The following is a 72,089-nucleotide window of genomic DNA, read 5'->3' on the forward strand; positions in this document are numbered from 1 at the left end:
CCTTTACCAAAAGCATTTATAGTGTGATCTCACTTTGGGTAAGGAGTTATTATCATGCCTACAGGCACATGTAGATAGAATAAGTTAATTGCACACTCAAAATAATATCAACAATTGCTCGTGGACCATTAACTTAGAGCAAAAATTATGGTCACACTAGAAGTAGAAAAGAATCTGTGTATCCTATTCAATGTTGCTCCAAACACTAAGGTATGGAGTTTAGTTGAGGTCAAGTTGCCTTCCAGACGAAATGAAGTAAAATGGGAGGAGAAGGGGGCTCTAGGCTGACTTCTGCTTCCCCAAGTTCATGCCCAAGGAGTCTGGATCCCCTGACACGGCCATTCCTTCTCGTGAGAGCCAGACCCCCAGACGAGCCTGGATCTGGCCACGTAGGTAAGCCTGGACAAAACGTGAACTAGAATAGTTCCATCCTCTTAACTTTCTGGCACCTGGGATCTGTCTTCTATTGAAACTTGCTCTGAAGAAGAAAAACAACTCTCAAGTCTAGGAAATTTTAAATTTAAGTAAGTTTAAGTCGTTTTTCCTCCTCCACGTGTCTGCACATTCCACCTGTAACTGTGGAATGCAAAGCTCTGCCTCCCAGATAAAGATATTCCAAGCAGCAGACGGCAGGCAGGAGGTGGGGGAAATTTGGCTGGAAGATGGGTTGGGGCATAGGAACTTGTATTGTGTCTCATAAGATGATACCACATGCATTATGCCTCTGATGTCTGGACCTGCAGTTGTTTAGGCTCCAGACGCCTACATCTGAGACAGAATTTTTTGGGGGGGGATGGCAGGGCAGAAAGTGATAAATTCAGCTTTCTCAGCTTTCAGAATTAAATCTAATTAGCCAAAATAAGAATTCTATAAGCAGCTTAAAGCCAAATGGGAAATCCACGCACAGCGGAAAGCTAGATCAGATGAATGTGAAAGATTAAAGAGAAATAGTGATGTCCTGTGGGATAAAAATGGCAAAACCAGAAGATTTTACACTTAAGCTGAAAGACGCAATAAGAATAAGAAAAGGATAAAGGCAAATATCCTTTAAGCAGATTCAAGTCAAGCAAAACACTCGATCAGAAGGTTGGCAAGGGAAGATACGAAGAGCAGCAGCAGAATGTTTTCATACACTAGATGCATTTGAATATACAAACCCTGATCATTTCAGGGTAGAAAAGAATTGACCAAAAAACCCTCAGGATCACTCTCTTTTTGGGCATTTGTTGCTTATAGAGAATATTTATCATGAAACTTAATGAGAGACCAACATAATTGTTCCATTTTGTAAAGATTATTGTTATGTCAATAGCAATTCACATAAAAATAAGACATTCGATTTAAACTGATACTAATACTGCCATAGTTCTCATTTCCCCTAAAGGCCTTCAATGCAGAAATGGCAAATAAATATAATTTAGTAACGTGCCAATGGAGGGGGATGAATAGCATCGTGTTCAAGATCATGTTTATAATCATCTCTCTTCTCTCCCTCTGTATTTGCGTGTGCAAATACAGTTTTACGTCTTCACTATTTCATGCTACACACCCATGCACACACATGGGAGAGAAAGAAGACAGTAGGGCAAATTGGTAGCAATAAAACAAGTTGGCAATAAAATTCTGCCATTCAGAAAGCTCAGACCCATGATGTCCTGCAAAGAGAAGATGAACAAAGCCATCAAGTGCCTTTAAGAGACGACAGAAATCAAATGTAACTGTAGTCTCGTTTGACTACAGCTCTGTCATGATGCCTATGCATAGAGTATAAGAATTACACCTACCAGCTTACACGTGCCCCGTTCACCTGAAACTGCCAGCTTAGATGGATGCACACATCATTTCCTTTAAAAAATATATATACCATTTCCCTTTGTCTTCTCCTTGTGTTCTGTCCTGGACACTGGGATTCCCAACCAGTTTTCTCCCTCCCCCAACTTTGCCAGGCACCCCTCTTCACACACACACACTTTCTCCCTATTCCAAAAGCTGATAGAGGGCAAGATCCACAGTAGTTACACAGATCTTGGTCATAGAGAAACACCAGCCCCATGCAGGCACCCTTCTCTCCAACCCATCTTCTCAGATGTGCTGCCATTTTCCTAGTCCAGGGCTGGCCTCATCTGCACCATTGCTGGTTCCTGCGTCCACCAGAGGAGAGTCATTGAGTCTGATTGCTCTTCTGAGATGTGGGAGACTCTCCATCTAGCACTCTGTGCTCAGCTTTGCTGCACATGTGTGCTGTCTTTCTATCCCACGGAGATCTAAGTACAAAGAGAAAGAGTGGGAGAGAGAAAGCGTTGACAGCCATGTTCACCCTTGGAATCAGTCAGGGCTCAGTGCAGGGAGCTGGAACTGACCCACCAGAGGAAAACCTACTTCTCCGGCCGCCACTAGTGCTAGATTGGAAGCAGAAAGCCACCTCTTCAACTCCCTCTCATCCCTAGGAAGCTGGAGATTGGACCCCCCAAAGCAGACGTGTAGACATTGAGAGGTTCAGTACTACGGACTGTTTTCTTGCTTCCAAAGTTTTACTCTTTTGAATTCCTTGTCTATGGCCGTGTGAGGGTTGGTTAGGGTTAGGTTCATAGAATCCTGGGTCTTTGCAACTGAAGTACTTTCAGATTCATCCATCAGATATTTTGGTTTTTGAGCTCTCATTATATGCTCCACACTGTGTTAATTACTGGGGATAGAAAAATTAGTAAGACCCAGCCTCAAAGTCAGTTTCAAGAGGAGACAGTTAACTACCAACTAGACAACTACAATTCAGCATTTTATTAGAGCAGGGGCATCTAATCAGGCTGGGCACGGACAGTGAGAATTTCCTGAAGCAATGACCACTCACCTGAGTTCCAAAATACTGAATAGGTGTTATCCAGAAAAAGAAGATGAGGAGAGGCATTCTAGACAGAGGGAGTGGCATGAGAAAAGGAATGTGTAAGAATGTGGTGCACCCTGGGGATCAAATGCAAATAGCTGCGTATCACTAGGAAGTGGAATGGGGTGAGGGGTGACGCCGATGAACATCATTATCAGGGCTGTGTATCCCACTAAGGGGTTTGGAAATTTTCAGCAGTCCCAGTGTCCTGGTCTCAGGCTCCCAGTATACTTCTATGATGGTTAATGTTACGTGTCGCCTGGGCCAAGGGGTGCCCAAACCTTTGGTCAAATGTTATTCTGAGTGTGTCTGTACGGGGGGTTTCTGGACGAGGCTAATATTTGAATTAGAAGACTGCGTAGAGCAGACTGCCCTCCCTAAAGCAGGTGGGCGTCATCCAGTTGAAATCTCACATGGAACAAAAAAGCCTTAGTAAGAGCGAACTCCTTCTTCCCTACTGCCTTGAGATGGGACACTGGTCTTTTCCTGCCTTCGGACTGGAGCTGGAAAATCGACTCTTTCTAAGTCTTAACTATCCTTGCCCACTTTCAGGTTGGAAATGACATCATAAGCTCTCCTGGGTCTGCAGCTTGCCAACCACAGATCTTGAAATTTCTCATACCATAATCCTGTGAGCTAATTCCTTATAACGAAAAAATATTTCCCTCTCTCCTTGCCTCCCTTCTTCCCTTCCTTCCTTCTTTTTTTTTTTCCCCCCCTTTCCTATTGGCTCTGTTTCTCTGGAGAACTCTTGTACCACCTCTCTGGCTAAGATGGGTGCAGCACGATAAAACTGAACTTTTCAGACGTAGGACTTAAGTGGTTTCAACTGATAGAGGGTGGATAAGTCTGAGAATGACATTTGGTTTTTGTCTTAGTAACTATTATATTAAGAATAATATAATCCTAAGCTATGTCCCTGAAGATTTCCCTTTAAGTAAAAGAAGTGAGTTGTGTTGATTCAGTGTTTTGGTTATCTGCTATATCAACACATTAACTTTAACTGAACATCTGCCAAGTTTATGTGCAATGGCTTCATTTACTTGTTGAGAGATTCACAAAGTTAAGAGTATATCCAAAACTTCGATGCTGTTTAATGAAATATCAAAATTTCTATCATGCTTTTTGTACTAGTTCCATTGTATTTCAACATTAGGTTTATTAAATATACTTTGAGGTTAACATTTTGCCATATGAAGAGTTTATTTCAGCTTTCTTATGTTGACACAATTGGACTAGTGCTAATAAAATATTCCAAGTGCATTTTGTAATTGTTTGTTCTTTTACAGATTTTTTTAGCAATACAATCAGGAGAAGCCAGTTAAGTTTGAAGGAGACTTGCCAAGGTCATTTCCGAGTTTATGTGCTCTGGGGTTGGGAATTGAGACTGGATGCTTTATTGAGGAAATGCTTTGTCTCTATAACAGCATGGCTATTGTTCTGTATATTAAGAAGGCTTATGTACTCTGATAACATTTTAATAACAAATCATTCTTAGTATTTCTAGAAGGTTATTTTTTCTAAAGAAATTTCTAAATTATGTACTAACTTGCAACTTTGCCAGCTTTTCAATTTTATGTCATTAAAGAAATAAATGCAGACAACAGTAGCAAATTACAGCAGCATAAAACCCCTTTGTAACACCACATTCCACAAAGTTGAATGGAGAATAAAATAGAGTGGGATATACTAGATAAGGCATAGTAAATAGTAAGTATATTGAATATGTTGAAACTTGCTTGGAAAATTAGAGTGATTTCCAAATGGAAGTATCTTCATGTGCAAATTTTCTGAGTAGTAAAAAACAAAACAAAAAACAACCACCACAACAACACTAAAAGCACATACAGCTAAAATGTTACCGAGAAGCCATTTAACGGATTTTTTAAAAAGCCTTCTTGATGACACTTTGCCAAAGAAGTGGGGTCTCTCTTTCCCCTGTTGTAGAGTTTTTCCAGAGTAGAGTGGCAGATCTGTTTGTTTTTTGCTGACCTCCTGTGGCCTCCTAATCACCGATGTCAACAGGAGGTAGGAGTCTAGAGGACTCCCTCTGGACAAGCTGAGGTAATGAGAGAAGTTTAAGTTATAATCAGGGTAATTACTTGAAAACATAAATGACATACAGAAAGCTCACTACATCATTTCATCCGTTTAGGACGGATGTCTCCGTTAATTTTGTGGGAGACAATGCTGGTTCTAACAGGCTTCCTCGCCAGTAATTTCATTTGGGCTGACAATATGATGTTGCTCTGACCAATAGGAGAAAGCAAGGATGGGGTGGAGGGGGCTCAGTTTTCAGTAGATCCCCCTATTTTCATCAAAATCCTTTAGCCATGCTTTTGGGTCTGCCAGATGTTCCTAAGTCCCATCTGCTAAAGAGCTATTATCCAAAATATGCAAAGAACTCCTAAAACACAACAATAAGAAAATAAACAACCTGATTAAAAAGCAGGCCAGTGGCCTTAACAGACTGATTTTAAAAATGGGTCAATGGCCTTAACCGATAGCTCACCAAAGAAGATATAGAAGATGGCAGATAAGCAAATGAAAAGATACTCCACATCCTCTTTCATCAGGGGAATGCAAATTAAAACAATGAGATACCACTATGCACCTTCTTAGAATGGCCAAAGTCTGAAACACTGACAACACCAAATGCTGGTGAGAATGTGGAGCAACAGGAACTCTCATACATTTGCTGGTGGGGATGCAAAAGCTGCAGCACTGGGGAAGACAGTCTGGTGGCTTCTCACAAAGCTAAACATTCTCACACCATGCAATCCAGCAATCTTACCCCTTGGCGTTTGCCTAAAGGGAGTTGGAAACTTATGCCCACATGAAAACCTGCACATGGATTATTTATAGCAGCTTTATTCATAATTGCCCAAACTTGGAAGCAACCAAGATGTCCCTCAGTAGGTGAATGGATATACAAACGATGGTACATTCAGACAGCGGAATACTACTCAGCACTGAAAAGAAATGAGCTATTGAGCCCTGATAAGACATGGAGGAACCTTAAATGCACTATTACTAACCGAAAGAAGCCAATCTGAAAAGGAAATAGTGTGTGATTGCAACTGTATGACATTCTGGAATAGGCAAAACTCAAATCAATAAAAAGATCAGTTATTACTCGGAGTGAGGGTGGGAAGAGGGAGAGAGAAAGAAGCAGAGCACAGAGGATGTTTAGGGCAGTGCAAATACTCCGTATGATATTATAATGATGCACATGTCATTGTATATTTGTTGAAATCCATAGAATGTACAACACCAAGGGTGAACACTATGGACTTGGAGTGATTATGATGTGTCAATGCAGGTTCATCCTTGGGAACAAATGTGCCATTTTGGTTCTTTTTTGGTCATGGGGGGAGGCTATGCATGTGCGAAGTAGGCGGTGTATGGGAAATCTCTGTACCGGCTCAGTTTTGTTGTGAACCTGAAGTGCTCCGGAAGAATAAAGTCTTCTTCTCAAAATGGAATCTCTCAGGCACAGTTAGCAGGAAATTGGGACGGGCCCTCAGAAGGCTGTTTGCATGGTGTGTGGAGGATCCTAGTGAGAGAAGTGGGCATTCAAAGGGCAGGATGAGCTCAATAGACAAAATTGGCCCCGTTATAAAGACTTAGATGTTGCAGTGGGAAGCTTCAGTGTAAGTGGGAGTCTATATTTTGAATTCGTTTTGCAGCCCAGCCTTCCAAGGACTCTTGTGTATTTCTAAGTGGGAGAGGAATGGCTAGGAGTTAAAATGCAAAGAGTTGAACTCTGTGAGCTATTAGGATACCAGAAACACCCCCCTGGGATGACCTTGTGCCTGGTTTACAGAACAGACCATGTGTCCCTTGATTCCTGCAGTGTCCCCAGAATCAAGCACAGTACTGGAGAATCAATAAATACTGGTTGAATGCCAGCCTGGGTATTGGAACTGGTGTCCCAAGGGTTCCTGCGTCCACCCATTTGAAGTCCCCCCGAGAAGTATGCGAGGGATGACAGAAGCACAAGCTGAGATTCCCATCCTCAAGAAGGAAAGGCCTGTCGAAGGACAAGAGGTGTGTAATAATTATGTGTTCAGGCTGGCTGTGATCAGTGTTACGGGGTGGTCCAGGTAACATGGTGCAGGAAGATTTCTGCATTTCTAGATTTTGTTAGGTGCAAACGGTGCAAGGGTGAGGGGCTCAGAAACCTGCAGTGGTATCGAGGTGGACAAGAGTGGCCAGGGATAAATCAAGACCAAGGCGAGAGCTTGTCAAGGTGGCTGCGTGGCCGGGCAAGAACCTCAAGATCAGATGTGAGTCAAGGAACACAGTGGGCACCGAAATTAGAACCAACAAGTGGGTCTGGGTTTCAATTCTGATGCAGCCACTAAGTGGCTGTGTCAGCTTCATTTCACCCGTGGGTCGTGAAGACAAATTGAGAAGTAGGGGTGTGATATGCTTGGCACAAAGTAAACATTCAATAAATGCTAGTAAAATGCGGGAGGAAAGTAGGAAATTGGGTTGGAAAGACAGGCTGAGGGCATGTTCTGGTCAGACCTGCACGTCGGGCTAGGACATCTTAGTGGGGCACTGTTGATAAGGTGAGAATTTATGAAGATTTCAGTGGCAGTGGCAGGTAAGACGGTTTGTGGGAGTAGAATTTGGAGGGAGAACTACTGCCTACGAGATTATAATAAATTCGCTGTGAAATTATAAAGACCTGAACTGTTTTGGGGAAACTGGGAATGGAAAGAAGGGACAGATGCCCAGACACTGTAACAGGAGTCAGGAAAGCTTGGCGGGAGTCAGGATTCCTCCTAGACTAGCTTCTGCGCTGAGGCGGAGAATTGGAACGGGCCAGGCTGGGTTCTCGTGCTGACAGCTGAAACCACCCCAGGCATTTCTCGTCCAGCTACCGTGTGCCAGGCTCACACCTAAGCACCATCGGTGCACGAGCCCATCGAAGCCTCACCACAGCCCAAAGGAGGTGGGTGCCGGGATGGCTCCCCTTTTACGGACGAGGACACTGAGTTTTCTGGGAGGCTGAGGATGTTGTCCAAAATTATGCCCTTAGTTCACGGCAGCGTCAAGATTTAAACCCAGGCCTGCTTGATTTGAAAATGCACATTCTGGGAGTGCAAAACCCAAATAACTACGTTAGCAATTACACTTGCATTTGCTGACCACGTGCTATATGTTTTATCATTTAGAGTCTGGGGGGGTGGTGGTTAAAGGTCACTCTTCCACTATTTCCAGCATTCAGGATATATTTAAAACTACTATTTAAACAGCAGACAGAAACATTGACGTTTTAAGGAGATGCAAATACCACGTGATCCCTGCAATCCACAATGATGGGTGAATGGAGGCCTCTTAGCTTTTGTGCCAAATCTAGGCTGTAAGACGTGGTGGCTTGCCTTTGGGGAGAAATGGCTTGGCCAGGCAGACTCAGTGTGGCAACTCAGGCCCGCACAGCTGGCCCAGACAGGAGGAACAGGAAGAGGACCGCTGCTCTCCGCTCTCCCAGCACTGGGGAGGTCCCACGGAAGTGGGTTTAGGGCAGCTTTGGCTTTGCATGCGGACCAGGCAGGGAATAAACAGAGAGGAAGCCCTGTCCTGTTTCTGAAGCACATCCACGACCTCTGCAAATGGGCTTGGCCCCGGGGATTGTTTTAGGCCCACCAGCCAGGGCAACGAGAGGGGCACAGATTACATGTCATAATCCAGGAATTGCACTGATACCCTGCATCCTGAGTGCCCTCCCTCCTTCTAAAACTCAAGGCTGGCCTCCTCTGCCAGGATCAGAGAGCCACTCCTGATCCCTCGGGAAGGGAGGATTTAATCCTGAAAACAGTCGGAAGAGGTTATTCCTCCACCTCCCCTCACCGCCGTGCAGGAAGCACTCTTCTTTCTAGGAAGTTGAGAGAGGGACAAGAATTTATCTATTGTGTATACTGTGTCTGTTCTTTCAACAAGCCTGCCCGGAAGACATTTTTATGTCTATCTTCACTGACGACATGGAGATACTAAAAGCTTGGAGAGTTTAAGTGATTTGCCCAAGACACAGAGAAAGTAGTTTTAGAGCTGGAACCCCAGCCTGGGTCTGCCTGGTTTCCAGGTCCAGTGTCACCCCCGCCCCATTGTGCCCTCCATTAGCAGCTGCCGTGCCTGGGGCCAGACACTGTGCGGGCTGCTTGGCTCTAAACGGCACCGCCACCCTGGAAGGCACTATCGTTCCCTTTTGACAGATGAGGGAAATGTTCACCGAGGGTAAGCAGCTTACTCAAGGATAGGCAACTAGGGAAGGGTCCAGCCAGAGTTTGAAAGTGGGTCTTTAATCTCAGGCCTTTGGATTTTTCAATTACTAATGTTTTAATTGCCCTTCATTGTCATTATAATAATGTTTTAGGCATATTTACAATTGCCTGATAGTGCTTCATAGGTACATGTGTGTATATTTATGGATATTTCCCACTTTTAAACGATATTAACTTTTATTATGTGATTTTTTTTTTTAGTGATTGTTTGAGCAAAATATAGACCACTTTTTATTTTGCCCAAACTATCTAGAAAGGATTATTGCCTTCTACTTTAATGTTATAAGCTCCATTTCCATAGAGTCATAATATTGGTTGGAGCCTTGGGAATGACATTGGGATGTCTTTTTGACCCTGAGTGGGATGTATTCAAACTGATCCAGACAACTGCCCTTTTCTGGGCAGATACAGGTAAAACTGCTATACTGAGGAGACAGCGTTTATAAATTAAAACCTGTTAGATGAAAGCAGGTTACTTTTATATAGGCTAGTGCTTGAGCAACATACCACCAAGGATAGAGCTAAATAACTGAAATAATCTTCACAAAAAAATGAAACCCTCTATATATACCTGGTACTCAGTTTTAACACCCAATTCATCTACTGTCCAAGTTACGATGTTCTAATAAATGGGCATTTTTAGGTAAGTTCTATCAGAGGCTCCTTAAAGCCATTTTCCTTTATGCTTCACATTTTTATGGCATCACAACCTCCTTCCTAACTGTAACTTTTTGATTCTCAAGACATTTCCTTTGAGCAAGAGGGAATTACCATTTTACTGAAGCTTAAGTTAACTGAAAATTAAATTAACTTTGAGGTAAAGCAACTTGTGCAAGATAGTGTCAAGTAAGCATAAGAAATCAGAGGTTTCCTGACATAGAAGGATAAAAATTTCCTCCTGGTATATTTTATTTCACACGGTAGATATGCTCAAAAGTCTTTATTAACCTCAAGAAAATACATATTACATAAGGTTTTAAAAAAATTGTCCATATCATGTGGTATATTCCAAAGGAAGAAAATGCCAGAAAATGTAACTTCTTGTGGTAGCAGAAATTTTCCAGCAGGTAATGCACTGATTGAAGCGAGTGTCTTTGTAAAATTATGATTACAGAGAGAAAAACTTGTTGCCTTCCCACCAAAGAATGCTCACTAGAGATGAAGCCTTCTTTTGTCCCTTCTGATGACTTACCCATATTCATTTGCTAGTGGCAACGACCAAGGTGACAAGGAAGGTCAGTGATGTCCAGGACAAGCTGGAGTTAGTAACGCACTCAGATTCCAAAGGAGGGGCTGGTTCTCTAGAAGCGACCATGGCGTAAATAAAGTATGGGAAAGGACTAGGGGACAGGCACACTCACACCAGGCCTCCTCTTTCAGTTTTCTCTTCTAAAGGGAGGACTCCTTCCCTTTGTACCAGGGCTAAGACTCTTTATCTCGTATTAGGGACAGAGAATTTGGCACATTTTAAAGCTAGACTAAAACCCTCAGGATAAGTCAATGACCACATCCTGGACTATAAATCTGGAGCCTTCTGCTGCATAGTGGCAGCTTTTCTGACAGCAGAGAGAGAGAGAGAGAGAGAGAGAGAGAGAGAGAGAGAGAGAGAGAGAGAATACTGTACAGGTTTCAGGAGAGCGCAAGGCCAAGCCGTCACTGGCCTGAGGTCTATTACTGGTGCCATTGCCCTTGAGTGACTGTGCAACCTTGGGGAATTCGCTTAAACCATCTGCTCTTCATTTTCCTCACCTGTGGAAAGATAGGCTAAGAATTTCTAAGTTCTCTTCATTCTGACTGATCTATAATTGTAACTGTAAGCCCTTGAGTGGGGGCTGACCTAAGAAATTATGGGTAAAGATAACTTTAATATAGAAGAATATAAAGGCATCTGAATGCATGAGATGAATGAGTGGTAGAGTATGAAGTGTTCTGTATTTAGCCAAGGTTAAATTAATAGGGACTCAGCTCACCATCCTAAATGAAACAACTGAAAAACTAGACAAAATATATGAAGCAATCGTTTTCAAGACATTAGACATGAGGCCAAAGACCGTGCTCTTAGAGACGCAGGAAACAGACGCAAAACCGCAGGATGGCCTCAGCTGATTGCCTTGACGTGGTCTCCAGGGCATGATGCTGGAGGGGGAGTCCAGGCAGAGGCTGTCTCTCTGAGTTTGGTAGATGGAGTTGGGAGTGTGGGGAAGCCGATGTGGTTGGAGTTCATAGGACTGAATACAGAAGAGGATCGAGCTGCAGAGAGAGAGAGAGAAGATTCTGGAGAATCGTAGAAGGTCCTTCTTGAGTCTTTAGCTGAGTGCTGATTAATTCACGCAGGTGAGGAAACTCGGTGAGGCTGGGGAAAGAACTACTGGATAAGAATAAAGGGGACAATTATGAGAGCTCACATGGGGCTGCGTATAGTTCCTGTTCCCTCAAACCAGCATGGAAAACCTCATAATTCATGGGACATTGGGTCAGTTGCAGGATAAAACCAGCTTGAAACTAAATGCTGCTCTGATCCACCTAACAGAACTTGAAGGCAAGACCCCCAAACACCATTCTTTTCAAGTAACTAAACTGTATCGGAAGAAGCTCAAGAATTTTTATAGAAAGACAAAAAGATCCAGCACCCAACAAAATAAAATTCACAATAAGTGGCAACTAATAAAAATTATGACACAGTCAAAGAAGCAAAAAACCCAAAGACCGAAACAAAAATAACCAACAGCAACCCATAATGAGAAAAATCAATCATTTTTCAATCAGAAATGGCACAGATGATAGAATTAGAAAATAAAATTTAAAAAAAGAAATTAAAAAACATTTATTATAATTCTATTCCATATATTTAAAAGGCTATATGAGAGACTGGATAGGTTATATAGAGGCATGGAGGATATAAAAAGAGTGGGGAAACTTAAAGTGTGTAATGTATGCTTAATTGGGGAGTGGAGAAGAAGAGAACTTTTTGGAAGAAATAATGGCTAAAAATCTATAAGTCTGATGAAAACTATAAACCCTCAGACACAAGAAGTTCAACAAACGCCAAGCACAAGCAGTACAAAGAAATGACACCAAATACAATGTAATCAAATTGCTTAAAACCAGCAATAGCAAGAAAATATTAAAAACAACCTAAATAAAGACAAGTTACGTTCAGAGAAAGATAGGAATTATAGTAGATTTCTCATCAGAAACAATGCATGACTGTGAGGACAGTAGAACTCACCTTTAATGTACTAAGAAGAAAAAAAAACCAGCCTAGAATTCTAATAAATAGGGCTTTATCAAAATTAAGAACTTCTGCAGTTCAGACGATACTGTTAGAGAATGAAACGATATGCTACAGAATGGGAGAAAATATTTATAAATTTTATGTCTGATAAAGGATTTGTATCCAAACTATATAATATCAAATGTTATTGGTAATAAATAATACCATTTTTAAAAAATGGCAAAGGATTCGAAGAGACACATCATCCAAGAGTTTTATTAGGCACATGAAAAGAGATTAAGCCTCGTGAGTCATTAGGGAAATGCAAATTAAAACCATATAAGCTACCACGCTACAATTATTAAAGTGACTAAAACTAAAAATTCTGACCAAACCAAATGTTGAGGACGACGTGGAGCCCCTGGAATACTCATGCGCTGTGGTGGGACCGTGAAGTGGTGCAACCAGTTTGGAAAGCATTTTAGAAGTTTCTTTAAACAGTTAAGCACACATCTACCATGTGATCCAGGCATTCCACTCTTAGATATTGACCCAAGAGACACAACAAAGTCTTGCCAACAAATGTTTAGAGCAGCTTTATTTGCAATAAATAACCCCAAGCTGGAAACAAATGTTCATCCGTAGATGAACTTTAGGAAATCATAATTTTGAGTTTGCAATGCTTTCCGAGCAAATTAAGGGGGAGGTGGGATGAAAAGTGCTAAGTAGAGTTTTGAAAAGGGTTCCAGGTGAGTAGGCACTGGGGCCAAGTTAACCTGACAGAGGCCAGGATCGGGAATGGCTTCAAGGAGGAGACGGTTTTGATTTGCATCTTGTAAAGCAAATACAATTCCCACGTAAGGAAACGGGCCACAGGGCACACAGCCGGGCAGGAGATCAGCATGCGGTCAAAGACAAGGCCGAAGGAAGAAACAGGACTTGCTGGAGTAAGACGGAGGCCCTACATGGTGAAGGGAAGAGGACCCAGGCTTTTGCTCAGCCTTTTTAGTTAACACAATCTTCTGTTCACTGAAATAGAGGATTGCCACGCTCTTCATTCACAGATTTCAAATCAGGATATAATAGAACACATTTGTATCAGTCAGAATTCAGTTGCAGAAAAACAAAAAGAGCTGCTCCAGCCATCGTAAGCAGAATGGGAATTAGATGCTTTCCAAACTGCTGGGAAGGCGGGAGACGAGATTCCAGGTTGACTAGTTCTGCTAGTTCAGTGGGTAAGTGGGAGGGGTCATGGCCTGTGTGCATTTACAGTTTAGGATGCAAAAGGAACTCTAGCATTTTTTGAGGCCTCAGTTTGCCTGGGATTACCACGTAGCAGGCAACCTGGGAACGCTGGAAAAAAAAATCAATGAACATATGTGAAGGTCAATATTCCGTAAAAGTACAGATGTGCTCGTTAATAGAAATTTCATTCTTGAGCCTCCCCGGGGCCTTGCACGATAACTCACACATTAGTAGGCCACTCATTAATATTTATTGAATGAATTCGTAAGGAAGTAAATAAATCAGATATTTGCTGTTGCAATAAACTGCTTGAATTTTCACCCCTCTTGGAAGAGGATGGTGCATGTTTAGCCTTGCAACCCTGTCAGATGTGACCGAGGAGATGATGCTGATGATAGGATACTTTGGGATACAAGTGGAATTCCTTGGATTTAAAAATCCAAAAGTGGTGTCAAGGAAAATGGCTTTTAAGTCATTGACTGTTGATGTCTGCTGGTTGCCGAAATGTGCCTGAACACATTTGATCTTTTTCAGGTTGGGCGGCTGCCTCAACATACAGCCCGAAATGGAGGGAAACACTTGGCTAATAACATCCTAACTCCCCTTAATGTTTTTGTTTACTCCAGCCTTGCATGACCAGCAGCAGGGTAATTGTGTTAAGTTTGGGTAAAACAGTTCTCATCACACAGACCCCCAGCAGGGCACAGGAAGTTAGTTTAGCTAAACTGTATCTGTTTCGGAACAGAAATACATGGCACTCAAATAAAAGGAGAGAAAACCTTTTTTCACATTAAGGACATTAAAGAGGCAAAGGGACTTGGCTGGTAGAGCACTTAGTACAAGGTGGATGTCACAACTTAAAATTCCTTATTATTTAGGAATTTTGAGAGTCCTGCTTACCATTAGAGGAAGAGTGTTCTTTTAGAAGCAGATACATCTGTGCATCTATATATCTATGTATCTATCTGCTTTGGAGAGATTAGCTATTTTTGAGATATATATATATATATATATATATATATATATATATATAAAGATAAATAGAAAAAATATATAAAATATAAGTATATAGACAGAGATACGCTATACATATATATCTATATCGCTCCCATATCTAAAAAATCAAATATCAGCTTTTAAATGTTTATTTTTGAAGTGATTATTTTGAAGCATCAGGAAAAATATTCCAAAGTCCGTTCGGAGGAACATAAACTCTAAGTAACCTAGAATAGTACAAAACAGTCGTACAGTCGTTGAACTAGGAGTCAGAGGAAGACCGTCCCTAAAATAGGATAAAAATAGGATAAAATGGAAATGGCTTCACAGTTTTCCACCTCCCACATATGTCCCAATCTTCTCCATCATTGAATTAAAAAAAAAAATCTACTTGCAAATGAATCCTTAATTCCATAAGGAGTTTTCTTCTGTTTTCCTGCACAGGTAACATTTGTTTCACAAGTTTCCGAGTCACTTAGTATTTCGGGCTTGGCTTTTCTTATAATAAACTGCATTGCTCAGAAAGATGAGCAATGCTTTTGGTTGTTTGTTCCAATTTGTTTTCCTTTTTTGAATTAACGCAGTTGAATCATTGCTTGGGTTTTCAACCTGACAAGCTGGAACAATTAGGTATCCCTGAAGGAACAGATTTTGATACCCTGTTCTGATTGTGTTTCTGTTTAGTTTCTAATAAGACTCTGAGCATAACTCCTCCATGGCTCTTTGAAAATGTTTTATAAATTGGGATCGGACATGACGTCTACCGAACTGACTTTCTCATAAAGGAATTTCCAGACACTCTGCGTCCCTCTTTTCCCACAACCAGAATTCATGAGGGAGGCTGACCACTGTGCCAGCTTTTACCAGGCAACTTGGGGGCTTACGTGTCGCTCGTATCTTTCATGGAGGAAAGAGGCTGCTCTCCGCGTGCTGTTGTCATTAGGAATACAGTGGGAACATCTTCATTAGAAACGGAGGGTGCGCTGGATGTGCTCTGTTGTGATAATGAGGAAAGGGTGTGAACGAGAAGATAAGAGGACAAGGATTTCACTGGAAGCATTCCACCTGGCTTCTGCTTCATTTTATTTAATTGGATGAGGAACATTTTCTGCCTGTAAAAACAGCCAAGTGTCCCAGATTGGGAGTCGGGAAGCCAGGCTTTGAGGACGTTGTCAGTTTCATGTCCCTCTTCTTCCTCCCTATGGGTGTCTTAGAATCTTCAACTTTTAAAAGAGCAAATGGACGATATGTCGATCATTTGGAGATGCCAGAAGGATGCAGTTTAGGGGAAAACAGTCCTGTGGTCTTTTCATAGCCCATCCTGAACAAAATCACGAACTAGATAAACTCTATTTTCAAGCCTCTTGAGGTTACTTTTCTGTATTTCTCTTCCATTTTTAGCACCTCTAGCCTTTTTGTTTATTTTATTTATACATCTCTCCCCTTTATAAAGACTTGACTCTCCTGTGTCCTGTCCCTTCAGATCTATGCTAAGTAATGTAACGAATTAGCAGGGTTGTCAGAGTTAGCAAATGAAAATAACTGAGTGCCCAGTTAAGTTTTAATGTCAGACATACAACAAATTAAATTTAGTGTATGTCCAATGCAGTAATATTTGTTGCAGATCTGCAATTCAGATTTAACCGAAGGATGTCCTATATTGTATCAGATAATTCTATAAATTAGTGGTTTGCAAATTTATTTTCCAAGCACAGCTAAAGTTCAGCAGAAGTGACTTTAGGGGGTGGGTTGAGGGATGGGGGTTAGAGGGAGGTAGAAGGCATGGCACCCTGGCTCTTCCTCTGCTGGAGGAGCTCTGCTCTCATCTGTTTTGTGCATCAGTGTTGGGCATGGATTTGATTTCATTTGATATAAAGGTATCGTTGGTGAGAAAAGAATTCTGAAGGCTTCTGGTTGTCCTGTCTGTCTTTCATTTGCCTCTCCAGATCCACTTTCCCATCTTTTTCCTTCCTGCTCTGGATCCCTGGGGACTGATACACATTCATGGGTTCTTTTGCCCTCTAGCTTCTGAAGAACTGGGAAGAGACTGAAGGTAGGAGAGTGAGGCCCAGGTATTTAGTCCCCTGGCTCTTTCCCCACAAAAAAATTCAAATAATTTAAGATTTTGTATCAGAAAGAAATTCTTTTAGCAGTATGTAAAATGAACCCAACAACCTGTGGGTTAACCCAATTGTGGCTTGTGCAAACAAATATTTATTTTTCTCACATACTAAGACTCTGGCAATGGGCAAGCAGCTGCTGGTAGTATGTCAGTGGCTCAATGAATTCAAGCTGGAATCTCTGGATCTTGATACTTCCCTCATGATTACAAGATGGCTGCCAAAGTTCCAGACATCAAGTACATGTTCAAGACAGAAGGAAGTGAAGAAGGGAAGAAGGCATCAATGTCTGACACTTGGTTAGGAAAGTGAAAAATGTCCTCAGATTCCTCCTAGATTTCATTATTTCATTGGCCACCTCTTTGTTATATGATCCTCCTGGTTGCAAGGGATGCTGGGAACGTAGGTATTAATCTTTTCCAGCCTCTAAAGAGTGCAAGGGAGAATGAAGTCGAGAATGGTGATTAATCAACTAACAGCGTGCAGGGGGAATAATTTGTTTTTAACCCGAAGTTATAGACACTCTAACAGGCTTGTAAAGATGTGTTTAAGATGAGGGTACTTCATCATGGTACCTAATCTATACTACCTAGGTGATTATTTCTATTCTTTAACTTTGGTCAGAATTTTAAAGGCAGAATAACCTCAATGGATTAAAACCCTGTCAAATTATACTGCAAATTCTTCGATTCCCTCTTTACACTTCCATCTCCCCTCTGTTGTGTCTATTTCCTAAGTACACAGGCAAAATCACGGTAAAATGAACACAAAGCTTTAGGGGAAAACATGAGTCTGAAAAAGAAGTGATTCATCTTTTCATTTTTTCTTTCTTTTTTTCGCCACCAAATAGCTGTGTGTTGAGAGAGTTACACCTTTCTGAACCTCTTTCCCTCGTCTCTAAAAGGAGGATCATGCTGGATTAGATGTTCATTTTGTTCAACAAATATTAGTTGAACATCTACTGTAAAACATGCCCTGTTCCAGGCTCCAGGAATGGATAGGGTGGTGTTGATTCAGACAAGGTTCTTGTCCTCACGGAGCTTACATTCTGTTGGGCAGAGATATCAGCAACAAGAAAATTTAAAAATCAATAAAAGTATCAAATAGTCATAGGAGTTATGAAGAGGAACAAAATTCAGTGATGGGTGAGTAAATGCACAGGTGACTGTTTCAGACAGTGTGGTCCAAAACGCTCCTCCGAGAAGGCAACATTTAAACTGGGATCTGAACCTCAAGAAACCAGTCCCTTCCTGGTGGAAGATTTTAGGGAGAAAGTGCAAAGGACTTAAGGGCAATCAAACTTGATGTATTCAAGGAACAAAAAGAAAGCAAGACAGCTATTTAGTTTAATCACCATCCTGTTTTTCAAGGCTACATTTCCCATTTCCTGGAAATGCTAATTCTCACTAATTCCTTCTCACTAATTCTCATTCTCACTAATCTTGTTTTAGTGTCTGTTTTTACAACATCAGTAACATACTGTCCTGGGATAATTGAGGATCTCTTCTCTCTGCCACAGGCTTAACATTTTTGAGGATAAACTGAGTACGAAGTTTCAGAATTTTCCCCTGGTTGATCTGTGGCGGTGGGTCTAGGGCCACTGATGGAGTTATACGGAGAAGCCATGGCTGCTCCCCCATCTTCCCCAACCACATGCTCAGTTACAAGATCATCAAATATTCAGAGACAGTGAATCCCAGGCGTTCGCTGTCTTTGTGGTCCCCATCGACTTACTCCACACCGTGTAGAGCTGCTTCTATTTCCCCTAAGCTTCATCGCTCATCCATTCAATACCTTGGGATGGGATGATCTAGGGCATTAATTCCGTGATGCCCATTTGTAAATTAGCACCCAGCTGTGGACGGTGGGCGGGTCCAGGTCCCTTACAATATCTGTACCTGTCTGCGGCAAAATCAGAAACGGAGACCTGTCAATGGCTTTATGCAACTTGAAAAAGTTTTATTATGCAAATTTTAAAAAGTTTATGAATTTATGCAACTTAAAAAAGTCTTTTTTCATCTGAGATCATGTTGTTCCTAATTTTTTGAATTCATATGAATTTTTACTGCGATGATAAAATAAAATGATATTTGGGGAGAAAATAAACTATGTGTAAGTGTATAATGTAATAAAGTATGTAATAAACTATGTGTAAGTTCAGTGTAAGTATCAGAAGCCCATTTTTACCCCAATGGGATTTTACAGGGCCCTGAAATCCAAGGGCCTGGGAACCATAGCATTGATTAAAGCCCCTGCATTCATGTTTGTAGGTCTTTGCCCTTTGTCTCCTCTTAGGAACCCTGTGACTACTCACTGGTTCCCTTGGGATCTGGGTGTTAATGGGATAAAGTGTACATGTGTGGAGAGAGAGCAGTTTAGCTGCTTCAACTCTGCTACCTGTTGGCAGAAAAGGTATCACCATTTTTAACTCTTGCTTGTGTATTTTTGAGAGTTTGATCTCCAGCTCTCTGTTTTTGTTGTCTTCTAAAAATGTGTTTAATACCGAAATAATGTATAGCAGTAGCCTAGATGTGTGCTTTGCTCTAAAAAACAACTTATGAGGCTCTTTCCCCCTGATTTTCTTGGCAGTCTTATTTCCTAAGATAGGGCCTCACTTGATAAATAAACTAAACCACACATTACATTTTTTTTTTCACCTCTGCTTGCTTTCTTCTGTATCCTTATTCGTCCATGTACTGAGCACTGACTGAGCTAAGTCCTGATGCCAGGGCACAGAAGAGCTTTGTGAGGGATTCACCAGCAGAAATGAGCTAAGGGCAAGGCTGAGAGGAGAGAGATGGACGAGGCGCAGAGCAGGGAGACCTAGGGAAGGTCAGAGACAAGATGGAACAGGAGATCCAGTCAACCTCCCATTCTCTCCGCCCATGATTAGGAAGGAGCTAAAATTCTCCCGTCACCCAGATGGTTGGCAGCAGAGTTTGGGGTTTATATCATGGAATTGTGCATCAGGGAGCTTGAGATTGTGGCTGGATCTGCTGCTATACAGCGGTGTGACCGCCAAGGTCAGGCAGATTCAGTTTTCTGTGTCTATTTGCATATCACACCTGGTATTGTTTCCTTCCGTCCTTCATGTCTTCCTCTGACCACCCTCAGAAAGCTTTGTATGACACAGGATTCTAGACACTGGAGGTTCAAAGATGAATGAAATTGAGCCCACCATGCAAACAGGATCAGATAGGTCTAACAATAGATAAATTCCAGTACATCCTCTGAGTGCCATTAAAAGAACAGCTACCTCATGAGGTTCCTGGATGACAGCAAGGAAATCCTTGTGAGACTATTTTGGAAAAGGTGCAAAACTAGGGATGAGGGCGTGGAGGTGGTACCAGAGGAACTGGATTCAGGGGGGGAGATGGAGGCCTGAAGATCAGCACGCTGACTCTCCTGCTGATGGTGTGCAGGTACTCCGGGTAAAAGATGTTCCCGGGAAGTCATTTCAATATCCATAGTAGGCTTCTGAGATTGTCTAGTTTTGAGATTCAGTTCAAGTTAGCATAGAGAAATATTAGCTTCAGTGCTTATGAGGATTTATTTTACTAATTAGAATCCAATCCAAAAAGCACAGTCAGAAGGAACTTCAGCAGTGAAGGTATTTTTCTCCCTGTCCCCTGGAAAACCATGCTCTTCTTTTAATTTTGCAAGATGTGTAACGAGGCCATCACATTCCCCTACATTCAGCATCTCCATGTTGCCTTCAGCGTGAGCCCATCTTTAAGAAAATATTGTGGTTGGTGGCATGGAATTCTTTCCAAGAGCTGTTGCCATTCGTGGTTAAAGATAATACAGCCTGGTGTTGGTGATACAGGTACAACTCAGAGAAATTCGGGTTTGGTTGCAGACCACTGCAATAAAGTAAATATCACAGTAAAGCGAGTCATGCAAATTCTGGGGTTTCCCTGTGCATATCAAAGTTGTGCTCACACTATGCTGTAGTCTATTTAGTGTCCAATAGCATTATGTCTAAAAAACAACCTACATACCTTAATTAAAAAACACTTTATTGTTAAAAAATGCTAACCATCATCCGAGCTTTCAAGTGAGTCATAATCTTTTTTGCTGGTAGAGGGTCTTGCCTCGATGTCGATGTCTGCTGACTGATCAGGGTGGTGGTTGCTGAAGGTTGAGACGACTGTGGCAAGTTCTTAAAGTATGGCAAAAATGAAGTTTCCTGCAGCGATCGATTCTTCCTTTCACAGATGATTTCTCTGCAGTATACAATGTTTGGTAATATTTTACCCACAGTAGAACTTCTTTCAAAATTAAAGTCCATCCTCTGAACCCTGCTGCTGATTTCTCAAGCGAGTTTATGTAATATTCTAAATCTTCCATTGTTTTTTTTCAACAGTCTTCATAGCATCTTCACCAGGAGTAGATTCCATTTCAAGAAACCACGTTGCTCATCCATCAGAAGCCACTCATCATCCTTTAAACTTTTATCATGAGACTGGAGCAATTCAGTCACATCTTCATGCCCCACTTTCAATTCTAATTCTCTTGCTACTTCCACCACATTGACAGTGACTTCCTCCACTGAAGTCTTGAACCCCTGAAAGTCATCCATGAGAGCTGGAATCAACTTCTCCCAGACTTCTGTTGGTGTGGATATTCTGACCTCTTCCCATGATTCATGAATGTCGTTAATGGGATCTAGAACGGTGACTCTTTTCCAAAAGATCTTCAATTTACTTTGCCCAGAACCATCAAAGAACTATTATCTGTGGCAACTATAGCCTTACAAATGGTTCTTGGTAAATAAGACTTGGGAAATTGAAGTTACTCCTGGATCTGTGGGCTGCGGAATGAATGGTGTGTTAATCTCATTAAGCATCTCCATCAGAGCTCTTGGATGACTAGGTGCATCGTCAGGGAGCAGTAATGTTTTTAGAGGAATCTTTCTTTTTGAACAGGAGGTCTTAACACTGGGCTTAAACTATTCAGTAAACTGTGTTGTAAACAGGTGGACTGTCATCTGGGTTTTGTTGTTCCCTTTACAGAGCACAGGCAGAACAGATTTAGCATAATTCTTAAGGGCCCTAGTATTTTGGGAATGATAAAAGAGCATTGTCTCCAACTGAAATTCATCTGCTACTTTAGCCCCTAACAAAAGAGTCAGCCTCTCTTTTCTAGCTTTGAAGTCAGACGTTGACTTCTCCTCTCTAGCTATGAGAGTGCAAAATGCCATCTTCTTCCAATAGAAGGCTGTTTCATACACATTGAAAATCTACTGTTTAGTGCAGCCACCTTCATTAGTTCTCTCACTTAGAACTTCTGGATGGCTTGCTGCAACTTCTTTATCAGCACTTGCTGCTTCACCTTGTGCCATTATGTTGTGAAGATGGCTCTTTCCTTAAACCTCAGAAACCAACCTCTACTAGCTTCAAGCTTTTCTTCTGCAGCTTCCTCACCTCTCTCAGCCTTCATAGAATTTAAGAGAGTTAGGGCTTTGCTCTGGATTAGGCTTTAGCTGGTTTGATCTTCTACCTAAACCACTCAAGCCTTCTCCCTCTCAGCAATAAAGCTATTCTGATTTCTTATCATTTGTGTGTTTGCTAGAGTAGCATTTTAATTTCCTTCAAGAACTTTTCCTTTGCTTTCACAACCTGGATAGCTGTTTGGACCGAGAGACCTAGCTTTCAGCCTGTCTGGCTTTTGACATGCCTTCTTCACTAAGCTTCATCATTTCCACCTTTTGATTTAAAGTGAGAGATGTGTCTTCCTTTGAGTTGAACACTTAGAGGGCACTGTAGACGTATTCATTGGCCTCATGTTAATATTGTTGTGTCTCAGGGAATAGGGGGGCCCAGTAAGAGGAAGAGGGATGGGGGAACAGCTGGTTGGCAGAGAAGTCAGAACCCATCATACAACATTTACGGATTAAGTGTGCCATCTTATAATGGCGTGATTCATGTCACTCAAAATAACTACAACAGCAACATCAAAGATCACTGATCACAGAGCACCATAATATATATAATAACAACGAAAAAGTTGGAATTTTTTAGAGAATTACCAAAATGGGACAAAGCAAGCCAATGCTGTTGGAAAAAATGGCGCTGATGGACTTGCTTAATGCAAGGTTGCCACAAACCTTCAACTTATAAAAATCACAGTACCTGCGAAGCGCAATAAAAGGGGATATGCCTGTATTTCCTCCTGGACACACAAGTGGGCTGGAATCACAGGCACTAGACATGCTAGGTTGGAGGTGTGTAGGCAGAACAGGCTTCCTGTTACCACCAAGACGGGGAAGGAGAGTTTGAAAGTAGACAGGGCATGGTTCTGAGCCTGTCTGTAGGCTCCCACTGAGGACTTCCCAAATCTATTCAGTCCTTGACACACCTGGGAACTTGCTGGGATACATCAGGGACGGAGGGGAAGGGATCCTACTCTCTTTCTCATAGATCTCACTTGTTTTTGGTCAACCAGTGAGCTCATTCATCACCTGTCTTTTTAGACTCTCTCAGCCTCATTAGGGGGTCTGAGGAAATGTCTGGACAGGGAAGGAGTCGGGAAGCCTTGCGCAGAGTCTGGTTCTTTACCGCATTGCCTGTTTCAGCCCCGGCAGGTCTTTAACCTCTCTGAGCCTCATTTTCTCTAGTCGTCAGCAGACATGGTGTTCCATGTCTTGTATACTCTCAGGCATGTTGTAAAGATCAAAAGGAGATAATTCATGGGGCAACATGTTTGAAAAGCATCTAAAACATTACACACATCCTCATGTGTAACTAGAGTGTGTAGTCACACTGATTCATGATCACACACCCCTGAGGCAGGGGTACACAGACATAAGGATGCTCGCCGAGGCCACCTGCTTGGTCTCAACCCGACACAGTAACAAGGCTGGGGAACACGTGTGCCAGGGCTGTGCTCATAATGCCCCGAGATGTCCCGACATCCTCAGTAGGAAGCTGAGCTCTTTGAATGCCCCGTGTTCCCTTCAGCCAGAACACCAGGAAAATGTGTGGTCCACTCTACCGTGATTCTCCCAGATGTTAACTCCAGCTTTCCTAGTCTGGTCTTGTTCCAGGAGGCAGGGGGGCCAGAAGAGTTCTGTTCTGTTAAGTTAACCTCTGTCTCCGGAACTTCTGCCCTTTTCTGCGGCTTTCACAACCAGCACCCTTGATGGGACCAGGTAGCCATGGTTTGAATACCCAGTCCCCAAACAGCAAAAGGGATGGCTAGGCTGTCCCATTCTAGCCCATGTGCTATATATTACTACCAGAACGGCCCTCCAGAACGTCCTTGTAGGTCCCCAAAGTCTTTGCAGTAAAGTCCGAGCTCCTAAACTTGATGCATGAAGTCCCCCTTGCCCTGACTTCGCCCCTTTTGTTTCCCCGGGGCCTGGTACTCCTCCATCTGCAGCCCGGGCCTCAACCAGCACAGCCACCTGCTGAAGTGTAAACAAAGAACTTCCGGTTTCACATGGCAACTCGCTGGGAACGACCCTTCTCCTTAGATAGCCCTCCCCTAATCACACTTCAGTTACCTTCCGGGTCTCAGCCGAGCCACAGGGAGACTGAGAAGCCTCCCTGACTCACCCAAGCTGACGTCAGTGCTCTTCTTTCACACTTCTGTAACAGTCTGGGCAGAGCTTTAATAGGTGCTGCTCTATGCTCCCTGTTTAAAAAATCTGATTAGACCATTAGACTAACCTTCTTGAAGGAAAGGTCTGGTTTGCATTTGCATCCCCTGCACCTTGAATGGCACCTGGGAGCTCCCATTTGTTGAATGAATGATGAATGAATGAACATAAACTTTAGTGAATGGCATGTTCACATTTGATTTATGGGTCATTCTTCCATGCTTTCCCCATCTTCCTTTCCTTGCCCCTTCCAGCAGGAGGGGTTTCCTAGCAGCCTGTGATCAATATTTGTAGAAATAACAAATGGGAAGTGTCTTTGGATGCTTTGGCTAACAGTGTGTGCTCTCTGGTCAGCTTCCGCATCTGCCAGAGTTGGGGATCAGATCCCTCTACTGCTGGAAACCCGCAAAGAGCGACACAGCTCCAGAAGTGGTTGATGGTGCCCCGATCTGAGGGTCTGGGGAAAATGGCTCTGTTTTGAGCCACAGGGCTGAATCATGTACTGGCCGCAGGCAGTTGCTTCCCGATCGCATGAGGGCGGAGACCACTCCCTCCTTTCTTAAAGATGGTATGAAAAGTAATGAGGTAATGTCTGCAAAGCACCCTAGAAGAACTACTCTAAATGCTGAGTGTTACGGCACCATGGCTTTCGTCTGTGTTGCTTTCCATCTGCGCTCATCTAAGGAAGACAGGCAAGTGGAAGGATTGCAGGGGCAGTTGGATTTGAAAGAAGAGTTCAAGGCTGATTACTGATTCTGTGCTGTGGGTGTTCCTTTTGCTTTCATCTCTTCTGTCCACAAAAGGTTGTAATAACACAGCACTTACCCACAAACAAAAGGGTGTGGGGGGAAAAAAAAGAATGAATTTGTTTTTGTAAAGTGGATGGGTCCTTGGATAAAAAGCTTTGTAAAGCCACGAGATATTATTTCAATCCCAGCTTTCTGTTTCCCTTCCTTTCTTTTGAAAGGATATTCACTGAGCTTGTCACTTTCTCCGAATTTTTTTTTTAATTACCCTTAACTCAGTCTTTTATGTACAGCTGTATACTTCTATTGAACTGCTTTGTTTCACCTCCCGCCCTGAGAGGTTACTGTTTGAAATTTCTCACTGTCATTTTTCTGTTTGTTTGCTTCTCAACGAAAGCCCAACAAATGGCTTTCGGACAATAGTCTCCTTTTTCTTTTTTCCCAGCGAGGTGTTATTTTTATAAGTCACAGTCCTTTTGAAGTATGTTTACTTATTAATTTATAAATGGCTCCCATCACACATTGCACCTGTGTGACTTATATTAATTAGAATAACAATGTGATGAGAAATGAATAGGCTGTTTTAATTTCTGTGGTAATCCGAGTAAACCTAGTCCAAAGTATTCGTGAACTGGGTCATTTACTGCGACTCAGTACAGAGTACACTGGAACAAGAACAGTCTAAATTATCCTGTGTCTAGCAAGATTTTGGGATTTCACTGGATAAATGTCATTTAGAGTTTACCTTAATAAATTTTAAAGAAATAACCTTAAATCAATTATAGTAACAAGTATATGTAAATAGTATATAATTCTTCCTATCCAGTTTTTTTTTTTACTTATAAGTGAAGCATTCAAAAGGTAGGGTCTGTCTGTATGATGCAAATGTACTTAGTGATTCACAATTTTGAGAATTTTAAGCAATCAGAAATGGTTGCATGCTTATTTCGTGCCTGACGCTATGGATTGGCTTATATACCACGAATCCACCAGCTAATTGCTGCATCTGGACTCCAGTGTTTCAATGAAAAGATGAGGACAACAGGACAGTGGTTCCTACCTATCAGTTTATAAGACAGGGAAAGGATTAATTTGTCTGAAGATGCCGAGCTATAAGTCTCCACTGACGAAAGCTCAACTCTGTTTTATCCCTGTAGACATAGACCTGTTCTGCAGTCACTAGGAAAAGAGTGCTATTTTTAAGGATCCAATTATACCTCCGTCCCTGAAAATGTACCAATGTACTATTGATTATCTAAATGGAACCCATCATTTCACAGAAAGGAAGACTGAAATGCTGAACTATTGTGAGGTTAAGTGATTGCCCAAGGTCACATGACTGGTTAGTAATACCACTAGGACCCAAGTATCCTAGTTTCTGGTTATTAGTAACACCAATAATAATAGGTTTCAGGTGGAACTACCCGGCCAGTAACTCATGCTTATGAGAAGACTGCGTGCCATGTGGTAAAGAACAGACACCAGGCACTGGATTAAGAACAATAACCTGGTTCTGCCATGGAATGCTGGAATAAACATTGAACATGAAACATTAGCTACCTCTTCAGTTTTGTCATCTTTCAAGTTCAGGACTTTTACTAGTTATTCTTGAACATGCCTCCTAGCTCTTGGATTCTCTGATCTTATGAATGAAACTGAACTAGCAAATTGACATCACAGGTAGGCTTGCAAATAGAGCTCAACCATTTACGGTCTGTTAATATATTTTTTCCCCAGAAGCACACAGTACTTTGTTATGGAATTTGGTTGTGAGGGGCACAGAAGACATCTTCACCATTTGTAGGAGTTTCTGTAAGACTACCCAATACCCAGTAACTATTATGTCCAAGATACTGTGAGGTGCTGACTTCAAGGTAAAACTAGTGCACCCACCCAACTTAAGTAGGTGTGATAACACTGACTCTGTTTTTATGGTTGTTCCGTCTAGAATGCTCTGATGTCATCAAGCCAGAGTATTTTAAAATGAGAAGGGACTTCTGTGATTTTCCATTCCACACCATTCATTTTACGGTTGAAGAAACTAAAACCTTTTTTATCTGACAACTCAGCTGTACTCCTAGAAGACTGTATGTTAGAGTTATGATACACAAAGATACACATTTCGCAGTAATAGTGTTAAAAAGAGAGATCGTCTTTCCCCTCTGTGGTCCATGCAGCTATCTTTCACCCTAGATATAGGTCTTTGTATCTGGTGTCTTCTTTCAGAATGCTTCTTATCTCCTGTAATTGCCATTTTGATGAAAATCATGGCTGATAGAAGAAAAATATGTAGAGGTCTCTAAATCTGTTTGGTTAAAAGAAATCAGAGAAAACTGTTTTCTAGAGGTCTCATCAAGTATCTTCCATAAAAGCAATAATACGTTGAAAACTGGTGTTCTAATATGCATTTGGGTTGGAAAGAGTTCCCCGTCTGGAATATTTAAGAACGCATGCATTAATTGAGGTGTTCTTGTTTAGCGTGGGAGAGTCATCAGTGTGCTCTTAATGCACTCGTATGTGCAAAGAAAACATAGCTTCTGCATTTTCTCCGAAGTAAGCTGTTTTTTCCTTAAGAACCCACACCTCTATGGGGTCTCAGGAAACATACCTGTCAGTTAAATAGCTCAATGTCTTCTAGTTTTAACAGCCTCCTTTCAGCTCAAAGATCAGTGCCCTTTGTTTCAATAGTCTCTATGACTGATCCCTCTGGGAAAAGGGCCAGACCTTCAGAGACCTGCCCCATTCACTGTCTTCTCGGCAAGATGGCACCAGGAAGAAGGTGTGAGGATTTTACTGTCTGTTTGGGAGTGAAAGGAGGGGCTGCTCCTTGCATTTCCTTGTTTTGGAGAGGCTGGACGTTGACCGCCTTGCTGGTTGGAGCCAGCTCCCTGGGCACTGAGTGGGCCCCTGATGCTGGAGACGGTGGCCTCCGCATTATTTGCATCTGGTCACTGCACACACTGCAGCCCCAGTGCTCTCATTCCAAGCATCAAGGCGGGTCCTCTGGCACTCTCTGCACCTCGGTGACCCTTTGTGGCATTTTGGGGACTTTCTGTTTCCCGTCTGCTCTGTCTCAGGGACACTTATCCACGCCTCTTCCCACCAACACCGCCATGTTGAACAAAGTGACCAGCCAAAAGCAGCAGCGTTTCCAGGAGCCCATAGTCTGCACCAACCCTGATATGTTCAGGCATCTTTTTCCCATCTTCATGTTCCGTAGCCTTCTCTCTAGTTCAACGCTTGGCTTTGAGGAATGTGGGGCATTTCTTTTACCCCTCTTTCCTGGCGTTTGACTTTTATTTGACTGTCCCTAAGTCATAGCCTTCTGCTTCTGATTTTATTCTCATGGCTCATCCTAAAGATCGGATCATACACAGAGAAAGAAACCAGCACCTTTACCAAGTAACACAACTTGCAGGGCATTTCCAAACCAATACGTCTGCCTCCTGTTTTGTAGACTAATATAAATCCTCTTGTGCCTTCTCCTCCTGGTCCCCTTCCTGTTGCATTTTCCCCTCCCCTCCATCACCAGCATCTCTCCCCTCCTCCCTCCTCTTATCATCCCATCTCTGACTCTTTCTCCACTGCCCTGCCTTCCAGAGTCCTTGTGCAAATCAGTTTATAGTCTTTCATCTCTTTCTCTGTATTTTAAGTTGGGAAAGTAAAACTTCAATCCACGTTTTATTTCTTTGCAATCATAGAAGAAATAATTAGTTAGCAGTTATAGATGACCTTGAATAACTTGGCTAAAATCAACCACACAAACATTAGTAATATTGCCCAAAGTATCAGACTTTGAAGATGTTGTAGGGGCAGCAGGTGATCCTATTATAAAGGATGCACCCGGAAGATGGCTAAGGTGTCCACTGACCTGTCATTCTAAGACCAAAGGAGGTGGAGAAGAACCCAGAGAGTGTGCAAAATTATTCTCATATAGGAAACATGTAAAAAAAAAATTTACATTCTTTATCTGAAAATATATGTTTACCAGTTTGGGAGATCTTCTTGCAAATATATTTCAAAACTTTTTATAAATCCAAAGCATACATATGGAAATGTACACAAAGACTGTGTAGCCTCATGGACTGTCTCACACTGAACACACCCATGTAACCAGCACTCATAACAAGACATAAAACATTATCAGAACCTCAGAAGGCCACCTCCCTTCTAAGCATGACCACCCAAAGATAACCAGTACCCTGATTTCTAATACCAAACATTAGATTTGCCTTTTTAAAAAACGTGGTATGGATAGAAACATTCAGTATGTACTCTTGTGTCTGTCTCTCCCATTAGATGTCTCTCTCTCTCATCTACCAATCACCTGTTAAGTTTGTTTACCAATGTAATCTATACTGGTTATAAAAATTCAAACATTACAGAAGTGTGTAATGTAAAAATTAAGCTTCCATATAATTTCTTCTATACGCCTATAACCACTCATATGCATTATTTCCAGACTGTTTTCTGTGTGGATTCCTACTTTTTATTTTTACTGTTTCACCAAAAATGGTGAATGGTTAATAGTAATGGTGTCCTCTTCTGTAGCTCGTTTAATTCACTTGCAGTATTTGGGATTCCTCTCCTATGTATACCTTTAATGGTGTGTAACAATCTTGCTTTGACATGCTTCTTTATCATCTAATGCTAAATGGCCATTCTAATGGTAGAAATTTTGGAATAAGTAGCAAGGGAGGATATCACCACAGGGGGCCATGGAATCAACATTCTGGGGGCTGTTGGGCTCCATCGTTCTTCCCTATACCAAGCTGTATGCAACAGCTTGGCTTCTCACATGGAAAGTTCTGTGTCTTTTTCTTCATGAAGCATTTTTTATTGCACAGCAAATACAGGGACATTTTGAAATCAGCCTCTGAAACTAGGTTGCCTGAGTCTGCCCCTCTAGCTTAAGTTACTGATTCTTCTTGTGCTTCCATTTTCTCATCTGTGCAAAGGGATAGTAGTTACTACATTAGGAGACTATTGAGAGAATTGAAGGATGTAAGCCGTATAAATCACGTAGAGCTGTTCAGTATGGAAGCCACTTGCCATACACTGCATGGAGCATTTGAAATGTGACTAGTCCAAACTGTGTAAATGACATGCTAGGTTTAGAAGATTAGTAGGAAAAATAAGTGATGTGTCTCAATAATTTTTTTAAATTGATTTCATGTTGAAAGAGAATGATTTAGATAGACTGTGTTGAATACAATATGGAACTAAATCTAATCTCACTTGTTGCTATAGACTGAACATTTGTGCCATTCTAAAGTCATAGACTGAAGCCCTCACCTCTAATGTGATGGTATTTGGAAGTGGGGCCTTTGGGAGGTAATTAGGTTTCGATGAGGTCACGAGGGTGGAGCCCTCATGATGGGATCAGTGCCCTTAGAAGAGGAAGAGACAAGAGCCTTCTCTCTCCATCATGTAAGGATGCAATAAGAACACTGTCATCTGCAAACCAGCAAGGGGGTTCTCAACAGACACCAAAACTGCTGGCACCTTGATCTTGGACTTCCAGACTCCAGAATTGTGAGGAATAAATGTCTGTAATTTAAACCACGCAGTCTATGGTATTTTGTTATGGCAGCCTAAGTTAAGATAGTGTTTATTTATTTTTTCTCAAATATGTGGCTGCTAGTAAATTTTACTTTCCTTGTGTGGTTCACATTTGTGGCTTGTGTTCTATTTCTTTTGGACAGCACCAATCTAGCACACAGTAAACACTCAAAAATGTTCAGCTATTATTCTTAGACACTTCTCATTTTCATGTAAACAAAAGAGTACTTGTTTTAGTGTGTCTTTATGGTCCAGTTGTCACTTTGACCACATGAACAAAAAATCATCATGTCATCATCAACTACGGTGCAAGGGAGAGTTTTACTTGGCTGGCGGGGACATGTGCAGGGGGAGGAAGTGGGCAGAATAGTCCTGAATTTTGCCCAGTGATAGAAATGCTTTGGGTGTGATCAAATCAAGGGTTTTTTTTTTTCCCCCAACAGTGGACTGAGTAATCATTGCAGATGAATTACAGCATGCCTATTGCGTTCTGCTTTGCAGTAACAGCTTTCTACCAGCTGTTTCCTTTAGCAGTTGTTCATTTCAAGTAGGTACCGACGTTGCTGGAAGTGTGGGATACAGACAGCAATTTCAATTCTTTGCTTCAGATTGAAATCTGTATATTTTCTTGCATTTTTTTTTCTCTCCTTAAGGGCCCTTCAAAATCTACACAGCTCTGAGGCTAATTTCTCAGCACCCTTTCTGATTCCTTTTTCAGGAAAAAAAATCATTTGAAGATCATACGCAGAATAATGCAAAATCACAAGTTTAATTAAGCTTTAGCAAAAATATCCTTTAACTATTACATTTGTTTCTTGCTTTATTCCCTCATAGCCTGCAACTCTTCTGAAGTACACTTTCAAGTAGAGATTCAATAGAACCATTTAGAGTCGTCATTACTGTGGATTAAATAACTATTCCCATCTGGCTCATGAAATATATAATCTGTATTCTTCTCTGGGTAATAAATACAGTAAGTAATGACTTACCGTCCCCTAGACCATCACTTTTGTCTGCCCTCGTGGGTTTTTCTTTATTATCCATCAATAAGAACTTTTTATTAAGTCTTTCCTTGTGTTTATCATTATTGAAATGTCAATGTCCCTATGATGCTTGTGCTCTGCTGAGAGTGTACAAATGGAGTTAAACAGACCCAAGCCTCATCCTTTAGGAATTTTGCGGTTCAGTAGGAATCCAGAAACAAAGATGAGGACAGAGACATCTGTACAGGTATCAAATACATAAATAAAATAATCTGCATTAAAAAAAGAAACATGTCCTTGTGAACCCGTGGGCTTGTTTTTAAGAGAAAGATATTATCTTGATTTCTCTGACCTGGCAGTGCTTCAGATGTGTAATGGTGACCGGTAACAATGGGCATCCACTGAGCACTTACTATGTGGTAGGCACAAAAGCTTAGGGATAATGCCTGAATGATTTGTAAATATTACCTTATGCACATCTTTTCAAACCCCCGTTGAGGGGCATTCTTACCCACTTAGAAGCTAGGAAACAGATTCAGAGTCTCATAGCCTGTCAGTGGCTAAACGAAGATTCTGATCTAGATTTCTTTGACTCTAAGTCATATCAGCTTCACTTCTAAGTTAGGGGCCCTGAATAGTGCGGGCACCTCTGGGGCTGTGCTGGATGATACAGTGGGGTAGATGATGTGTTAGAGCTTTTACTCGGATATATGTTATCTTATCTACCTCAAATTTCTGTTTGTTTTACAATGCATATGATAGAAAAGTCCATCAGCACATCAGTATCTGCAAAATTTTACAGGTGTTGGGACTGCATGCTCAAGATTTTTTTCTGATACGTTTTTACCACCAAAAAAATGTTTCCAATTTTACCATAGACTTGGAGGAACTAATGCATATCGCACCATCCACACGAAGGTAATACATGAGATATAAGATGCCAATGCATATAATCCAACATTCAGAACTTCTGTAGCTGACAAAAGAGTCTTCCATGAAAGCATCATTTGCCCTTATCACTACTATAACTCAAGCTCAAGAGTTACTTTCTCTTGGGGTTAAGACAATTTTTCTCACCGGCATTCCTAAGTGAATAGATGCCCTAGTCACTTGAACACTGCTGCGTGTTCCTATTGTCTGTTCTCAGCTCACCTGGGGTCCCAGCTTGTTTTACTGCTGATGTCCTTGTTGGAACTCTGAGATGAAGAATTACCCATGATACAACGTTGCCACAGCCATGAGGGTTCCCACTAAGGCAAAGAAGAGCTGTAGAGCCTTTTATTGGGCTTGGCTCTAATTATTCCCGAGCAGCTAACACAAAGTTGCTTTCTATACAACAGCCTTTATAACAGGTTGGTGGCCCAGGAGAAGAGTAACTAGAGGGAATTATAATGCAGAAAAAAACTGGATTCTAAATATGACTATCTCCAGAAACCAAGAGAAAAGGAAAAGCTTTGTCTCCTTGTCTTAAGCATCTCACTATTTCCCCCCTTCTCCAAAGAGAGAGAGAGAGAGAGAAAGAGATCGATCTTTCTGTCTTTCTTGAATTCTTCGTGATGCAACCTTCCATTCCCCTTTTGGAGAACCGTTTCTTCAGCTCACGGGCATGGTCTCACATCTTCCCATCATCAGAATAATCCATACATACAATATTCACGGTAGCAAAAGTCCACGCATTTGAGTCACTTGGTCTAACATAGGGACTTGAACAGAACAGCTCAGGGTGGGGTTTACATCCTAACTGTGATCCTTTAAACGTCGTCCTCACTCAGGAATTTTGTAGGAATCATTGACTCTCAAGTCTTTCATTTTATGCCAATAAAGATGGAAATCGTTGCTTTCCCCTCCTCCCTAAGGAATTTGTCCTGGGTTTTAAGGGAATACTGGGAACAGGGCCAGGAGCTGGATCATTGGCCAGGAAACTAGCATTAGGCACTGAGTCAGTCTGTTGGGGCTGCCGTGGCCAAGCCCACAGACTAGGTGCTGAGATGACAGAAACTTTCTCAAGGTTCTGGAGGCTGCAAGTCTGGGATCAAGATGGCAGCAGGGTTGGTTTCTTCTGAAGCCTCTTTTCTTGGCTGGTGGATGGCCATCCTCTCCCTGTGTCTTCACATGGTCTTCTCTCTGTGTGCGTCTGTGTCCTAATCTCTCCTGCTAAGGACTCTGTCCATACTGGATTAGGGCCCATTCGAATGGCCTCATTTAAGTTAATTCTCTCTATTTAAAGACCTCACGTCCATGTATAGTCACATTCTGAGGTGCTGCGGGTTAGGACTTCAACGTCTGAACTCGTTGGGAGAGAGTGAGGGACACAGCCCAGCCCGTAACAGGGACTACGGGCCCCGGAGTGGGACTAGGGAATGAGGCTAGAGCAGTGACAGGAGCACGTGGTGGGTTATGGCCACAGGAGCTCAGTCAGGGCCAGGCCTGGAAACTCCTGAGGTTTATGACCACAGCCAGTGACCAGCAAAAGACATCTAAGCACAGTTTCAGTGGTCAAACCCAGAAAAATCAGCTTCCTAACAGCCTTTTCAAGATTCTCATCCAGAATAGATGTGAGCCAATCAAGGTGTTGCCGAGACTCACCTGCTGGGAAAACGGGGCGAGCCTGCATGCAGGAGTGGGCACTTCCCACCTCAGTGAAGGCACGGGGTTGAGCACGGTGACCGTGAAGATGCACATGAGGAGTCACAGTCTTGGTGACCTGAGAAGTGGGCAAAAGCATCAAGACCACAGAGGCTGAGAGAGAGGCAGGGATAATCACATGGAGACAGAGCGCCCAGGCTGATCAACCAGGTGGAAAGCAGAGCCAGGGGAGAGTCCTCAGAAGCAACAAGGTAAGGAGACAGCTTTTGACAGGCCACGTGTGACCGGTCCTGGGGGTGTTGGGTGAATTATAAAAACCGCCGAGCTCATTCAGAGGAAGCAGCAAGACTCAGACTGACACCAAAGAATTCCATGGTCACATCATTCATTGCTTTCAGAGACTTACATCTCCTTTTAAAGCCGCGAGATCTGCTTAATAAGAAGCTATGGAGTCCACTCCAGTTCTGAGCTGGTGGAGATTACCAGGCGGGGGAGATGGCAGGGTTTGTGAAGCCTTACCTGCAGAGCGGCGCTGCTCAAGCTTATGCGTGTATCCGAATCACCTGGGGGACTGCTGAGCTCCAACCCCGGAATTTCTAATTCAGTAGGTCTGGAGCAAAGCCTGAGAATTTGCACGTCTGACATATTCCTAGGTAATGCTGATGCTGCCGGCTCAGCGTCTTAAGTACTCCAAGAACTGCTACTTAAAGGCAGGGTTTTCAACCCTAGACGTACATTTGAATCACCTGGGAAGCATAAACAGCCCCACGCCCAGGTCCAGGTCGCATTCCAGACCAATGAAACGTAAATGACCAGAAGCTGGGATTACGGCATTGGCACCCTGTAAATCTCCCCAGCCATTCCAGGGCAGCCATGCTTCAGAGCCAGCTTTTGAAAGATTTCTTAGTTCTTGTCTTGAGTTAGTGGGATATGATTTTGTGTTTATGCCTCTCACTGCCATCCCTTAGTGACATTCACATTTGACAGTTGAGGAAACTGATATGATTGTACAATTATAGCTTCTCTACCCCAGGAGATAAGGATACTTCAGTGGTTTGAAGTAACTGAATGTATTGAAGTTAAGAGCTGGCCTGAGTTTAAGACGTGTTTACATCGGGACATTTGATAATGGAGAAGGTAATACTGCTTCTTTCAAGGGTAAAGATGAAATGGAGTGAACTGACTTGCATATTAATTCAAACCACAATCAGACAGCAACATTCATTATCAGCATGTGATCAGCATGTGATGCAACTTTGTTTGAGTGTGGGAATTTTGCCAGGGTTTACTTTCTATGTGTGTGGAAGTGACACCCTAATGGGGAAAGGCATCCTGGCTCGTGGAAACATAATAACTTAAAGTGCAACATAAACATTGCACTAGATAAAGACTGCTGGACATTGGCTAGTAGGGTGGATTATGTGCAGAAAATACTACAATGTTTAGTATCTTATTCCACTAAAGTTGTTGACTGTCTGTGAGATGGAAACAGCTACCCATCACCCATCCTACACATTGTGGCAATTAGATGTGGAGGGAAAGCCCATGGCCATTTACCAGCATTGAACGGTCCTTTAATATGCTCCACTGAGAGCAAAATCACAACCAATTTCAGCGACGAGGAAGTTATTTGCCGCCTTCCTCTACAATCACTGTGCTGCAAACCAAGAAATAAATATGGTTTAGTGATGTAGAGAGCAGTAAATAGCACATAAGGAGTGAGAACTGCTTTAATTTCCTCTATGCGAAAAAGTCAGCAAATGTTCTTGAGCCCCTTAAAGGGGGCAAAGGATTTCGGAGACTGACTTTGGCTGCTGGGGTTTTTCAATTTGATTTTCCTTTACTGGTAGAAAGAAACCCCAGAGAGAGGTATTCATGTGAAGGTACTACAAAAACTTAATAGAACTTAGGAACAGAATTTCTTAAAAGAAATTTTTTTTTTTTTTAGTGGAGGTACTGGGGATTGAACCTAGGACCTCATGCATACTAAGCATGCACTCTACCATTGAGCTATTTCCCTCCCCCTGGAACAGAATTTCTTTTGCATTGCACTCACTTTTGACTGTCTCCTGAACTTCCCTTCCGTCCTGGCCCTTCTTCCTTCACAAGAAAACCAATTTTTTTTTGGATCTCCACTCTCCTCTCCTTCTCTTGGCCACCTGCTAACAAGAGCTGGTCTAGGTCCACCACGTTGGTCTCATTTCTTTTGCGAGTGAACTGTATAGATGTGGACAAGTGATGAAACTCTGGCTGGAGAAATGTGAGAAGGGTGCTGGAAAGGAATACTTGCTGGAAAGGAGACAAGCAGGGGCATATGGTGTCTTCTTCCCTGGATGTGGTCTTGGTTCCATAGTCATCACCTTGGAGGTCTGAGGGGTGCTGCTCTGAGGATGAATGCACAATGGAAGGAAGACGTTGTTGAGCCAGAGACTAACTATACCTGGAGAACTTCTTGTCCTATGAGATAAAAAATACCTTCTTGTTTAAGTCAATAGAATCAGGGTTTCCTGTTCCTTGCAGCTGAAGGCGTAGCAACTGATGCATTCGGTTCTTTAAGTATCTTTGCGAGAGTGACATTTGCCAAGATGGAAAGATACAGAAAAGCCAATATATCATATCACCACACTGCTTTATAATTCCTTATAGAAACTGCTCTTAATTTAAAAATAACTTCTCACATTTTACTTTTATTTTTCTTTCCATTTAGCTTAATCTTAGCAATTATCTTGACAGATTTAAGGAAAAGTACTTCATTCATGTAATAAAAGTTGATTGACAGTTTTAATGTGTGGAAGAGGTTAAGATGTGACTTTAGCATTAATAAGCTTTTAAGCTTTACATAGTGCAGCCAAACACACATTTAGAAAAATGGATGGAAACCATTAAATTCTCCCTAAATATTACCAAGAAAAATGGCCTCCAAAATTAGTTGCTTTTAGTATTTACTTTAAATTTTTTCTTATTTATTCTTCAGTAAGTAATTGTTTCAATAATAATAATTTTGTCTTCAATGAAAAATTTTTTGGAAAAAAATTTGAGGTGTTATTTATATGCAATAAGATGCACATGTTCTAAACGACCAGTTTGATAAGTTTTAACAAATACATATTCACGTAACCACCAGCCCAGTCACCCAGAAAATTCCCTCTTGCTCCTTTGAGGTCTATCTCTTTGCCCCCCGACCCCATAGCAAACAACCAGTATAATCTGTCGCTATAGATTAATTTGGCTGATTCCATGACTTCATATAATCAGAGAGCACTATTGGATGTCTGGCTTATTTCTCCTAGTATAAAATTACTGAGGTTCTTTCACGTTGCTGACTGTATCATTAGTTTGTTCCTTTTAGTTATGGACTGGTATTCTGTTGTATGAATATCCCAGAGTTTACTAATCCATTCACCTGTTGAAGGACAATATGGAGCGTTCCTAGTATGTGGTTATAGAAAAACTGCTGTACATTAGTGTAAAAGGACTTATGGGCATATTCTTTCTTGGTCATATGGTAAGTCTATGTCTAACTTTGTGAGAAACTGCCAAACTATTTTCCAAAGTGATCCTACCATTTTGCATTCTCGGTGGTGTATTCAGCATTCAGTGTGGTCAGCTTTTCAATGTTTAGCCATTCTAATGAGTGTCATATGATATCTCTTTGTGGTTTTAATTTGTATTTCATGGAATAATGCCCATCTTTTCATATTTTATTGGCCATTCATATATCATTTTTAAGGTCTTTGTTAAACTTTTCTGCCTTTTAAAAATTGGATTGTTTTTCTTCTAATATTGAGCTGTAGCAATGCATTGTATATAGGATACAAATTCTTTTTCAAATATATATTGCAAATATTTTCTCCCAGTATGTGGCTTACTTTTTATCCATTTTCTTGCTAACTTCTTTTGAAGAGAAGAAGGTTTAAATTTGATGAAGTCCAACTTATAAATTAAAGAAAAAAATTGGTGCCTTTTTGTGTTCTAGGAACATATGTCTTTAACTACTACAGAGTCATGAAGATTTTTCTTCCTAGAAGTTTTCTTCTAGAAGTTTTATAGGTTAGCTTTTATATTTTAGTCTATTATCTACTTGAAATTAAATGTCAATGCGATGATATAAGGGTCAGGATTTATTTTTTAAAAAACATGAATATCTAGTTGTTTCATCACCATTTGTTGATGAGAGCATCATTTACCTATTGAATTATGTTGGTAGCTTTGTCAAAAATCAACTAAATATATACAGGTGGGTCTATTTCTGGGCTCTATTCTGTTCCATTATTCTATTAGTCTATACTTATGCCATTACCACTCTGCCTTGATTAGGATGTTTATAACCAATCTTGAAATCAGGTGATTCAATTCTTCCAATTTTGTTTTGACTACTTTGGGTTCTATGCAGTTTTATTTAAGTCTTAGGATCATCTTGTTAATTTTTTAAAAAAAATGTCTGCTTGACTTTTGATTGAGAATTCACTGAGTCTATAAATCAATATGGGGAGAATTGATATCTTAACAGTATTAGGTCTTCTGCTTCATCATTGTGGTATATTTATCCATTTATCCAAACCTTTAATTCACTCATCAGTATTTTTGTACTTTGCAGTATATAGATTTACATACCTTTCATTACATTTATTCCTAGTATTTTATGGTATTTGATGCTATTATAAAAATATTTTCTAACTGCTTTTTGCTTATATACAGAGGTAAAATTGACTTTTATATATTGACCTTGTGTCTTACAACTTTGCTAAATTCACATTTTAATTAACGTGAAAAATCTTAAACAGAAAGGAAGGTTGAAATAAAACTACATGACTCCCATGTACTCACCACATAGATAATATAGTTAATCCTCTTCTATATTTTCTTTATCACATTTATATCCATCTATTCTACCTTATTTATCTCATTTTTTTGATGTATTTGTAAGTTAGGTGCAGATATTAGAGTACTTCACTCTAAACACTTCAGCGTGAATGTCACCAACTGGAATTCAATTACTATTTATATTTTCTTTGTTTTAAGTAAAATCTACCTACAGTGAAGTGTACAAATCTTAAGTGTACTGTTTGATACCTCTTGACAAATGTGTAATACCTGTGTTATCTTCTGTTCTTTCGAAGTCAATCTCTGCTCCCCTAACCCTAGAGGCAACTGCTGTTCTGATTTTTTTAATTGATAGCTTGATTTAGCTTATTCTAGAACTTTATACAAATACAATGATGCAGCATGTACTCTATTTTGATGGGAGGAGATTTATTTCAATCAGCATTGAAACATGAATTTCATCCATGTTGTTGCATGCAGGTGTACTTCTAAATTGCTGATAGTATTTCATTGTATGGATCTACCAGTTTACTTATACATTCTCCTATTGATGGACACCATGCTGTTCGCAATTTTCAGTGCAATGAGTAAAGCCACAGCATTCCTGTACAAGTCTTTTTGTGAAATATGCTTTCATATCTTTTGAGTAGAATTGCTGTCATAGGTGTGTTTTTGGTTATATGAGAAACAGCCAAGACCATTTTCCAAAACAGTTTTAATATTCTATACACTTACCAACAATGTGTGCAATTTGAGATTGCACTACATCCTTGTCAACATTTGGTGTTGTCAATCTCTAATTTTAGTCCTTTCAGTGGCTGTGTTTATTCTTGTTTTTTGTTTTTTGTATTTTTGAAGAGGTGTTTTGTAAGGTTGAAGTTCTCTTTTTTCTTAGTTTGGTGAGTTTTTATCACAAAAGAATGTTACATTTTTTAAAATGCTTTTTCTGCAGATATTGGGATGATCATAAGATCATATTTCTCTTTATTTATTTGGGCATATTTTCCTTTAGTTCTTTGAACATATTCATAATAGCTACTTTAATACATTTATCTGCTAAGTCAAACATCTGGGCCATATTAGGTTTGATTTCTGTTGACTTTGTTTTCTTAACTATGAGTCACATTTCCCTTTGTCATTACATATCCAGCAGTTTTGATTGTATTCTGGACATTGTACATGATAATGGATTTTGTTTTCTTCCTCTGAAAACTGATGATCTTTGTTCTGATAGCAACTTCAATCATTGGTCGATCATCCTGTGTTGTGTAAACTTGGTTTTATGCCTTTTTAGAGTTGATCTTTGGAAAGCCCAGTGTATTTACTAAGTCCTTTTTAAATGATGAGATTCTCTCCTCTGTCGCTCCTGTCAGGTCTTGTTTTTATCCTGCAGTGGGAAGATCTAAAGCTGGACTTACTCTAGGCCATGGTCTTCACTCCTGTGGCACAACATTTCTGATGTGTCAACTGGATACCAAAGGATATTCCATGATGTAAGCATATCTCTTCACTCTGACTGGGCAGGAAACTCAACTTCCCCCACATTACTCTAACTTCTATCGTGTCTGTTTCTCTCTTAACCCTGCAGCAGCTACTCTCTGATAGGCCTCAAGTAATATCACCCTGTGCCCTTGGCCAAGGACGTAAGGGAAACACAGACTTCTGGGCCTCTCATTGGGCCCATTGATCTCCTGCCTTGAACATTCTAGTCGCTGCATCTGCTCCAAACTCTGATCACTGTCTCCTCACTTCAGTGCGATCCTCATAGTTGTTCATATTTATATCAAATATGTACCACTGATAGGAAGTTGCCCCTCTGTAGAGGGCTTAGTTGATCGTGGAGCTCCTCTAATGACTTACTCAACTCTCAAGGCACACAGTCTTGTTTTGCCTGTTTCCAACACCTTGGACATTTGTTTAGTTTTGTGGTGGCAGGAGAGCTAATCTGGTACCAGCTACTCCATCATAGCTTGAAGTGAAAACTCAGAGTTCACATTTTTAACCTCTTGTTTCATATTTTAAGCAGTCTGTTTGATTTTATGAACTCTTACCTATTTTTTTTTTTTTTTGGAAGAGAGTACAAATTAAAAGGTAGCCCTTGGCATGCAGTTTGGAGTTATAGACTTCTAGAATTTTAAAGTTAAAAGGAACCTTAGCAATCATTGATTCTAACTTCCTCCTGTAATGAATGAAGAAACAGGTCCAGAGAGATTAGGTGATTTACTCAAGGTTGCACAGGTTGTTAGTGATTTAAAGCACCTGCTCAAGGAGGCAATAAATACCATAAAACTGTACCATGGTAATGAGTGGACGCTGCCTTATCTTTGCACTATATATGAAAAATAAAAGGATTCCAACTGTAAGCATGTTCAAAGTATAAAGATTGCAAAGAAGCAATGCTTAGCTTGATTAAAATGCTTTCAAGTTTTTAAAATCCCTGTAGTCACTCTCTTTTACATAAAGCATCAAATGTGCTAATTAGAAAAGATTTAGAGTTACTGATCAAAAGGGCTCTACCTGGCAAAATTGTAAGTAATAAAATAAAGCTCCTCAAGAACTTTTGCTTTTATCCACCCTCTTTCCCCCAAGGAAGAGTAAATACTCTTATTTTGACAACTTCTGTATTTGACATAAAAAACTTTATCATTATATAAATTAGTATTTCCATTTTTTTCCATCAGTGTTTAAATAGGCATAATAAGGAGGTAACACAAAATTTACTTTCTAAATTAGTATATATGTCTAAACAGTTTTCTGATTCTTGTTTTATTGCTTTTAAAAAGAATTGTGTTATAGAAGATTTTGTAATGTATCAATATGCCCTATTGTTAAATATGCTTTTATCAGGGTGTTATGTACTGTATATGTCATATAAGTGCCCTATAGCATAATGCAAAAGAAAAATATGAATTTGAACAATTTCTTAAAAGGCCACCCACAGACCAACAGCTAATGTAATTTTTAAATGCCTTGAGATATTAAGAACAAGTGTAAGTCAGTAACATTTAAAACATACCCACTGTGTGCAGAGGACTAAATACTCTTTTAGAAATAAAGAATCTGATAAAAGAGAGAGAATATGGCAAAAATAACCAATTACCAAGATCAATGAAAAATAAATCCTACTCGATGGTAATAGAACATTATAAAGCTAAGAATTAGTAATATGTGTAGTCCCTTATGAAGAAGACAGCTTTACTGAAGGACATAAATATAAAGGAAAAAAAGAAATATTCATAGACGGGAAAACTCAAGATTATAACCAACTCCAGTTCCCTCACAATCAATTTTCAGGTGCAATACAATTCAAAGTGGAATTTAAAAAATTATGTTCTGAATTAAAATCAAATGGCATTGCCAATAATTAAAAGAAATAACAAAATTTGAAGAAAAAATTATAGTGTCTTTGATAAACAACTGAAATTTTCAAATTCTGAAGAGTCTTTGCAAGTCTTGAAGGAAAAAGATGAATAATTCAATAGAAAAAAATGACAATAACCATGTACTGCAGGCAATTTATCAAATGACTAATAAATGTATTTTAAAAAAATCTTCTATCTCATAATCCAAAATAGACGAATTAAATAATAACACAATTTAAAATTTCAAATGCTAATGTCAGTAAAAGTGAGACCAAACAAATGAGCGTTGGCAGAGGTTTGCAGAAAGGTGTACTTTTATTTTCTCTGTTGGGAGAGTAATTTAATTTGACAACATGACAATAAACTGGCTTATTACCTTTAACCTGGTAACTTAACTTTGGGAATTTATGTTAAGGAAATAACCAGAGATATCCTCCAAGATTGCAATACGTATGTGTTCACAACAGTCTCATATATAATAATGGAACTTTGAGAATTTTAAAGTACTGTATAATATATTTGTATATTCAATATATTTACATAATGGAATGCTAGGTAGTTTTTAAAGTTACTTGAAAATACTTCATGAATTAGAAAATGCGACTTATCAAATTGTTTATTCAGTATTTTTAATTTTATTAAAAAATATAAAAGCTAATATACATAAGCTCCAAAGGAGTGCGTCAAACTGTCAACTGTGGCTGTCTCTAAGGGGGTGTTTGTGAATTTCCTTTTCCAAATTTTCTTCAAAGACATATATTAATTTTACAACCATTAATTTTTATGTGGAAAGAAAAAAGTGGACTGATAAAAATATGTATCTGTAATATCAATAATGAGACCATGAAAAAATATTATCTGACTGTAACAGTAGAGATATACATTTTTAGAGGGATTCAGTGCAGGCAGAATCATTTAGTGGAGTGATTCTCAACTATGGCGTGATTTTGTCCCCCAAGGGACACTTGTCAATGTCTGAAGACATTTTTGGTTGGGAGTTGGAGTTTGCTACCTGGGTCTCGTGGGTAGAGGCCAGGAATGCTGCTGAACATTCTGTAGTGCCCAGGATAGAGGTTCACCCAGCCCAAGATTTCAGTGTGTTGAGACTGAGAAACCCCAGGGGAAAGACATAAGGTTAGGATTCTGGGATCTGCATCTTTAAATCCATCAGTGGCTCCCTGATCTTGGGGAAATCACATGCATTCTCGTATCTCAGTTCTCTCGTCCATAGAATGGTGCTGACAGTAGCCCTTAAAGGGTAACATGACTGAAAAGGAGGTTGTGAGACCAAGTGGTGATAACGGATGTGTGAAAGTGTTTTGGGAGTAAATCCCATTTGAGAGTAAGGAGCAATTACTAACATTATTTATTTCTCTCTGCTTTGAAACAGCCTTACGGGAGCTGGGGGCAGGGGTATGGTTAAACGTCTCATAAAGGTTTTGAGGACTGTGAATCGCATTCAGTGTATCTCTTGCTGTTTGCATTAAACACATGAAAAAAGAATTTCCAGGAGTCCATTACAATGATCATTAAAAACCTACAGAAAATTTCGAGTACAAATCACCCTACTCTTTTCATTGTCAACTTGGAGTATTTTGAAGTGATAGAAAGAGAACTTCTTTTCTACTTGGGTATACGGATCTCAATTTTCCTGTCCTTTTCATTTAAAAAATTAGCTTTCTTTTAAGGAAAAACAAGTGTCACTTTTTAGTGGGAAACTGCTAGATTTTCTTAAAAAAAAGAATTTTGTGATTAAATTATTTAGGGCATACAAGTCCGAATTTTAGCTTAAGATGCTTTGTGCATTCATGAATCCCACCTAATAAATTCTTTATTCTCCACATAAGAAAATTGTAATAATATTTACTTTGTGGTCATCAGGTTTAAATCTAATAACACAAATAGACTGTGTGGGACAGAACCTAGCTTAGTTAGCTCTCAATGGCTTCCCCTTGCCTTTATGATCAGACCCTACGAAAACCTTAATAATCTCTTTCACTCTCCTTTGCTTCAGGAGCCACTCCCTCTTTCTATCAGGCAAATTCCTACTCATTCATCAGTTATCACCTGCAAGTCACTCCTCCAAGGAGATCTTCTCCATTCTCAATATTAGGTTAGTCTCCTGCTATAAGTGACCACAGCACCCTAAACGTCCCAACACTCATCATCTTTATAGTAGATTATTTGTTCAATGCTTGTCCTCCCTTCCTGACCATAAGCTAAGATGGAGAAAAAGGGAACATAGGATCAAGTATCACTTAATTCATTGCTATACACAGTCTTTTGATCCATGCCTGGTGCATAATGGGTGCTTGTAAACACTGAGTTGAATGAAGCAGTGAATGATACGACTATAATCCTAAAAAAGTAATAACTGAAAGCTTGTTTCTTCCAATAAAATAGGGTATTCATTAGAACGCATCTTTGTGGCACCTGTAACAATGGTGGCATGTGAACTGATATTGGATAATATGTTGGAAGTTGCTTCTGCTGCCAGATCAGGCTCTATGGTCCGAGAGGAGTTAAAGGATGGGGATGGAGGAAACAGGATAAAGCACATTGAGCCCCTGAAGTTACCCCTCAGGGCTCACATTCCCTAAGGCACTAACTTACCCCAGAGTTCCTGGTCAGCTGAGTTTCTGCCCCAGAAAAGTCCTGGGGCTAAAGCAGCACCCACTGCCAGCGTACTTTGTGAATCCATTTTCCATCATTTTGAGGACATTAGTAAAATTTTTAATACTATCAGAGAAATAGATTCTGGAGATGTATTCACACAGTTTCTTGAAATAAATTTATTGAAGCAAAGCCACCTAAATGACTTCGATTAGGAAGTATATTGAGCATCCAATCCATTGTGATACAGTGATTAAGTATATTTTCCCCATCCAGGTGCATACTCATATGATTTCCAGTTCTTAGTGCCAGCTATCATCAAAACTAAGAAATGAATTGCACCACTGATGTAGAACTCATCTTGTCCTTGAACCACATAACACAGAGTCAAAAAACCCTGTACTCTGGACCAGATCATCTCATTGGGAAGCTTAATTTACAGCTGTACATTTTGGAAGTTGACCACCTTTTCTTTAAAATTTTATTCCATTATTTTAATTTTTAATTAAAAAACTTGGTGATATTGTTTATTTGAATTGCATTTTTTTTATGTCCAAAAATAAATACGACTTACACTTCTACTTACAGCTTGCAGGACTGGTTTTCAATGTACAAATGTGTTAAAAGTTTCCTTTTCAAAATAAAAACACTTCAGTAAAACAAGTGAATAAGAAAAATTCTCAGTGTAGGTTGTAGGCTAGTAAAACAAGAATTTGAAGTTTATATATATAAACTGTTTTAGAAATCTTGGGCTACTATAAAGTACTACATAATAGAGTTTAGGAATATAGCATTATAAATTTTTTTTAACAAAAATTTTTTCTCTTGGCTTGTTAAGAGTGTAAGTGGGCATTTTATAGCTCAAGAGTATATATGCATCATTCAAGCAATCTGGAAGTCTTCAAAATCTTTTATTTTGGGTTATATCATAGGCACAATGGCTGTTCCAACTATAAGATGTAAAACTCCACAGCCTGGGGACTAAAGGATATTGACTCTTCCCTAACAAAACAGACACTGGCACATAGAGGCTACCCTAGCTTCCCACCTAATTTATTTTCTTATAGTTCAACCTGTTGTGTTAACAGTGTTGAAGACCTTTAAGGCTTAATAAAGCACTTAAAAGCCAGTACTAAAGGGTTGCTGATGGGAAAACCACATCCTTTGCTAAAACGTTACAGTGAAGAGTCAGGCTTGAGAGTCTTTATTCAAATCTTGACTCCACCCTTTATCAGCTCTGTAACCTGGAGCAAGGGGTTTAACCTCTTACAGTGGAAGATTCTCAGCCCATAAGATGAGAAGTAATATTAGTTATTGTTAGATTAAGGAGGATAGATATGTAGTGTATATGCAATCTTGGTTCTTCTCTATATTAGTGATTGTTATGGGTTGAATTGTGTCCCCTCCTTCCCAAAAGATATCTTGAAATCCTAACCTCAAGTAGCTCAGAATATCCTTTATTTTGAAATAGGTTCATTGTAGAGATAAAGTAATTAAGATGAGGTCATACTAGAGTAAGGTGGATCCTTACTCTAATATGACTGATGTCCTTATAAGAAGAAGGAAGATGGGGAGACAGACACAAAGGGAGAATGCCATGTGACAAGAGAGGAGATATTGAAATGATGGAGCTACAAGCCAAAGAAAGCCAAGGATGGCTGGACCCCCAAGAGCTGGAGGAGGCAACGAAGGATTCTACCCTAAGTTTTAGAGGATGGATGGCCCTACTGACAACTTGATTTTGGACCTCTAGGCTCCAGAACTGTGAGAGCATAAGTTTCTGTTATTTTAAGCCACCTGGTTTGTAGTACTTTGTTATCACAGCCCTAGGAAACTAACATAGTAATGCAAAAACTATAGATTTTATAAAGCAAAAATTATGCACATAGAGATTCCGACCCTCTTTCCTCTCTCGTTTTTCTTTTGAAGCCCCTTTTCTTTAAAACTTCCTTGGTTTTCCACGCAGCTTTTTGTACTAATTTCTTTTTCTCCTATATCCTTTCTTAGCTTAGGGTAGTATGTTAAAAATAAAACATTGGCTTGGAAATATGGTTTAAAAAAGCAATCAAATAAACAACAAACAGGACCAAAATGAGAAATGATATTGTAAGAGCTAACAAGAATGAGTTTGTTAAGCCTAAAGGGATGAAAAAAATCTAGATGAGTGAATAACATGAAGATAAATAGAAGTTGGACATGAAAACCATTATTTAGATGAGTACACAAATGAAACCTTCCTCATCCAATTTCAGCAGCCCTATGTTTAGAAAAGGAATTTTTATATCATAATTTCTACATGCTGAGTAGAGTATAGAAACTAAATTTCTTCCCATTTGTTTTTTAAGATAAGTTCCTAAATTTTGCTCACTTGTTCCCTTTGGAAACATTTAGATTAGTTTTTGCAGGACAAATCTTAACCCTTTCAAGAGTTAACATGTAAAGGTAGAAATGTGGTTTTTTGTCTCCCAAGGAAAAGTAAATCTGAGCAACAAAACACAAAGTATTCTTATAAGGAGAAAAGACAAGTTGAACCCCCAAGCAAGTGACTCAGGCTTGACTTTCATGCTCCCTCCAACTCCTGAAATGTCCCTTATTCTTCCAGTTCCCAGGGTCAGACCAGGAATTGGATACCTTTGGTATCTCCTTGGACCACTGGAGGACATAGTTTTAAAAATATGAGTTCTAGAGAGATGCTGTCTAGGTAAACAAGCTATACCTGTTTAAATTTTACTATTCTGCTCATGTTGATAGTTAATCCAGTGCTATTACCAATTTACTGAAAACTTTTTGTTTGGTTTCCTTCTTTTCTTTGTACTTCTTTTTCTGCCCCTCCCTCCCCTCTTTATTTTTCAGGTAATGATGGGAAAGGCAGGGGGAGTGGTTGGAGAGGAAAGGAGTGCTTCCAAACAAAATAAATCCAATTCTGTGCTATCATTAAAGCAAGCACCATTATATTTTGAGTCATAGGGAAACATGCTGCAATCCTCAAATATAAATATTTATAAAAGTGTTACCTGTCATTGCTTATGATTAAAATAAAAATCATCTCAATGTCACATTAAGAAAATTTGCCCAAGACTTATTACTGTCTGTGAGATATCTTTTTAAAAACTCAAATATGGGGGCAGATTTAGGAATTTAAAAATTTTAATAATATCGCCATGTATTGACATCTTAACCCACAAGACAATCAGATGTAATATACAAGCTTGCCTTAATTTCTGAAATAGATATGTTATTGAAAACTTTATTAATTACATAGCAAACACTTACATGGCACTTCCAACGTGCCAGGCCTTGTTTTAAGGGGCTTTTCAAATATTTGCTTATTTAATCCTCCTAACAGTTCTAAGAGTTAAGCATTGTTACCATTAACCCTATTTTAAGATGAGGAAGCTGAGGAACAGAGAGATTGAGTAACTGCCCAAGGTCACACAGCCAAGGATGGGACTTGAACCCAGGCAGTTGGACACCATCCTCTATTCTCCACTACTATACTGTACTATGTCTCATAAATCCCACTTTTGTTAACCAAATCTTTTAGTTGTACCTTTTCAGTAGAAGAAATCCCATGGTAAATTTGAAATACAAAAATCCATTTTGTTAAGTGAATTTTTATCCATCAAATTTATCTTGTATGAAAACTTCTTTTTTATAAACTGTTTTCCTTAAAATAAGATCTATGTATAATGGCAAATGTCTTTGTCATAAATATAAAATATAAACACATGGAATTTTTCCCTTTGAGGAAAAAAAGGAAAAAAAGGATTTTGATAATTGTGCATATCAGACTCTTTCTACCATAAAAATTCATAGCCTTCTATCTGAAACTTGTGTTAGAAAATTCTGAAATTTCTTCTGTGTTTCTATGCTTCATTTGGATCAAGTAGTGTGTAATAAGAAGCTCTGGCTCTTGGTCTGAACTTTCTTTAAGACAGGCAACCTTATCCACAGTTATTTTTTTCCCTACCTTGCCCAGATTATTTTCCGATGGAGTAAAGGAGTTGTCATGGAAGATTGCCATGTAGTCACAGTGAGTGATGTCAAACACACCCACCAATGGTAGGCAGGCCACCAAGGGCTAGGTGAGTTTCCATTTATGAACTGATAAGGATGGGCGTCCCAGTACAGATAGTGTATGTTGTTAACATACAAATCATACAATCTCAGGTCTAAATCCGAGGCAATTTTGACAGGTTTCTAGAGCAAAATCTGAATAAGTCCACTTGCAGCCAGATGAGAGAGGTGATACACAGCCAGTCATATCTGTATGGAAAACCTTGTGCGGGGAATTTTAAGAAATCACCAGAATTTCCCTGTATTTCCAGGTATTTTCTTTTCTATGGAAAACACACAGATGCTTTTCTGTTGCTCTTGGACACAAAGGTGCGGGTAACGAGAACCTGTGTGTGTTCTTTTTTGTTTCATTCACACACTATTTTAATGATTAGAAATTAAGTCAGAATTGCTAGGGATTTGCTTGGTGCTGAAAATCTTCCAGAATAAAAGGGAGAGGTGTTGCGCACAGAGCTGGAGGCGTTGGTATTGTTCAGCCAGCCCCCAGTTTTAAAAAAGGTATGACCTGCTCTCTGTGTCCTCCCCGCCACCTCAAATAAACAGCAGCCAACAACCACAAAACACTTATCTCCACTCCCCTAGGACTGTGGGAGTTCAATGACTCAGGTCATTTCAAAGACAACGCAACATCTTAGAGAACAAGATGTTTCTTTTCATTGGAACAACAGCACAGTAGCAAACAATAATATATAATAATAGCAAAGGGAAGGCTATGAGCGTGTGACCTCCCTCCCGTTGTGATTTTCCCTTTGGCGCTTTCTGGGAGGGTCCTGAGAGCAGTTCCTGAGCTGTTGTGCAGGATTCCCCAGAAAGGTCCCTGTGGTTTGCCGTCTCCTCTTTTCATGAATGGACCAACACTGGGAGGGGAACAATGGAGTGTATCGTCCCCAACAATCTCAAAGCTTTCATTACTGATTTCAAAGGTGTGTATTCCAACCACAGTAGTGCCTGAAATGTGGTACTGAGGACAGTCATTGGTTTTTGGAAAGGGCAGTTGCAGTTCTGTATAAAGCAGCAACTTTGTCAGCCTATAAACAAGCCAGTTCTCGGGGGATTTTAGCCTGTGGCAGGTGCCTTCTCCTCACTTCAGCAGTTACCTCCTAGGAAACTGGTTTCATTCATAGGTTTGAGCTGAGTGGTTGATTGAGTTGGTTGGTGGAGCTGATTGGGGAATGAAAGAGAACAATTTTCAGCTGCTGAAAAGATGCAACCAAGGCCAATTATCAGATAAACTTCTTCCCTTTCCTGAAGAGACTGGTTATGGGGTCAATTATTGTACAAATTGCATTTTTGTATACTACATGCCTATCAACATAGATTCATAATTATTGCTTCATGCAGTTGTCTTTTATATCTGATGGGAGGAAAACAGAGTTACAAGCAAAAAGTATATCAATGCTGTCTTTTATATTTACCTAAATAGTTACCTTTAACAGTGCTTTTTATTTTTTCACGTGAATGTAAGTTCCTGCTTCTGGACCATGCTTCTCCTATTTCTTTCCATATCTCATGATTTTTTTTTTACTGAAAATTGGACATTTAAAATAATGTGATAACTCTGGAAATCATATTTACACCCACTTCAGGTTTGTTTTTCTTGCGGTTTCTTGTTGTTGTTGTCTTTTGGGTTTTTTGGTGGTTTTCCTGAATTGACTCTGTAAGTCTGGATTCTTTTTCACTGTGGCCACTGAAATCTACCATTGATTAGATTCGTGGCCAGCTGATGTTTTTGCAGAGATTTCATAAATGCCTGGAACCAGTAAGTATCCCAGGCTTTACTGAGAGGGTCTATGTGAGTGATGGGGTCATGCTTTCTAACCTTGAGGAAGGCAGTTTACAACTCTGCCTTAGCCTTTACTTCCTACTTGAATAGAGCCTCAAGTTTAGCAAGAGGTGAGAGTTAGACTTTCTCAGGTCTTTCCTGGGCATCACACAGCCGTGGCCACGTGCACAGCCTGGGGCATGCATGTGGCCTATAGATTCTCAGGAATATGTTAGAGCTTTGCAAAGCATCCTATGGACATATTATTTTCCATCTGTTCATTAAAACATTTTTTGGTCAACTTGTTGTTTGCCTTAATGCTGCATTAGGTTTACAGCATCTATTGGATTACTATTGAGGTTGAATATCTTGTGTGCTGTTAAACAATTACCATGGATTGATTTCAACAAATACTTCTTGTTTCCACTGATCAAGCTGAGTCCGGTGAAATAAAAGTAACCCCTGCATGGGGAGCTTTTTATATCTGGAGAGACTGAGACAAGGCTAGGAAATGGTAGAACCAGGATACTAACTCTGGAAGACTGGGTCCATGGCTTGAGCTATTGACCACTGTATGTATTCCCCCTCCCTATGCATCCTGCCCCTGGCTTTCATCCATGCTTGTTGGGGCTGTGTCAGGGCTGGAGAGGGCTAGCAACACCTTCAAACAACAATGTGCAGAAGTAGAGCATCTGGAGTCAGACTAGGGCAGGGTGGGGTGACCTGGTCTGGAAGAGAGAGGATCTCATGGCCCTAGAACTGATGAGAGTCAAGGTACCAGTGAAGGGATTAACTGCAGGAAGCAGAAGGGACAAGATGCTCCTTGAGTACAAATTAAATTTTCTTGTCTCTTAAGGACCCAAGAAACATATACTTCACCCACTTATGTACTGATCACTTCCATTCATAAATAAAAGATTAGCTGCTTAAGAAAAATTTCCTAGATAAATTCCCACAAGTGAGATTTCTGGGTCACTGTGTACATTTTTAATATTGATTCGTATTGCTTAATTGCCTTTTAAAAAGGTTATTTTTTTTTTATCAGTTTATGCCTACCCCCCAGTTGTGATGGCCCCTTCCCCCATCCACACTGAATATCCTCACACCTTACTTTATCTTAACCAACCTGAAAGCTAACAGAAGATTTGTTATTGTTGTGTTTACAGCATCTATTGGATTACTGTTTTGGGGGGATTACTATTGAGGTTGAATATCTTGCACATACTTTTTAGTCACTGGCACTTCTTCTTTTGTAAATTGCTTGCATATATACCTTGCCCATTTTTCCTACTGGAGTGTTTGTCATGTGCTTATAATTTCTGAGTTTTTCTTGTAATGTAGGGACATTAATCCTCTCTCACACATGTTGAAATTAGCTTTTCCTACCAAAAATGGCTTTAAATCTTAATTCAAATAGATTCTCCATATCAGCCTGGAAGTATTAGCATTAGTGTCGTCTTTGCCTGTGGCCTTTAGCAAGGTGGGAAGGATGGAACTGGCTCCATTAGGGGCTACTGAGCTTTTTGTCATTGAGAATATTCAAACATAGGCTATTTAGCCCCTTGGCCAGGACACTGAAAGAGGGGAGCCAAACACCAGACAGTGGTTGGGTTAGGTAACTTTTATGATCCCTCCCAACCCTGAGAGTGTAGGAGTGCGTGAGCAAGACAAACATTTAACTTCATGAAAGGCAAGCTGCCGCACTGGTGATAACAAATGGGGAATGGATTCCTATCACACACACACACGCACACACACCCACACACCCACACACCTACACACCTACACACCCTTATGGGAGTGGAATAGCTGAGCTCAGATACCAACAAAGGGTAAGAGTGTTGTGTGCCTTTATGTGTGTGTATATATATATACACACACATTAATATTATGTGTGTGTGTGTGTGTACATGAGGGAGGGCAATACCGAGGAGAAAAGTACATGAATAAGTAAATAATTACATTTCAGTGTGTTGTAACATTTTTCAATGTAAATAGCATTCTAGGTGGAAAGACAAAAGAAGGACAAATTTCTATTATCAAGGTAAAAAAGGGGACAGATACATTTCCAGAAACAGGACGAACAGAAGGAAGAACAAACAAGACAATGAAGCAAGCAAGCATTGTTCTCTTGTCTTCTGTCTGTCTCCTGTCTTCCTTATATTTAATTTTTGAATCAGTGGGATTATTGTTCACTTCTCCTTTGCCTGGTGTCAGAGAGGCACAGTTATACTGGAAAAAAGTGCACACACACACACATAAACATTTTATTATCTCAACTCTCTGAAATAGAGAGTATAATTAATCTCATGTTACAGATAAGGAACTGAGGCACAGAGAGGTTAAGCAACTTGCCCAAAGTCACACAGGTAGTAAGCAGCAGCGCCAAGACTCAAACTCTGGCAGCCAGGTTCTAGAAGCCCGGCAGCCAACCAGCACTTGGTGCTGCCTCTTCCCAAGCGCCGTGTGTAAGCTTGGCTTTGAAGACCTGGCTTCAAATTCATGCTTCGACACTTACAAGCTGTGTGATTTCGGAGGAGCCTCAGACTCCTCATTTATGAGACAGCAGTGCTATCTTTCTCACAGAGTAATTGTGAAGATGAAATGAGATCTTGTTGGAGTCTGAAACCGGAAGCCCCTGCTACATCAAGCTGTTATTATTTACTTGCTTCAGACATAAACGCCGTAGAAATTTGAGGCAAGAAGTCTCCTGGTGGGAAGGGTAGAGCTCAGTGGTAGAGTGTGTGCTTAGCATGGATGAGATCCTGGGTTCGATCCTGAGTACCTCCATTAAAAAATTTTTTAAAAAATATATAAATAAACCTAATTACCCCCTCAACCTCCCCACCACAAAAAACAAAAAGCTTAAAAAAATTTCCTGAAGACAATTAAACCATGTTACAAAGCCAAGCCTTTTAGAAAAGTTGAGAGCATATCAGAAAAAAATACCAGGGTGGCAATGAACCCTCCCCCTCGCCTTCAGTGCTGCGAGGGCGATAAGACCGCTTGCCACCAGAAGGGTCCTGTTATCCTCCACTCAGACCCCAAAAGCTCTGGCAGGATTGGGTAATCTTAGGTGATAAGAGAGATGTAAGGAATTACAACCCCCTGTAAGCGCTGTGGTTTTGTTTGCCCGAACTTTGGGGAGATACGGGTGACACAGATAAAAGCACTGGCAAAAGCCCCAGGTGGGTTTAAAATGACTCCTCGTGCCTGGGAGGGTTGGAGGTGGGGGGGTGACATGGGGGCTGGCCAGCTACTGTATTTGTTCTGCTTATCTCAGAGCCTGTGCAGAGTCAAGGGCCAGGTTAGGTGGGTGGTGCTCTGGGAAGAGTGGGGTGAGAGCCTGGGGGCTTGTGACCGGCTAGGCTCTGCAGGGAGGAAGCACTCCTTGGTCTCAAGGGGCCGGATTATGTCATCATTTGGAGACACATTCACAGGTGGAGGAATGAGAGATATGGCCTTCTTCTGACACACGAGGACCAGAGAGACATGTGGCGGGGGGCGGTCAGGCATGCCCTCAACTGGCCAGACTTTAACACAGGCTAAATCAGGGCAGATGAGGTAACAGGCCATGTGCTGCGGGAACACTGAGAAGGGGTAGTTAATTCTGACTGGGTGAGATGGGAAAAGTGGGATAGAGAAGGTCTTCTTAAGAAAACGGCCTCTGAGCAGGTCCTTGAATGGAGGATGCAAGGGATGTTGACAGGTGGAGGAGGAAGGATGCATTCTGCAGGCTGAAGGGACAGCTGTCGCGGCATTAAATACCCAGACGCATGCGGAAGTTCATGGAGACGTCTATAGCCAGGAAGATTATAATTTTACCAGATTTTTCTGCTGCCTTATCCCCCTCCCCTCAAACGTCACACAACAGAAAACTAGTCCTGCACACGAATATATGGCACCCTTAAAGAAGTGCAGATGAAACAACGTGATTGAAAAATATTTCCAAAAATGATGTTGACAAGAGTCAGAGGAAACAGAAACATTAGTGGGAATATACACTGGTACAACCTTGGTAAAGCAATTTAGCAAAAAACTTCATGCACATAGTCTTTGCCTTTGCATGACCACTTTTAGAACTCTATCCTATAGAGAAAACATGTATATGAAGGTTTTACTCATTTATTAAACAAATATTTCCTGAGTCCCCATATGTGAGAAAATACGGGTGTCCCTACGAGGGATACAATAGTGAAAAGGGCAGACAAAACCTGGCTTTCATGCAACTTATAGAAACAAGGAGGAAATACAATTTCAGATGGTGAAAAGTGTTATGAAATAAATTAAGAAAAATGATAACAGAAGTTAAGTTCACTCTGAGAAGCTGACATTTAGCTGAGAATCTAAGTGATGGAAAAGAGGACCATGAAAAGATCTGGGGAGATAGCATCTCAGGCAAAGAACATATTTAGTCTAACAGTGGGTGTGTGTAACAGCAAAGGAAACCAACAAACAAGGATAATGGAAACAACGTGATGTGCATCTTTTCGGATTTGGCGAGGAAGTGGAATAACGTGTAGTAGTTTTAGAGGTTAAGATAATTCTCATGTATTGATGCTAGAATGTTCTCTAAGGTACATTCAAAACTTTTAAAGTTCAGGTGTTAAATACAGTATAATCTCACTTGTGTTAAATGAATGCATGTAGGAAAGTTCTAGAAGGATATGTAAAACCTGGTCTGTAGCAAGGATCTGTGAGAAACAATGTGTACGTGAGTTTGAAGCTCTGAGAGAATGAAGGAAGATTTTAGGTTTTCATTCTATGTTTTATACTACTGCATATTTGCCAGAGAAATGCACTACTTTTGTAATTTAAAAAATATTTAGTTTTAATAAGATTCATTTTTAAAACTTTCTACAAAAAAGCCAAAAATGGCTCGAAGATAGCTCTGCTTTTTTTACTTGAATGCTATGAGGATTTACTTGCTTATTACAAACACTTCTGTGCTATTAGTCCTTTCAGAATTCACTTTCTTTGAGAAATATTTGTCTTTCAAGAAAACCGCGCAACACAGTTCTTGAATTATCAGCGTGAAAACAAAGGTGGCCCTTCCATCCGAAGCTACTCTTCTGTCCTGCGCTGGCTCCACGCAGTCACTCAGGGCCCCCGATTGGGAGCAGACCTGCACTCGGTTTGATGCTCTGTCGTTGTCATCTTGAAATTCTTAATGATTTTTGCACGCGAGGCCCCACATTTGCATTTTGAGCCCCACAATTATGTAGTGGGGCTTGCTTAGGGCACCGGACAACCTTTGGAGAACTGAGGTTTGGAATAACCCTCACTGACTCCCCGGCCCAGTAGCGTGTGTGAATAGTTGGGATCTGCAGACAGGCAGAGTCATCTTGGAAAGATAAGCGGAGGGTCTCTGCCCCACTTGGGGAGGGCTGCCGGTCCTTCGGCTGCAGTAAAGAGCTGTGAGTTTAAGTAGCATATCTTCTAAATTTTCCAAGAAAAGCTGGAAATCCAGTTTTTAGTGGAGAAATCTTAACTTCTTAATGTTGCCAACTAATTTACAGGTAAGATCCAAATAGAATATGTGCATACACCAAATTTGTTTTCTAGCTTTCTAGATTTCAACCTGTGGTTTCTTTCCTCAAAATACTTGTCAGTAACAACCGTGGGGTGAGGTTCTGTTGTCCAGGACTTGCATTTTCACACATGAGCCGGACGCAGTGTGAGTCCCCCACAGAAGGTGTCAAGACTGAACTGGCAATAACCAGGGCGGTTGCTACCACTCCTGTGGGTGCCTGGTTGATTTGTTTTGAAGGCCCAAGGTCTGTGTGGGCCTTCCTGGGAAGTCAGCAGCTTCCAAGCTCTTACTCTGTTCTTTGCCTTTGTTTTGAATGTTTCAGCACCATTGTTACAGAGGAACCTGGAGAATTTTTACAATTGCTTCGTATTTTCAGAATGCTTTTCATTCACGATGTGAAAACCAAACAAACAAACAACAAAAAATTCCAGTGTCTGTTTGGAAGGTTGTGTTTTTGAGCAGTGCCATTAGAGAATTTTTTCATAAAATGAGAACCAGCCCTTGGACCTTCTCCCATCACATAATGTACTTTGCAGCTCCAAACACCCAAAAAGTCTTTTAGAATCAGTGGATTTGAAAAAGGGATGAAAGTAATGCTAAAATGAAGAACCATGTAGCACAAATAATTTAATACATTTTTAATTCCTGAGATTTTAAATGAGTCACTCTTTAGAATCATACATTTAAATAGTCTCTTAATGGGTTTCCCCTCCCAAGTCTCAGGTTTTTCTGTTTCAAATCAGATCTTTCCTGGATTTGAGATCATTTTTATTTTTTCAGGATAAAAAAAAAGAGCTTTAGTATCTTAAGGATGAAGATAATACTTTAAAGGGCCAGCTAGGGGGGAGGGTATAGCTCAGTGGCAGAGCGCATGCTTAGCATGCACGAAGTCCTGGGTTCAATCCTCAGTACCTCCATTTAAATAAATAAATGGCCAACAAGATGCTGTTGGTCTATAATCTCCTTACTTCTCAGCGGCAGATTATACACATATACGTTGTACATTTTCCAACACTCCCTTCCAACCCCATGGTACCATGACCACATTTATATGGGGGCTCGTAAAAATGGCCCCGGGCCCCATGGTTGGCAATATTATTAAGGTGTTCTTAGTCATCACTACCCACTCATTATGTTCTCAGTGGGCATTATAAACTTTAACTCTTTACGACCAGCAGTTCAAGTCAATCAGTTTCCAATGATTACAACGGTTTTGGGGATGCTAAGTACTGGTGGTGAAAAGATTAAGAAAACCACCTAAGGAAATTAGCTGGAGGATTGTTGAGTGTTCTTTGCATTTAAAGAGGAAATGTCAGAGGTGTGGGGACGGGCTTTTCCTTCGCTCCCACACTGTTGGCTAATGTTGCCCGTCTCATGGTTGGGAACAAGTTCAATGGACAGGCTGACTGCCTTTGTGCCAGACACTGTGATTTTCTCAGATGCTTTAAGTATATGAAAGAAGAATCTTGCTTTCCTCCCATTTTCTAGGGTTACATTTTACTGTTTGCAATAAAAGTGAGTGGTTTGCAGATCTATTTCTCTGCCTCCAGATCTGTTGATATCTTTCATTTTATGCAAGCCAGATTGCTTATGAGTTACCATACCTGAAATGTATGCAGTCACCATCAACAGAAGACTGCGATGACTTGATTGCAATAAACAACTTCTTTAGCTTCTGATGAGCATTATATTAAGGCTTGGCGTTGTTAGACAAGAATGTGTGCTTTGATATTTTCTTTCTATGCATATAAACACACGAGGAATCGTTTTAGAGGCAACGCCATTATCTTGATTTTCCAGAACAAAATAACCTGGCATGCGAAAAGCCAAACAACTGAACACAATGCAAACTTAACTTTCCTGAAGCAATCACGGCTCCTCACACATTTGTTATTCTGGCTGACATACACAATAAATCGTAATAGTTACCAAATTACCGTTCGGTTTCAAATGATGTGCGCACATCTATAATCTTAGTTAGCTGCTTGCTGGCCTGCTTCAGGAATGTCATTGCATCCTCCAGGGTAATTCTATATCAATGACTTTTCCAAATAAATCTAGTTGCTGGTTTATATTAATGAACTGTCACAGTTCCCATTGTTTTCCCATGGCCTTGCAGCTGTATTCCTTCACAGGTGCTTGGCAAATTAAAATGATGCTGGTTTGGGGTTTCAGCTTGATGCAAAATCACTCCTTCAGCAGATTGTTCGGAAGTTATTCATGCAAGAAACACATCTTTACTCTAGACACTCAGCTTTTCTGCTTATCCAATACCCAGGCTTTTAATGACACTTTGCATTTCTGTTTTCCTCACCAAAGAAGTACAAAGAGATTGTCTTTGTTACTTAGAACATTTCTGTTAAAGAATTGCAAGCATGGGAAGCTTTTTTTTTTTTTTTTTTTTGGAAGAAATGTGTTCCTTTCAGTCAATCCTACCACTGCGTTCGCAGATCACAAACATCAATTACTCATGTTTGCAGATTATATATCTTTTGGGGTTGTTTTTGTTAACATCCATTACCCAAGGGATTAACAGGCAGGAAGAAAATCATGACATACTAACTATCCAAAACCACATGAAACATTCCCTTTTGGATCTAATGTAGCCTTTATTTAAAAATACTTTGCTGGTGACTAACTCCTACCAGTGCAAATGAGAATGTTTAGCATGTAAGTACATATTCAGTTACATTATCCAGTCTTCTTTTCTGGGTTGGGATGTCTCCCTGCAGTGTATCTTTCTAATCCCTAGTGTTCTTTTATCGCCCTGAATTCCTTCCTTAACCTCTTGGAGGCTGCTATCAGGGCCTCTTAGCTCTGACCACTGGGGTGTCCTGGGTTGCCCTTCCAGGGACCACAACACTGCCAACCTCTCTGTGCCCTGGCTCTGGATTTCCACTTACCCACACACCTTCTGGGGGTTCTGTATAAATATACATTTACCTTTACCTTATCCTTAATATAAGGCCTGCTGCCAACTTGCTGTATACCAGCAATTATCTGCACATCTTGAACTATGTGCTCTCAGTTTCCATATCTGCAGCTTATTGTGGTAGGGGTGCAAATGGTAACACTTTGGGGATAAGAGAAAGACATCTCTCCTTCAGGCCGTGAATGCACATAACATAGACTGCTGGTTGTTAATGTCTGATATTCATTCTGTTCATTCTCCGGCTTTGAGAACAAGAGAGGCAGAAAGAGTTACATTTCCCAACCTCCCTTCAAACATGGTGGTCAAAGAGTTGTCAGTGGAAATGAGTACACACAAGCCTGCCCCTAATATTTGGAGGGATGGGCCCAAGGGCACACATGGAGGGAGGTCCACGTACTAAATGTTGTAAAATTAATTGAGTTACCAAATTGTTAAATAAAATAGCGTCCATACTGCTACCTTGACAAATGTACCTTCATAATGTCTGGAAGGCTTGGACTTGTTGGCCTCTTTCAAGTCTAAAGCCATGGGGAGAGTCAATCCAGGTAGTCTGCATTCTTTCTTTCTACACTTAGCTCCAACCCACGGAGAGAGGGGACCTAAGCACACACATGGTGACCTTCCAGTCTTCACATCCAGGCTCCATCCACATCCCTGCCTTCCCACCTCCTGTGTTCAATGTCCCCTTGGCCAGTTCTCAGGCCTGTCAGTGTGCACACCAGTTGCACATACTGCCCACAGGAGGACAAACCAACCCATGGAAGAAGCTCATACAGACCTAAAAGTGGGTTCAGAGCCCTAAGGGTTAGAATTCTGGGGCTCTCAGAGTATTGTCTAGAAGAAGTAGGTGGGCTCTAGGTGAGGACTCTCCTTTGGTTTAGTGGATTGAAGAGTTCTCAATGCAGGAAACATAGTCAGAGGGCGGCCAGAGCAGGCCCTGTAAGGCCTGGACCTGAAATTCATTCTGGCACTGGGGGCTTCTCAGGGAGGTTTAAAGGGGGTTAACTTGAAAGGGGGTTGACTTACCTGGTGGGCTTCTTTTGCCCTTTTTCTTTTCTTCCTTCTTTATACACAGAAACTCAAACATGATGGCTGGCGCTATGGAAGCCATCTTCTCAGAATGAAGATAAAGTCTTTACATTAAGACTACAGACAAAAAACTAGAATGAGCCAAGGTTTCTGTTGCCCACACCAGCTATAGACTGCCAACCTTTGGGTTTCTTTTTATGTGAAAGAAAAATATATGTCTTTTTTCAGCCATTACTTTTTAGTCTCTGTTACTTATAGCTAAACACAATGCCTCACTAGCGTAGATATGTACAAGTTGACTGGTAGATACTGACCACCTTCATCATCGTGAATCTTGCTTTGAGGAATACCTCAGTACACAAAATGTGCAGATGCTAGTGGAGGCTTACACTTGTGTTTTGAACAAATGAATTGCAAAGATGAAAGAGGAGGAAGAAGGCATTATCAGCAGAGGAAGTAAAATGAACACATGTCTAAAGGTGGGCAAGGCATATCTGGGGAGTAAAACAGCTGGATTCATGGTGTGGAAATTACTGAGATCTCAGCTGAGCAGGATGGGTTGGGGCTCAAATGGAAGGGCAAAACAAGCCCAGGTTAACCGATCACTCCCACTCACCTTTACCCAGGTCTGCTAGGGAAGCACTCAGTTAAAGGGTGCCTTTGTGGAGTCTTCTTTCCTCAGGGAAAAGGAGTTGTGTATGTGTATATACACACCCACTCAGACACACACTCTCATTCATATGTACAGACACTCACATATCATGTAAAACGTCAGCATTGCCTGTTGTATAGTGACCATTTATTGGTTATCACTTTTCTATAAAGCCATTGAGAACCAAGCCTTGTCTTAATTGTCTTTGTATCTTCAATGCCTCGTATGGAGCTTGGCCCATAGTGGGCACTCAACAAACCTTAATAATTAGCTACTAATACTGTAATAATTATTGGGAAGACAATGGGAAACCATTAAAAGGAAACAATAATATATCTTCAAGTGGCTATTTTTATTAAATTAATCTATTACCACTGACCTGGATGACCTGGATTGGAGGAAGGGAAAAGGAAACAAGGCTATTTCATGGCCCAGGTTTAAAGGAACTCCTGCTGCTAGGAGAGCACCAGGAACAGAAGGTGAAGGGTAGATACAATGATGATACATCAAGAAAGCAGCAATGAGATTAAATTTGAACTGTAAGAACCAAGAGGAATGTACAGATGACATGGAGGATTTCAGATTCAGTGGGCATAAGAATGGTCATCCTAAAGGAAAAAAAGTATGAAAATCAAGTAGAGGCACTTGTTTCAATGAGAAACAAATGAGTGTTGGTTTAATCTCATTGACATTGACCAGTGAGTGAGACATTAAAGTAATAAAGTCTAACAGGAGGTTGAAGATGTAATAAAATTTGAAAGGATTTTCCAATTTTTAATCCTGGTGAATGTTTTTGTTTTTTATTAAAGCATAGTGCATTTACAATGTGTTAATTTCTGATATATAGCATAGTGATTCAGTTATATATATTCCTTTTCATATTCTTTTAAATTATAAGCTATCACAAGGTATTGAATATAGTTCTCTGTATTATATAGTAGGACCTTGTAGTTTATCTGTTTATATATAGTAGTTTGTATCTGCAAATCCTAAGCTCCTAATTTATATGTTCCCCCTGCTCTTTCCCCCTGGTAACCATAAGTTTGTTTTCTATGCCTATGAGTCTGTTTCTGTTTTGTAAATAAGTTCATTTTTGTCATCATTTTGGATTTCACATATAAATGATATCATATGATATTTGTCTTTCTCTGTCTGACTTACTTCACTTAGTATGATAATCTCTAGTTCCATCCATGTTGCTGCAAATGGCATTTCATTCCTTTTTATGGGTGAGTAGTATTCCACCTTCTTTATCCAATCATCTGTTGATGGACATTTAGTTTGCTTGCTTGTCTTGGTATTGTAAATAGTGCTGCTATGAATATTGGGGAGCATGGATCCTTCTGAATTACAATACTGGTGAATGTTTATTCAGTGCTGTCACTGTGTGTGGGTGTGTGCTTTTTAAAATTAAAGTACTCAACACCCAAATGTTAATCTTTCCATTTTACAGATGAGGAAACTGAAGCACATTGAGATTTAGTCAATTTCACAGGGACTTAGAGCCAGTAAATGCAGAGCTGGGATTCAAACTTTGGCAGCCCAGCCAAACCACCATCCAAACAAACTTGAAGCTGAGGGACTTCCTTGGTCTGCCCCTTTGGGACCCAGAATCTTGATTGCAGCAATCAGTGGAGTCCATTTATTCTGTACTTTCTCCCTTAGAAGTAAATTTCACACAAGTGATTTTCAAGAAACACTGGTTCTATATAACATTAATATGTATTATTCAAAAAAGGGGTGGAGGAGATGGGGAAGTACTCAGTTGAGTAGAATTCTTTATTGCAGGACTTCTCAGAGTCTTTAATACACTAATAAACATTGTGAATCATTAACATGAAGGTATAGAATAACACCTACCCCGACTTCTTGACCAAAGACTCTTTTATTTTTAAAGTTTGAGGAAGTCTGCTCTAGAAAAATATAATTATTTACATGAAACTGCAAGGGACCCAGCTTGGGGTTCTAACATCGACTTCTAATTTCCTATCATTAAGAAACCATTAGCAACTGCTAGAGAATCATCACTGTTCTGATCAGGACTGGGGTTTCTCTTCTTTTGCCTCATCCATGTTCTTCTGTGTGCTCTACTTTCTTTTTCATCATGCGCTGGTCCACACTGGGATGCCATTCCCACCTGTCTGATGCCTTATTGCATTGTATTACATGACTGTGCTCACTCGGTTGCCCAATGTTGATACAAGTAAAGCTTTCATCAATAGCATGAGAAGAGTTGGCTTCTTCCAACACTTGCTCTTCTAAAACCTTGACAACGGTTATTTATACTTCTACTTGCGTGATGCTGAAGCTTCGTCACATCTCTCCCTCTCTACTTGGAACTCTGTCTTGTTGGCATGGCTGGTTGCCTCTATGTTTTGCCCCTGTGCAATGGGTTCTGCCAGCTACAGAACAGATTAAATGGGGGTATTTTATTGCTTTAATTTTTGTCAAGGAAAACGGCTTTCAGACTGAGTTTGAGATAGAAGTGGATTCCCCATTTCAGGAAAGAAAAAAATTGACTCTAGGACATAACCTGTGTCTATTAAACATTCTTCTTAACTTCAGAAGCTCAGCAGTTCACTCTTTCAATATTTTGCTACCATTTCCATGCCGATGACTCCACAGTCTAGAATGGTTGCCCCCACCCTTCCTTTACCCCCATCCCAGAAGATCAGCCCTACAGAAAGTACACGTTTCCGGTCCCAGGGGCAGGTGAGTCTCTCTGCGTGAGATTCAGGTCCATTAAAAGCTCAGTCATAACTTTAGCCCTGAGTGATATGGCAGGCATGAAGTGATGCCCGCAGGAGCCTGCCAGGTGGTCAGAAGTTGGGGAGGATCAGCAGGGAAGGGGAGGGTTAGAGACTGAATTCAATTGAGAGGAAAGTGGGAAGTGCCAGGAAAAAAAAAAAGGAAAAGGAGGAAAGGAGGAAGAGAGGAATGAAGAGAGGGAAGGAGAGGGAGGAGGGTAAAAGAGGAAGGGAGGGAGGAAGGAGGAAAGGACAGAGGAGGGGAAGGGAGGGGAGAACCAGGACAGAGTTACAAGAAATCATCCCCATGGCCTCAGGTGCTATTTAACTTCATACTTTGCCTAACCTTTTTCCAGACATCAGACAGATCATATCAACATAACTAAACCCTGTCTTCTCTGGAAGATTATGATCAATAAGAGCTTTATGAGTGGTGATGATATATAGTTAAGTGAGAGAAATTGGCAGCAAGACTAGAACTGACTAGAATTCAGATAATAATCATATAGTTACACAATTATTTGGGAAAAGGCAAAGGTCAAGATTTAATTTTAATAATAATAATACACTATCTCATGGACTTATTAGGAAGATGTTGGTATTACCAGTACAAATGTGGCTTGCTTTTTTTAATTGGTCAAAGGGAAAGCTATCTCCTGTCTACAATGTCTTTCATGACTTGGATTAAGCCTTTCCCATGGACTTAATTGCTGGGGCTCTCTCATCAAGCTTCTTGTTAATATTCCTTTTAATATTCCCACCTGTTCTGATGTCAGTCTGGCTCATCCATCACGCCTGCGGGGATATTGTCGCAAACAGGGCCATGGGCTCATTCTGCTTCGTGGCAAACACACTAATGCAGCTGGAGATTTATGACCCACCTCTGATTCTATCATCTCAGGCCAGGCTGGTCCAGACCTTTGACTCATTCCCTGTACATCTTGATAGTGTAATTGTGTTTAGAAGTTTCCCTCCACCACTGGCAGCGTCTAACTCCAAACAATGGAGGAGGGAACTGTTTTCCATGACACCTGGAACAGGCTCATCTACTATGGATTCCCTTAAGCAATCGGAACTCTGAGCAAATAGGGAACAAATTTCAGGCCCAGATGGAGGGTGTGCGTGCATACACACACACACACACACACACACAGACTCTGTCCTCTTCTCATTTTTTGTCTCTCTCTCTGTTTTCTCTCACTTTGCCCAGTTTATGAAATAAATTATATTTTTCCTTACTTCTTTTGCACAATATGAATTCTCAGATGCCATGAATTCATATTTCTCATTACCATCCTTTAATCTACCAAGTCACTTATGTCACTAAGAATGTTGGTGTTTCACTTAGGATTAATGCCTTAAAAATATGCCCACATAATTAATGCAATCTTCCTGCCAGTTAGGGTTGTCCTCTCCCCCAAATGCTGCAAATTTATATGTTCTCAATGAAAAGAGATGGGCTAATCTCTCAGCCAGGATATGATATGGCTTTTTAGTGGCTTCTAGTTGATCTACAGTTAGAAAAAAGCTAAGGTTCAATTACATGTTGGAAAAATAAGTACTGACCTCACATCCATTCTGAGTTTAAACTCAATTCAGTAGAAATTTCTTAACCAGTGTAGCCAGGCAATACTTTATCTGCTTTATATAGAACTCACATCCTTTGTGTCTGGGCAGGCAGGGCAGAGAACTGCCCTTGTATTAGGTCCTCCATACGTTTTGTTTTGATGTAGCACCTCCAGGAATGGGTTCCATCAGAGTGGATATTCTGCTGGTTGTTGATTTGGTCTCCGCATCCTCCAGTGACAGCCTGTCTCAACACTGTCAATACCTCTTCAGTACTGACAATAAGCAGACATGATGGCAGGCTGTTCTTGTCTGCTCATTTAATGACTTCACTGATGACATGCAGGTGTGCACTGGTGTTGTACCTAGTCTTGAAGCTTTCGTGTTCTCCTGGGTAGTAGGAGGGCTGGCTCCATTAGCTTCAGCCTTGTGAGGCTATATAAACCTGCTCTGGGCACTTGCCAGCTCAAGATGAGCAATGTATGGTCATAATGAATCCCTGACTCATAATTTTCAAGATAGCACTAAGGAAATGTTAGGTCACTTCATCCAACAGACTGAAATGCATCAAGAACGTGCTTTCAGTTAAAAGCATTGGAGGAAGTCATTTTACACCTGACATGTTACAATTAAAACACTGTTCGGCCTTTAAAAGCCAGGAATCTGAACATGACTCCAAACATTCAATAGCAAATTTGCTTCACTCATTTTGTGATCAGTTTTACTCATCTTCCTAGAGGGTGAGAGAAAATAAAACTCAGTGTTGATGCAGGGAAACTCTGCAAATAAGCTGTCCTGATTTCAATCCCAGCTTTGAGCAAGGTACTTAACCACCTCATGACTCAGTTTCCTCATATGTAACATTGGGACAATTAATAATACCTACCTTTGAGGGCTATCATTAAAATCAAACCATGCCTGGCACATGGCACATGCTCAATAATGGTGAACTGTTATTAATGGAGCTGAAAGCAAAAAGAAGTGAAATGATTTTTCTTCTGATGAAAGAAAGGGTCCGAGGCAGACCTGAGTCTTTAAAGCAGGTCTTGAGATCACCTCTCCACAGCTGCATCCAACAGATAATATCCCCCCCCGGACAGTACCGGCTATCAGTGGTGATTGAGTGATTGATTCCTTTATATCCGCTTGCTTGTTTACGCTGCTTTTAAGGACACCTTTCCCTTGCAATTGTTTGTTCTTTTTCCTAATTGCCATCTTGGGTGCCTAGTGCTGACACTGCTGCTGAAACCTTGCACTACTCGTGCAGCCTGTGCATCTGTCAACAAGGAGCTTGAAATTGCCTTTGATGCATCAGTTACCAGTTGCTCCAGAATGGAAGGTGATGAAGGGACACTCGTGAATACATTGATCGCTCAATTTCCTTAATTGAGCCTATAGGGCTATGCACATTTATATAGCCAATCATCAAATATTTATCAGTTATCTATTATATGCAGGTAGAAAGGATGAGGGGAGGACAGAGAGATGACTAAATAGAGAAAATGACTTTTTCAGGGCCCTTCCAATGAATTATTTTATTCAATTCTCATCCCATTTCACAAATGAAGGAATGGAATCTCAGACAGTTTGTGCCAGAAACAACCAAACCTAGGATGACTGACTACAGAATTGACAAAGAACAACTTTAATAACGGAAGATTTGTGGATAATCACCCAGACAGAAAAATCAATAAGGAAACATTGACTTTACGTGACACATTAGACCAGATGGACTAAGCAGATAAATATACAAATAAATAAATATTCCATCTGAAAGCAACAGAATACACATTCTTCTTAAGTGCACATGGAACATTTTCCATGATAAATCATACATTAGGCCACAAAACAATTCTTAAATTTAAGAGGATTGAAATCATATTAAGCTTCTTTTCTGATCACAATGGTATGAAACCAGAAATTAATTACATGAACAAAATTGGAAAATTCACAAATATCTGAAGATTAAACAACATTCTTCTGAATGGGTCAAATAAGAAATTAAAAGAGAAATCAAAAATATCTTGAGACAAATGAAAATGGAAATATAATATATAAAAATTTGTGGGATGCAGCAAAGGCAGTTCTAAGAGGGAAGTTCGTAGCATTGAATGCCTCCCTCAAGAAAAAAGTCTCAAATAAACAAATTATCTATATACACCTCAAGAAACTAGAAAAAGAGAAACAAACAAAGCCCAAAGTTAGTAGAAAAAAGGAAATAAGAAAGAGCAAAAATAAATGAAATAGAGACTGAAAAAGCAATAGAGAAGATCAATGAAAATAAGCCTGGTTCTTTAAAAAGCTAAACAAAATTGACAAGCCTTCAGCTATACTCACCAAGGGAAATAGAGGACTCAAATAAATAAAATTTAAAATGGGGAGGAGGGTAATAGCTCAGTGGTAGAGAACATGCTTAGTATGAACAAGTCCTGGTTTCAATCCCCAGTACCTTTATTAAAAAAAAGTGAAAGAAGAAAATTTACAACCAACACCACAGAAATGCAAAGGATCGTAAGAGATTACCATGAATAATTATATGCAACATAATGGACAACCTAGAAGAAATGGATAAATTTTTAGGAAACAAACAGCCTACCAAGACTGAATCATGTTGAAATAGAAAATATGAACAGACTAATTACTAGGAAGGAGATTGAAGGAGAAAAAATCAACAAAACAAAACAAAACAAAAAAGCCTCCCAACAAACAAAAGTGCAGGACTTGATAGCTTCATTGGTGAATTATACTAAACATTTAAAGAATGAATCCCAATTCTTCTCAAACTCTTCAAAAAATAGATGGAAGGAAACTCTTCCTAACTTATTTAATGCAGCCAGCATTACACTGATACCAAAATCAGACAAGGATGCCACAGAAAGGGAAATTATGGGCCAATATCCTAGATGAACATATATGCAAAAATCCTCAACAATATATTAAAAGGACTGTACACTATGATCTAGTGAGACTCTTTCCAGGGATGCAAGGATGGTTCAACATCCACAAATCAGTTAATGTGATACATTACATTAGTGAAATGAGGGATAAAAATCATGATTATCTCAACAGATGCAGAAAAGACATTTAACAACATTCAACATCCATTTATGATAAAAACTCTCAACAACGTGGGGATAGTGGGAATGTACCTCAACATAATAAAGACTGTATATGACAAGTTCACAAGGAACATCATACTTAGCAGTGAAAAACTGAAAGCATTTCCTTTAAGATCAGAGAAAGACAAGGATGCCCACTCTTGCCACTTTTATTCAATATGGTATTAAAAGTCCTAGCCAGAACAATTAGGCAAGAAAAAGAAATAAAAGAAATCTAAATTGAAAGGAAGATGTAAAACTGTCATTATTGCAGATGACATGATCGTATATATAGAAAACCCTAAGGAGGCCATCAAAACAAAAACAAAAACACAAAAACACAAAACTGTTTGAACAAATAAATCCAGTAAAGTTGCAGGATACAAAATGAATATACAAAAAAAATATGTTGCATTTCTATACACTAATAATAAACTATCAAAAAGAGAAATAAAAATAAATCCCATTTACAACTAATTAAAAGAATAAACTACCTAGGAATAAAGTTAACCAAGGTGAAAGAACTGTATTTTGAAAACAACAAGACATTAATGAAAACAATTGAAGAAGACACACAAAAATGGAAAGATATTCTGTGTTCATAGATTGGAAGAAGTAATACTGTTAATATGTCCATAATACCCAAAGCCATTTACAGATTCAATGCAATCCCTTTCAAAATTCCAATTGCATTTTTCAAAGAAATAGAACAAATAATCCTAAAATTTGTATGGAACCACATACACACACACACAAAAACTGAATAGCCAAAGCAATCTTGAGAAAGAAAGCAAAGCTGTGGGCATCATGCTCTCTGATTTCAAACCATATTATAAAGCTATAGTAATTAGAATAGCATGGTATTGTCATAAAAACAGACACACAGATTGATGGAATAGAATAGAGAGCTGAGAAAGAAACCGACACATATACGATCAATTAGTTTACAGCAAAGGAGTCAAGAGTATACAATGGGGTAAAAACAGTCTTTTCATAAATGATGTTGGAAAAACATTGAAACTCAACCAGTATCTTACACCATACACAAAAATCAACTCAAAATGGATGAAAGACTTGAATGCAAGGCTTGAAACCATAAAAATCCTAGAAGAAAACATAGGTGGTAAGCTCCTTGACATAGGTCTTAGTGATGATTTTTTTGACTCTGACAACAACATTACATGGATTTACCACATTTTATTTACCTATTCATTAGTCAGACATGTGGGTTGTTTCCACTTTGAGGCTATTTTGAATAACACTGCTATGAAAATTCATGTACAACTTTTTGTGTGGACATATGTTTTCAGTTCTCTTCGGTATATACTTAGGAGTAGATGTTGAATCAAATGGTAACTCTATGTTTAGGATTTTGAGAAACTCCCATATTATTTCCCAAGTGGCTGCACCATTTTACATTCCCCACCAACAATGAATAAAAAGTTCAAATTTCTCCACATCCTCTATCCTTGCTTTTGTGTCTTTTTTATTATGGCCACCCTAGTGACTTTCAAGTGGTTATATACTAATATTTTTTAATCAACATAAATCCAAGTCCAAGCCCCTGCCCTTCTGTTTTGGGGTGAAATTCAAACTCTTTTAACTCTATGGGCCACAGAGTTGCGTCAGGAGGGAAAGAATCAGAGAATTTGGCTTAGGCTTGAGATGACCAGGAGAGAATGCTGAAGAAATATTAGAATGAACTAGACAGGAAGGGTTTCTTTTTTGATTCTAGATCAAAATGCTCCAAATCAACTCGCTCAATGATTAAATTGCTGAACTTATATATTTAGTGAGAAATGTTTTCCTTAACTGTTATTTATAGCAATTCATGTTGAATGGGATGCTTGTAACAAATTCTGTAAAGTTTTAATTGGCTTTCATTCTGCCTTCATAGCAGTATCTCAATGAATATTCTATGTGTAGCTTGCTAATAGACACAGGGTGGTTTAATTTTCTTATGAAATAGTTCATATTCATAAAATATATTTCATTACTAAGAGCCACATTTCTGTATTTCAAATATATATACACTGGGTATTGACTCCTTTAGGATCTTTTAAAAATATTTTTCTAACTTTTTTACATTTTTTTAAGATTTCTTTTGCCAATTTTCAAATAGTATGCTCCATTGCCTTTTTAGGTTACTTTTTACTTTTTAAAGTTTTTCTTAGCCTTTTTTTTTAACACATCCTTTAGCACTTTTTGGATTTTAAATCAATTTACTTTTACTCTTTTTAAAAGTAATTCCACAGTTATGTTAATGTATATCAAAATCTGAAGTATTAATATATGAATCATAATAGTAATCCTGTCAAGGGGGTTTCAGTTCCTTTAAACAGATTTACCCTTTTAAGTGACTCTCTCTCTCTCTTTTTTTTTTTAATTGAAGTATAGTCAGTTTACAATATTGTGTTAATTTCTGGTGTACAGCATAGTGGTTCGGTTTATATATATATATACACACACATTTTCATATTCTTTTTCATTATATGTTATTATAAGATATTATAGTTCCCTATGCTATACAGTAAGGCCTTGTTGTTTATCTATTTTATATATATAGTAGTTTGTATCTGCTAATCTCAAACTCCTGATTTATACCTCCACCCTCCACCGTTTTCCCCCTGGTAACCATAAGTTTGTTTTCTATGTCTGTGAGTCTGTTTCTGTTGTGTAAATAAGTTCATTTGTGTTAGTTTTTAAGATTCCACATATAAGTGATATCATATGACATTTTTCTTTCTCTTTCTGGCTTACTTCACTTGGTATGACAATCTCCATTTCCATCCATGTTGCTGCAAGTGGCAATATTTTATTCTCTTTACGGCTGAGTAGTATTCCATTGCGTATGCATATATATATTTATACATACACAAATATATGCCATATCTTCTTTATCCAGTCATCTGTTAATGGACATTTAGGCTGCTTCCATGTCTTGGCTGTTGTAAATAGTGCTGCTATGAACATTGGGGTGCACCTGTCTCTCTTAATGATATTAATTCTGCCTTTTTAATGATGATCATGGTCCTGTAATGAGCACACAAGGAAAGCAGGAGTTAAGCAGTGTAGCTTTCATTAAACTCTTTTATCCAGAAATACTGCTGAAACTATTTGCACCCATATAGCAGGAGAATGAACAATAAATAGAACGGATGCTGATGATACACATTTAAGGGGCCTATTTAGGTGCTCCTGGGTGAGCATCAGTTGACTTTTATCCCAAAGCAGATCTCAGGGGCCACACTTCTTTCTAGTTCACCCAATGATGGACATAAGCTATTAGAGTGTTGCCCTGTAATTAGTTCCACACCACTGGTAAGAACCTGTTTGAGCTCTGGCTGATCCTCTTCTGTATTTGTTTTTGATTCTACAACTACATTGTTAGCTCATTGAAAACATAGGCATTTTCTTGTATCACTTTGTGTCATGTATCATCCTAGCTCACAGCAACTTGTTTGTTATTATGATAAACATGCCTTGTGATATTTTGATTAGATTATCCTTTAAAGAAAAAAAATTGGGCATTGGAGCTTTTTTGCCTAAACATCTGTTTATGTAGAAGCATATCTTTTGCTATTACCATTTCTCTCCATTTCCCCAATACATGCAAACTCCCCCAAACATCTTGCAGTTTCTTCCTAGTCAAATAATATTTTCAG

The sequence above is a fragment of the Camelus dromedarius genome, chromosome 28 (genome assembly GCF_036321535.1).
Source record: "Camelus dromedarius isolate mCamDro1 chromosome 28, mCamDro1.pat, whole genome shotgun sequence".
NCBI classification, from domain to species: domain Eukaryota; kingdom Metazoa; phylum Chordata; class Mammalia; order Artiodactyla; family Camelidae; genus Camelus; species Camelus dromedarius.